The 70,243-nt window shown below is 37.5% G+C and overlaps 7 protein-coding genes and 1 non-coding gene across 9 annotated transcripts; 4 read left to right on the forward strand and 4 right to left on the reverse strand.

Moving 5' to 3' along the window:
• Positions 1-276: 276 nt before the first annotated feature.
• On the reverse strand, positions 277-2,618 carry LOC117627969 (protein LOL1). Of its 2 annotated transcripts, none has more exons than XM_034360295.1 (6): positions 2,362-2,618; positions 1,947-2,104; positions 1,466-1,579; positions 1,205-1,318; positions 970-1,079; positions 277-646 (listed from the first exon to the last, which is right to left on the reverse strand). In XM_034360295.1, the coding sequence occupies exons 2-6, from the start codon at positions 2,005-2,007 to the stop codon at positions 608-610; spliced, it is 438 nt and encodes a 145-aa protein (XP_034216186.1). In that variant the 5' UTR covers positions 2,008-2,104; positions 2,362-2,618; the 3' UTR covers positions 277-607. The 2 variants fall into 2 exon arrangements, with proteins under 2 accessions (XP_034216186.1, XP_034216187.1); XM_034360296.1 differs by having other exon boundaries at positions 2,447-2,481.
• Positions 2,619-9,717: 7,099 nt separating this feature from the next.
• Positions 9,718-14,447, reverse strand: LOC117626882 (eyes absent homolog). The gene is made up of 6 exons (XM_034358671.1): positions 14,298-14,447; positions 13,656-13,942; positions 13,371-13,538; positions 12,308-12,401; positions 10,548-10,736; positions 9,718-10,223 (listed from the first exon to the last, which is right to left on the reverse strand). Exons 2-6 carry the CDS (start codon positions 13,887-13,889, stop codon positions 9,967-9,969), a joined length of 942 nt encoding a protein of 313 aa, XP_034214562.1. The 5' UTR covers positions 13,890-13,942; positions 14,298-14,447; the 3' UTR covers positions 9,718-9,966.
• Positions 14,448-16,924: 2,477 nt separating this feature from the next.
• On the forward strand, positions 16,925-19,472 carry LOC117626951 (plant intracellular Ras-group-related LRR protein 5-like). The gene is made up of 3 exons (XM_034358787.1): positions 16,925-17,524; positions 18,088-19,004; positions 19,103-19,472. Exons 1-3 carry the CDS (start codon positions 16,996-16,998, stop codon positions 19,259-19,261), a joined length of 1,605 nt encoding a protein of 534 aa, XP_034214678.1. The 5' UTR covers positions 16,925-16,995; the 3' UTR covers positions 19,262-19,472.
• A 616-nt stretch (positions 19,473-20,088) lies between these two features.
• On the forward strand, positions 20,089-25,720 carry LOC117626998 (MND1-interacting protein 1). Its single transcript, XM_034358861.1, has 3 exons — positions 20,089-20,275; positions 20,393-22,075; positions 24,886-25,720. Exons 2-3 carry the CDS (start codon positions 20,429-20,431, stop codon positions 25,402-25,404), a joined length of 2,166 nt encoding a protein of 721 aa, XP_034214752.1. The 5' UTR covers positions 20,089-20,275; positions 20,393-20,428; the 3' UTR covers positions 25,405-25,720.
• A 3,946-nt stretch (positions 25,721-29,666) lies between these two features.
• Positions 29,667-32,714, forward strand: LOC117626999 (aluminum-activated malate transporter 12-like). Its single transcript, XM_034358862.1, has 6 exons — positions 29,667-30,279; positions 30,432-30,572; positions 30,820-31,092; positions 31,208-31,329; positions 31,442-31,585; positions 31,948-32,714. Exons 1-6 carry the CDS (start codon positions 29,976-29,978, stop codon positions 32,557-32,559), a joined length of 1,596 nt encoding a protein of 531 aa, XP_034214753.1. The 5' UTR covers positions 29,667-29,975; the 3' UTR covers positions 32,560-32,714.
• A 161-nt stretch (positions 32,715-32,875) lies between these two features.
• TRNAC-GCA lies at positions 32,876-32,947 on the reverse strand. Its single transcript has one exon. It is a non-coding gene; the product is annotated as a tRNA-Cys (tRNA).
• Positions 32,948-33,301: 354 nt separating this feature from the next.
• Positions 33,302-34,411, forward strand: LOC117627000. The gene is made up of 2 exons (XM_034358864.1): positions 33,302-33,534; positions 33,834-34,411. The coding sequence occupies exons 1-2, from the start codon at positions 33,354-33,356 to the stop codon at positions 34,352-34,354; spliced, it is 702 nt and encodes a 233-aa protein (XP_034214755.1). The 5' UTR covers positions 33,302-33,353; the 3' UTR covers positions 34,355-34,411.
• Positions 34,412-36,249: 1,838 nt separating this feature from the next.
• On the reverse strand, positions 36,250-39,036 carry LOC117627757 (NAC domain-containing protein 71). Its single transcript, XM_034359988.1, has 4 exons — positions 38,252-39,036; positions 37,599-37,876; positions 37,139-37,465; positions 36,250-37,042 (listed from the first exon to the last, which is right to left on the reverse strand). Exons 1-4 carry the CDS (start codon positions 38,406-38,408, stop codon positions 36,770-36,772), a joined length of 1,035 nt encoding a protein of 344 aa, XP_034215879.1. The 5' UTR covers positions 38,409-39,036; the 3' UTR covers positions 36,250-36,769.
• Positions 39,037-70,243: the final 31,207 nt, after the last annotated feature.

The raw sequence follows: 70,243 nt of genomic DNA on the forward strand, positions 1-70,243 counted from the left end.
TAAGTTCTAGTCTTGTCCTCTGTAGATTAGATTAATTTAGAGTATTTTAAACCATCTACTCGTGCCCTATTTAATAGATTGGTCAATCTAACAAACCTTATTGTGGGAACTTGGAAGTCAAAATCATACATTAAAAGCCAAACCTAAATTGATGAATGCTCACCTCAAATTTACTCTTGAAATATCTATTGGTCCCAAGTGGAACTTTCTTGGATCAAATTTTTGGGCATCTTCATTGACTGGTAAGCAATTATATTTCTAAATGAGAATTGACAATTCAAAGCCAGAAAGGAGTTTGAGATAAAAGTTTTATCATGTCAAAGCTAAGGAAAATGAAGTAAATCTTATCCAAAGACTTCCAAATTCACTCAAATTCTAGTAGTCTCTCTTCTCTTGTACAATATTCTCATACATCCAATCTTGACATAACTACTTATTCATACAAGGATCACGCAAGAAAGAAAAGAAAAAAATAACTCTATACATGTGAGAAGCAGGACGTTCTGTTCTCACTGAGAGATGCAATCTCGGAGGAAAACTACTATGAGATTGCAAAACCAAGGTTGTAGCATTGTAATAGCCAGCTTTATGTGGTGTATGATAATTTTTAGTTGTTGAATTTCTGTTCGGGAGTGCTCGTCGACACCTGAAAATGCCAATGAACATCACATTAACCAAAGAGGAATGCCAAAAGTCTCTAAACTTTCTATCAATGTAATGCACTATGCAGTAGTTTGTATAAATTCAGAAGTGAGCTAGGATCGAAACGAGGGCGCAATTTTTATGGTATCAGAAGGTGTTTAATCGAAAAGAATGCGAAATAATTGGTGTTGCAACAGAAGCCCTGAACTTCTGTCCAAATTACTTTTATCTCATTTTGAACACACTTCAATTGATGTATAAGGAAACACAACAGAAACTCATGACTTCAGCTAACACCCACTGAGTTCAAATGAATAATGTGCTCACCCCAACTGATGTGACAAAATTGCAAACCGCACATTTCACAGATCTTGCTCCATATTGATACATTAACAGCATCCTGCAGTTCCCACAATTGACATGCGCCACCTGATTTGCTGTCACAAATGCACATTTGATTCGTATGTCCAAACTTAATTGATTTCGGTTACCTTTTAAGAAGCTTAATTGCTATCACAAAAACATATTTCATAAAGCTTTTTATCTGTCAATGATTTGATACCTTCCAAGGCTAGATTTACAGTGTGGCAGCAAGAACATTGTACACTCGTTGCTCCGCGGATATACATGAGTAGGGTGTGGCATCCTCCACAAACCAGCTGGGCCATTTCTGTGCCTACTCAGAGTTACACAAAAATGTAACACATTCAGACTTTACCGAGTCTTACAGTCGAAAATTATATCGATTTCAAGAACTAAATGACAGCATAATCAAGCTGCATTAACATAAGCTAAGGGAATGTGTAGCAAGAAAAGAACATACCAGGAGGTGGCACAGCAGTGACTGCATTACAAACCGCACAACAGACAGAGGTGGCTCCAACAGGATAGAGTAAAAGGTTCCTACATCCAGAGCACACAAGTTGGCTCTGTGCACCTAAAGAACAAGTTACAAAATTTAATAAATTATTGATTTAGACTGGTAGATTATAAATGAATAATTTCATAACAATAAGGTAGCAGATTATATTTTTCATACAATCATAATCAGAGAATATTTTTGTATGAGAACTTTATTTGTGTTTAGAGGAACAAAAGAAGAAGAAGAAACAACAGAGGAGAAGGGAGGAAAAGAAAATTAAAACGAAAATCCTGTGACATTTGTGACATCAGTGTTGGACAATGACAAAAATTCTCAACCAATCCCTCATTTTCTCAGCAATTTTCTCAGCAGGAAAAATAGAGAGAAAATTCACATTGTTTTCAAGCCAAATAAGATGAAGACAGATTTTGAGTAATGATACCATTTGCAGGTGGTGTGTATGGTGCTGGAGGAGTTGGATATGGGGCAAGTGGAACTGGCATTATAAATTAAAGCTCAAAACTCTTTCACTCTTTCTCTTCTTAAATTCTAGAAGACAACTGCCTCAGATACAGGGGACATCACACATTCTTTCCATACCTGGAAAGAGGAAAAGAAAAGTTAGAAAACCCAACTGGAAGAGTGTTTTAGCTTTAAATATAACTATACATAATGAGCATAATACAAGAAGCAGGATTATGCAACTTGTCAGTGTCAAATTTAAAGTGAATTGGAGGAAAACTGGAAGAAGAAAATCTCAGAAACTTGCATTACCAAAAACCCAAAAGCTTATTTCAATTAAATTGAAAGATGCGCATATATATATATATATATATATATGCCCAAAAAAGCCATACCTGAAGATGCCCAGAAAGAGAAAGTGTATGCAATAAGCTATGGAATTCAGTTGAAGAGTCTTACGTGGGGCAAGCAAACGCTTACCTTTGCCACTTGCGCAGAGAGAGAGAGAGAGAGAGAGAGAGACAGAGAGAGAGAGAGAGAGAGAGAGGAGAGTTGAAATACACTGGAGTAAATTAAGTAGAGTGAGAAAGGTTGTGTTAAAACCAGAACCAAATTTGTTACGTTTTCTTCCAACTCAGTTCATTTTTGAGGTGCAATGTAACTTTCATTGTCTCCTTTTTCCTCTAGATAGAGGGGGGGAGATTAACTTCCATTTTCTGTTGGTGGTGTATCAAGATCAACTTTGTCAGGAAACTGGGGCCCACACAGCCCCTACTCTCTCTCTCTCTCTCTCTCTCTCTCTCAGTATTGGTGGCTCTACATTGCATGCATGTGAGGGATGCAACTCAGCCACACGCTCTCCTTTATTGGACGGCCTACAGTGAACCACGTCAGTCAAAGGAATAATCAGGGCCGTCTGTCAAAATCCTTTTTTTTTTTTTTTTTTTTGAACCATGAAAATGCAATGCAAGTACCTTTATTAGGTGGTGTGGTCCTGAATCTATAGCATTATATATTCATCAGAGCTTTTGTATATACAGTATAGTTGAGAACTTGGATAGTAAAAAGTTAGGTATCTGAACTCTGCTGCTTCACCTGATACATAATAGGGAGATTCACTATTATACCCAATATGGGGGCCCAAATTATAAAAATACCATATATAAAATAGACTTTAGAAACACACCTAAAGCCCATTTACAACATAACAAAAAAGCTTTTAACTTCTTATAAATTACAAAACTGCCATCAATTTCTTAAAACAAGTCCAACCCCAAAATCTCATAAAAATACCCAAAGCACTCAATAGGGAATCAAAGTAATTTAATAATCAATATTAAATTCAATAAGGCTAGCTATCATTTTTTGGGTTTTTTTTGGGTTTGTTTATAGGAATTTAATTGTGTAGGGTTTATTTATAATATTAGTGCTAGAAATGGGTATATCACTAAATATCTCTACATAATATTCAGTTAACATCTGCACATACACATACATGCAGCATGATGCAATTACTATCTTTTATCTTTCAGACTTGAGAGTACTTTTTTTTTTTAAATCTCATAAGAGGGAAAATAGTATAAAAAGATGATGGACGAGGGAGGGAGGGACAAAATGAACAGTGAAGAAGAGTCCATGAGATATGGGCCTGCAACCAGTGTAAAAGCCTGAGGGAACAATACAAAAAACGATTGCGGGGTCCATAGACAAGTTTGCAAAAGAAGAAAGGACCACCATGGTTCTACTTCTGTTGGCATTTTTCTCCACACTCTTTAACTTGATCCCAAGTGGATATTCCTACCATTAATGCTCTAGAGAAGGCCTTCAATAATTCAATTTTGACAATGAACATTCTCACTAGTTTGGTTTTGCCACTTAGCCTTGGAGGTATATGTTGGCACTTGTGACCCGCATTTATTTTCTTTACATATTAAAGATTCTTATATTAAATATAATTGATTTATTTTAATTCATGATTTTTAACTATAAATAGAATTAGGAGTTATTACTTTTCTTGACTGATAAGGATTTATTGTATTATAAATACTAGCCTTTTCGCACGCACTTCTGCGCCTGCAAGAGACTTTTTTTAAATAAATTTAAATTTATTTTAGAATTAAAAAAGATAATGGATAATTGTGTTCCATAAAAATATGATTCATTATCTGATTTTTCTTTTAATTTTAATTTTTTTTAAATATGAAAAAGTGTGAATTTATCATATTATCCTCATTTAATTAATAATTTCAATTCTAATGTTTGCATACCAAAGGCATTTTGTGGCATTTTGAATGTTTCACCATTCTTAGCCTTTTGCTTTATATATATAAATGACCTCATACAAGGAGAAGAGTACACAGAAAATTTCCACAAACAATATTCTCTCATAGGTTTTCATATTTTAGCATGGTATCAGAGCAGCGATCTTGAAAAATAAGATGAACCTGAACACACTGAAGACCCCCCCTCTCATTCAACAGTACCAAACAACCAATCTCCTGAGAATATCTTTGAGGTAAATATCCTTACAACTCCTTTGAATTTAGTTGATGATTCTATTGGATACCACTTACCTTTCACGCAGAACCATGGAAAACCACCGAAAGTATTCTCCTGATATTAGGAAGACGTCAAAGTACCCAATTGCCAATCATGTGTCCACTCAAAGACTTCCTGAACCACTGAAGACATTTGTGCATCAGTTATCTGCTATTGCCATTCCTACTAAGGTGACTAAAGCATTGAAAGATCCGAAGTAGACCCAAGCAATGAAGGAAGAAATGAAGGCTCTAGAGAAAAATCAGATTACCCCCAAGAAAAAGAACAGTTGGATGCAGATGGGTGTTTACTGCCACACACAATGCTGATGGGTCCATTGAACAATACAAGGCCAGACTTGTGGCAAAAGGGTACACACAGACCTATGACATCGATTATGAAGAAACTTTTGCCCATGTAGCAAAGCTTAACATAGTCAAAGTGCTACTATTTCTTGCAGCTAACTTGGATTGGTCACTCTATCAGTTTGATGTAAAAAATGCTTTCTTGCATGGTGAACTCACAGAAGTTTACATGGGCGTTCCACCGGGATATACAACATCTACTCAGACTAGTATGGCATGCAAGTTGTGATAAGCACTATATGGCTTGAAACAGTCACCACGTGCATGGTTCAGACGATTCACTTTGACAATGAGAAATTATGGGTTCAAGCAGAGCAATTCAGATCATACTCTATTCTTGAAACATTAGAAAGGAAAGGTAACAGGTTTAATAATTTATTTTGATGATATGATTATTACTGGGAATAATGAACATGAAATATCTCGGCTGCAAAACTATTTAGCTATTGAATTTGAGATGAAGAACTAGGTGGACTCAAGTATTTCTTGGGATTGAGGTGGCTCGATTAAAGCAAGGCATATTTCTATCTCAAAAGAAATATGTCTTGGACTTGTTGACAGACACATGAATGTTAGACTGCAAACCTGTAGACACTCTTAGTGTTCATAGTTATCATCTTAGAGAATACTCGTATCAAGTTCCAACTAACAAGAAAAAACACCAAAGATTAGTGGAAAAATTGATCTGTCACATACTCGACCAGACATTGCTTATACAGTGAGTGTGGTCAATCAATTTATGCATTCTCCAAGTGAAGACTACATGAATGCAGTTCTCCGAATACTTAGATATTTGAAGTCTGCACCCGAAAAAGGACTTATGTTCTCAAAACATGGTCATTTGAATATTGATGGTTACACAAGTCCTTTTTCGGGTGCAGACTTCAAATATCTATTGCACATAATCTAGTTCAACATGATCGCACCAAACACGTTGAGGTAGATTGACACTATATCAAACAGAAGCTCGAAGCTAAAGTGATTCAGTTTCCTTTAGTAAAGTCCGAGGACCAATTGGCGGATATTTTGACAAAAGAAATTTCCAGTAGAGCGTTCCACAATTCACTGGACAAGTTGTATATTGGCGACATCTATGCACTAACTTGAGGGGGAGCGTTGACATGACTTGTGGATCCACATTTATTTTCCTTACACACCAAGGATTCCTATATTAAATGTAATTGATTTACTTTAATTCATGATTTCCTACTATATATAGAATTAAGAGTTATTACTTTCCTTGACCTACAAAGATTTATTGTATTATAAATATGACCTCCTACAAGGAGAAGAATACACAGAAAATTTTCACAAACAATATTCTCTCATAGGTTTTTATATTTTAGCAGTATATCAAGTTGAGAACATTTCTGCTCACCACTCTTAAATGTTGATGAGCACTTCCACCACGCTAATTGTCATTGGATGAATGTGATTCAATCTACATGCTATACGAATTTCAAAAATTAAACTCATTTAACGGCCATTTAGGTTGGATTGATGAATAATTGTATTTGAGTTCGTTTTGAGACCTTTTAGGTTGGAAATGGTCTGCCAATGGGGTTTAGCCAGTAGAAACGAGTATTGACTTACACGACACCGCGATAGTTTGCATATGTGAGAAATTTTTATCCTCTTATAATTCATACTATAGCTAGTATTGAACAAAAATAAAAAACAAAACAAAACAAAAGGTTGGAGATGGCATTACAGCTTCAAAACCACTCTCACCCCAATACCACCAACGAAAGCATTGTTCTGAAAAAAGTTATGGTACTAGTTAATTAGTACTACAATTTTCATTTGAAGGTCCACTTAATGCCTCTTTCTTCGTACTTTTGTAGCAAAGTTGAAAAAGCTGATCTTTCTGACCAGTACTGAATAATGTAAAATAATTATCAAACATTGCATGCAACTTTACATGAGAAAAACATGTTGGAGGTGCATTTTTTTAAAATCCGAAGAGCACCCACTATCCAATCCAATTTCTTGGTGGCCTCAAAAGTAGTCAAAAGGCTTAGCTTCGGCCTCATCGCAAAATGAACCAAATAATCATAATTTTTGACTTTATTGAGATTCTAATCTAGTGATTTTGGCATGAAATCCAAGGAAATTTCCAAAGTTTTCTCCAACTTGGCTGGTCTTTTTTGAACTGTTACCAACACAAATGGTTTAGGATAAGCTCCAAAATTAAAATATCCTCAGCTGTGACATCAAGCAAACTGTTTACAGTATAAATCACCCACCAAAAGATGTATGGAAATGTGTCTTAACACCAGCCACTTATTAGGTTATTCATCAAAGACAAACTACTTGACTACTTGATTAAGCTAATGAGTGACAATCAAGGGTTTTTGGCATCTACCTTGAACTAAATCTTGTGGCACTTTGGCCAACCAACCAGCAATGAAGGGCCAACCGTGCCAAAAACCATCCTCCAAAGATTAGATAAGGTTTGCATTTGCGGCCAAAAAAAATGGATTTGATTCTATGAGATTAGATTATCAACTCCAATAAATGATAATGTTGAAGGCATGTTTGGTAACTTTTCCGTTTTTTTATTTTTATTGCGTTGGAAAGGAAAGAACGAAGATGAGAGTAAAGGAAGGGTTATGAGAGGGATGAAGATGGGCGGAGGAAAGGTGATGGGAGGGAGGCGGAAGAAATGTGTATGGAATGTTACATAAAATGAAAATAAAAAAACTACAAGCTACAAACAATTTTAAGTTGTTTTTTATAATTATCCTCATTCATCTGTCCTCCATCTCTTTTTTCATTCATATATTTTTTTCTCTATTTCTAAAAAAAAAGATTTAAAAAAAATGAATAAATTACCAAACTAGCTTCGATTAATTTCAATGCGAATTCGCTTCATGAAACGGTCTTGGTACGTAACATGTTCATTGGTAAGTACCCTTAACTTAGCAAGGCATCAAAATTTGAAGAAAGCAACAGCCAACAAACAAGAAGAAGAAAAAGAGTTGTATATCAACAACAACAGAGAAATCAGAACAATATATAATCAATTTTGTCGACACTTGCAACAGTATCACATCGGATGCTGACATCTTGATCAATTTGCTGCCCTTAGATTAAGCTCCAAACTAAAATTCGTAGCTATTCAATCAAACCTACACCACCATTCTGAGCCTTACCATAGTCAAGGCTAGGGCAAACCCAAAATGAGGAAGAGAGAATAGGGGATAAGGGGAGGGAGGATTCTATGGATCGATTCATTAATTAGGATGGTGACATTTGTAAAAAAGTGACTACTAGAAGGAGGAGAGAGATTATGACCCAAAAAATAAGGAGGAGAGAAACAAAAATGATGACACACTTTTGAGTCATGCTTACATATATAAAACTACCTATTTATTTATTTATTAGTAAAAGCGATTGAGATGGGAGGTTTACACAAATATTTATGAAGTGTTTGGGGTTTTGAATTTCTGCTCATGTAGTTGGAAGTGGAAGAGTTCAACCAACTAAGATATATCCCATTAACAACTACCTATTTATTTTGTGATATTTTTTTGCCAATCTTGAAAGGGATCACACACACACGCACACACACACACACACACACACACCAACAGTGCCATGGGAGGGTGCGAACCTGAGACTACTAGTCTACAAGTCAATGTCATTTTTAACTCGGGTAAACTTCGTTGACAAATTTTAAGTTCATATCCCAACCCTCATTCATAGGAAATATGAATGTTTCCTATGTCCAAATTCCACACTTTAATCTCTGCGATTTAGATAGTCTATTTTGATTACATTGGGAGGATTTCAAATGAATTCCATAGCTTATTGCATACACTTTCTCTTTCTGGGCATCTTCAGGTATGGCTTTTTTGGGCACATACATATATATTTATGTGCACCTTTCAATTTAGTTGAAATAAGCTTTTGGGTTTTTGGTAATGCAAGTTTCTGAGATTTTCTCCTTCCAGTTTTCCTCCAATTCACTTTAAATTTGTCACTGACAAGTTGCATAATCCTGCTTCTTGTATTATGCTCATTATGTATAGTTATCTATTTAAAGCTAAAACACTCTTCCAGTTGGGTTTTCTAACTTTTCTTTTCCTCTTTCCAGGTATGGAAAGAATGTGTGATGTCCCCTGTATCTGAGGCAGTTGTCTTTTAGAATCTAAGAAGAGAAAGAGTGCGAGAGTTTTGAGCTTTAATTTATAATGCCAGTTCCACTTGCCCCATATCCAACTCCTCCAGCACCATACACACCACCTGCAAATGGTATCATTACTCAAAATCTGTCTTCATCTTATTTGGCTTGAAAACAATGTGAATTTTCTCTCTATTTTTCCTGCTGAGAAAATTGCTGAGAAAATGAGGGACTGGTTGAGAATTCTTGTCATTGTCCAACACTGACGTCAGAAATGTCACATAAGATTTTCGTTTTAATTTTCTTTTCCTCCCATCTCCTCTGTTTCTTCTTCTTCTTTTTTTGTTCCTCTAAACACAAATAATGTCACAGGATTTTAGACTAAACTGTACAAGATTAGCAAAATGTCGACATTTCATTTGCATTCAATTCATAGCATGGATATGTTGTTTAACTAGGAAGAAACATGGGGACTATCTATAAGAAGTAGATAACTAAAACTCATCTCCATAATCCCCTTGAAAATGATGGGATTAGGAGGGATAAATTTTAGTCATCAACCTCTTATGAATAGTCCTCCTTCGTCCTCCAAGTTAGACAACAATATCCTTATCATGCCTTGATTGCATATGAAATATAGCCACTTTGCTAGTCTAGTCTAGTCTAATCCTCTCTAACAAACGAGATAATTTCTTGTCAGTTTAGTTGATATCTTGCATCACTTTGAGGGTAACAAATCCAAAACTCTGTAGATTAATATCCACGTCGAGACAGAAGTTTACAATTCCTAGCATGAAGCCAACCAATTAATCTACAAGAACAAATACAATCAATTTTGGCTAATCTGGTGGTCATCTTCATCTAACTAAGTTGATTGATACAAATTGTTTCAAGACATAATTCCTAACATTGGTTGGATTTTATGTACGGGCAGAAGTCCCAAGAACAGCTTATTGCAAATCCAGTGAGTTTCACTCTTCATCTTCAGCATCAGAGCTCCCATATACAACAGAAAAATAAAATCCGAGGGTCCTGAATGTGAGCCCTGGAAACCTGTGAGAGCCTCCTGGTCGCATATCAATCTTAACCAATGGCCATCGCATTGCTTGCGCAGCTTCACACTCCTCCCATCCATCCCCAATTACGCAGAAGCGGACATTTGGGTGGTTAAAACGCACCTTGATCTGCTGAAAACAGTGTAGTTTTCCCACTTCCCAGGAACTATAGACTGAAGAAATTATAAAGATTTGTCAGTACCCATCCTCACAACTTATAAATAAGTTGTTAAAAGCCCCACTAATGCATAAAACAAGGTCTATATGTCGATCACCAGAATCCATGAAACAAATAGAATAAAATAAAACTATGTGACGCATCAGGACTCCACTTCTTGCATATGCACTACTTCAAAACAAGTTTTCCAATAATTTTAAACTGCATTAGAGGGCAATAATTCTGATTCTTAACACTAACTACAGTGTTGTTAAAGACAAAATAATCTAGAAAGAAAAATAACAAGCTTCGCAAACATTAAGTGATAAGGATTACTAACCATTTTCATCAGTTATCATGCTGTTGAGTCGAAAGAGCAAGCATTTTACAAGACTGGGAATCAATGATCCAGATGTCACTAAAAGATTAATATGCTGATACTTCGAAGCAGAAGATTCATTGATCCCATCAGCAGCCACAAGAGATGTCTTTTTGTGCCCAGCAGAACACTCTTCCAAGAAGATGCGCGCTACATTAATACAGGAGGAAGATGATTCTTGAGCAACTATAGAAGAATGTTTAATAATGGAAGAGAACAAAGTCGAGGCATAATGCATTTCTGACACTACACAGAGAAAACTGCTCCTTAGGATTACCAGAAAGACGGGTGCATCCCAAACATCATTAAGGTGAAGAGAAGCAAGGTAACACAATTTAATTTGTGATGGCAGAGTATCTATTATAGGAGGTGATGTCACTGAAAGATGGGAGATGGAGGGGTGTGCCAATTATTTTCTGGCATTGCATGGGTTTGTTACAGTTTAAAAGATGATGATGGTAGACAATTCCTAAACGTAGAAACATTTTTTTTCTGAGAGTGTTCAAAACAGGCACTAGCTCTATCTTCCATATCCTCAACCAATCATCAAAAACTTTCGTTTTTGTGCTCATAAAGCTAAATAGCAACTATAAAGTTTAGAAATCAATTACTGTCTAATAGGCATAGGATGGGTTATTAAAAGTGCTATTTCCCTACCAAACAGGTGACTTCATCCTCTTGACTTTCCTAGACCCTCCAAGTATTGACATTCTTCTTTGGTTCAGACGCTTGCCACTATACCACATTAACTGCTTGATAGCTAACAGGGATTTTGAATCTGTTCCCATAGAAACTAATTTGTCCAGCATTGTTCATTCAATCACAGCCAACACCATTACATTCCTTGGGGCATTCTTTTCACTAGTGGATCTTATGAAAGACCAAAAATACTCTTGTTTGACTGCTCAATTCTGTACGAATTAGCAAACCATTCATGCTAACTTCCTTATTTTCTGGTAGCTCCATTCCCACCATGGTTGTATAAGTTTGTCTAGTTTAATGGATATATCTTCTCGATAATCCGTTTCCTCTGCTTTCCTATTTTTTTTTTTCCCATCGAAAAAGAGAAAGCATTGTTTTGGGTTCACATACCACAAAATTATTAATCAGAAAACCTTATTTCACAGTAACCAAAAAAAAAAAACAAAAACAAAACAAAAACAAAAACAAAAAAACAAAAAACAAAGCAGTCCTCAATAAAAGAAATTCATTTTGCATGTTGCACACTGTGTCTTGAAGTGGAATAACCACAAAGAGTTCAAGTTATAGGACAATGGGATCAATGAGTTGTAAACTATTAGTATGACTTGGTAATAGACCTTTCAATGATTGTGTTCCAACTTTTCATTCATAGAAAGTATTTCGATGTATTTTCCATGCTGATTCAGGATACCCAAAGTAAAACAAAGTTGGAGAACTTACACCAACCCACCAAACATTAATCTCAGCTTGCTTAGCAATGGGTTTCCAGTATCAACTAATATAACAATGAATCAGTTGTTATACAATCAGATTGCTTTCCCTGAACTGTTAATAGTATTTATTCATTTTTGCAATTTAGAATACTGGAAAAAAGGCCAGGACTTGTGGAATATATCACCAGGAAGAGGGAAGTATTCAAAGCAGTAAACCAGAAGCTTATAGGCCGATAAACAACAATCACGAAAAAAAAAAGCAAAGATACCAAAATCTAGAAGCTGGGACATTATAAAACCAAATACCTGAGGAAAGCCATCTGTCTGTATATTTATCAGTCATATCATACAACTCATCCAAGTCTTTTATCATCTCTTGATTTAGGAAACTGTGCAAACCCTGAAATAACAGAATGTTTGAGTTTTTTCTACAGATAGCTCTAACATTAAAACATCCAAAATAGTTTACAGAAGCCTATGCAGCTTTCTTAATCAGAAAACAAAAGCACACTAGTTCTTTATACAAATGAATAATAAGAACAGATGTCAAATGAGTATGGTAGCTTAATTTAACTTTTTTTAACACATCAAATTTGTTAATAAGAATGGAATTGAGATTGGTATTAATAGGAGCAGGGTAGCTAGTCCATCAGGAGCTAGCCCTGCAGAGCCAAATTCTGTTAGACAGCCATCAAGCTAAGTCACATGGCAAGAATAATTCTTTCCTCAAGCATAATATGTTCATGATTCCAAAATGACATGAGCTCTCTGTGGATTGTCTCCATCAAACATAAATTTCCCAGGTGACTTATGATTTTTTTTTTTTTTTAAGTGAGGATTATGCTAGTTATGTGATTTATTTGTCCCTTGAATCTTTGAAAGAAAATGATATTGTTACCAGAGTAAGACCATATATTGTGTTCTATACACCTTTTTGATGAAGAATCATCCCTAAGCACTACCTTGATAACATTGCGTGCATGACGGTAAAGTACATATATATTTCTTCCTATCTACATCGAATTTCAAGCAAGAGGAAAACATTGCATGACTATTTTTGGAGTTTTGTAACATCTTTAGGGCCAGTTCCAATTTTAAATGCATTTATGACCAATTATATTTCTATAACATATAAGAAAATGATAAATGTTGCATGTTGATCATGTGCATCAAAGAAACCAATGCATCACTATCACTGCTAGAACAGTGCACTCTCAATAACGCAACCCTGAAACCAAAAGGCTTGTCTCAATGGTGTAGAAGAATTTAAGAAAACTTTGCATGTATACACCAATTTACAAGTAAAACTTAAACCATGACAAAATTAAAGAACAAAAACTTCTTCTACAAATAGGATGTGTTTGCACACCTGTTTGTATCTATGGGCTATGAATCTGTGCCTATACGCCAGTTTTCTATTGTTGGAATCATCATATGGAGGACCAAACCCATCTTGGTTGAAATCATAATCAGAAAGATTCCGCCCATCATCATACTGGCTCAAGGCATCAAGAGAGGGTTTATTGTAGTTCTCAATCTGCATCACCAATCATTTGAAATTTTCAAAATTTCAAATGCCATGTAACTCAGCAAAGAGTACACATACACACATAAATACGACTATCTGTATTTGTAATTGAAGGTCTAAACTTACTTGTTCATAAAAGAAATGATCGTCACACAAAGCAAGAATGTGCTTCTCCCACATCTTTCCGATTTCAACACCCTCTTGGATATTCTTCAAACCATTGAAAGCCTCCGCATACGTTCCATTCAACAAAGACTTGAGCAGTATAAGAGTTTCATCCATGTCCCATATATAGACATTTATTTTCTGATCCATCCTGCTTTGAGAAAACCCATTTGTCACACTAGTACTTTCACCCATTATCTTCTTCAATTTTGGTGTCAATCCTAAGGAGCTAGTTCCCAGCCTGGAGACTGGAGAATTAAACAATCAGAATATACATTTTGTAACTCTGAGCCAAACTAATCAATGAACACAGTTTGCTTGATTTGCGAAAACAACACACACAAAATTCACATTGCTTTTCAAACAACTACAAAACTAGATTTAATTTTACTGAGCAGAAACATTAACGGGCACAAAAAAGGTTTGTCAAAGGCTATATAGAAACATTATCGGAGAACAAAAGCTTCTGCTCAGATGGGTTGTATTAAAAGATATCTAAAAAGAAAAATGAAACAGCAACCCAGTTGTAATTGCAATCAAAAACTACAGAATCAAACACAACTTCAGATTAATGATGAAAAGCATTCAAGCTTAGATTCTTACCTTGAGGTCAGCTGGGGCAGTAAAATCGTGGCAACGCAAAACAAAAACGAAAAACAGAGAGTAAATATATACGACTTCCTTTGGGCTCCAGAGCTCAGGCACAGCTCTCTTTTTCATTTTTTTCTGAACTGTACAGGCAGCCCGAGCCCAGATTTCACTTTATTTAGGCTTTTGATAGCCCATACAGGACCCACAACAAGGTATACATATTCAAAAGTGAGGGATTCAATGTGACCGTCCAATAATGGCTTTGCAATGGATCTGACGGCTTGTAAGGCCTTCTCCAACTCATGAGGGTCTAAATTCAAATTTTTCTCTTTTAAAAAGTAATTATTTGGGTTTTATTCGGACTTAAATTGTTTTTTCTTCCAACCCTTCGGACTCAAATTTTAAGTCCGTAATTTAATTAAATTGTTTAAGAATGATTTAAGTCTTTTTTTTTTTTAATGGATAACTTTTCTTCATTTAATCTTTTTAAATAACTTCATAATTTAATTTTTTGAACAATTTGACCTTAAAAAATTGAAATTCTACAAATATAATGTTTTTGGTAGATTATTTGAGAAATGAGTAGGTATTTATAGAGTTTGGGGTGAGTTTTGATGTTGAATCGGATTTAAATTAATTAAAAATATTATTTTGATCCTTGGATTTAAATTTCAACCTTTTGATTTTTTTTTTATCGTTAAAATAGCCTAAATTTAATATATATTGTTGATTTAAGTTAATATTAGAATATTAAAAAGTAAACAAATAACATCACTACAAGCCAAAGGCAGCATCTTCCACATGGGCTGTTGGCGGGCCCCAATAAGGAAAGCTTGCACATGGGCTGCTGATGCAACAGGTGGGCTCCACTAATTTTTTTTAGGTCCAAGCAATACTTGGACTATTTGGGTTCAAATTTGGATTTTCCCAAATTTTGGCCTCTTCATTTCTTGGGTTGGGAGAGATTTTGGACAATAAATTGGAATTTTTTGGATTTAACCTCATAAGTTGGAGATGGCCTAAAGACCCCTTCATTATAACCCCTTATTACAATCTCCTCGTACAATTTCGATCCTTATTAATTTGAGCTCTTGACATATTAGCACAAACGAATGTCCAAGTACTTAAAAAAGCATATGTAAGAGATATGTTCGGGCAAGAATTCTACAGTGAGGGCCTCCCAACACTAGAGACAAATGTTAATGCTTTCTTTGATGAATGAAACCCTTTTTATCGTTGTTGGCAAGAAAAAGAAAACAAACAAAGGCAAAAATTTTTAATTCTCTCTATTTCTCTTGCAAATGAAAGCAAGTTTGTAATGCAAATAAATGAAAAACAAGTCCTTTTGATGATGATAGATTAGGCCAGACGTTAGCACGAAGTGTTTTTTAATATTATGTTTATTTATTTTTGGGTTTGTCAGGCCTTCTAACATGTAGCTATAAATTATGTTTATTCCAACAATTACATAATATATTTAAACAAATTCGTCACTCTTTTTTTTTAAACATGTAAGTTCTTGACTTGTTTCTAATAAGAACAAGACATAGTAGGAATCTTTGTCAATGAAAAATCGTAGGGCAGCCAGTCATACCTTGATAGGAACGAAACCTTGTAGTGTATGTGCATATAGTGTGTCATCGATGAGGAAAACATTTCTCATTTGTTTAAGACTTTTGGCTCATGCATGATGTATCTGGAAAAAGGTCAAATGCGTCCGTTCTAAATAAAATCACCATCATCAACTTGATTAGATTAATTACCATCTTTTAAAATCAGTTTATATTAATTAATAGAGGCCGTGTAATAAGTCGTGCAAAGAGACAAAATTTTCCCAAATAAATCCCATCCATCTTATCATGAAAGAGAAAAAAAAAAAAATTCCGATCAAATCTTATTGATTGTTATCTTGTTCTTTAAATAGAGAAGATTACTATCCAAATTTGAACTTGTAAGGGACATGCTAATAGAAACTCTTTTTTTTTTAAAAAAAAAAATAAAAATATAAAGTCAGGAATTTTGGATGGAATTCTAAATAAAGATTTAATTTTAAAGTATTTGAAAAGGAAATTGTTATTATCTCTTTTTGAAAAAAATAACTTAAATATAATTCAAGCAAATTAAAGATTGAAGAAGTCCTTGAGTTGTGATAGTCAAATTATTATGTGATATTACAAATTCACATGTTATAATATGATAAATAAAACATGTGCTACAACAAGCACGAATAGTTTATTAAAAAAATATGGTGGAAGGATTAGTAACACCACGTGATGGTGTCATGATCACACCGAAAAATTTCTAGATTCTAGCCGTGTTTCACCTCTTTGTTGGCAAAAAAAAAAAAAAAAAAGGAAAAAAAAAAGTCATCTTAATAATTATTTTGAATTTACAAAAGGTTTATTTTGATCACTAATAATTCCAAGAAGTTGAAGTAATGTTTTGGAAAGTTAAAACCTTACTAAAACCAACATATCTTTGAAAAAGAAAACGAAAATAATGAAAATTATATTACATTAAGAAAAGAAAAAAAAAAAAAAAAAAAGGAAGAGGAAAAAGACAATAGGAGAAAGAGGGTACAGGAAAATGGTTCCCCTGTTTTATATAGTAGGGAGGATTAACAGCCCATAGAATCAAATAGAAATTCAAAATTCCCAACTAGCCTTTTCTTGCTTGGCACTCTCCAAACTCTCTCCACAGCGCCAAAGCCATGGGTGTGAAGCGCAAGCAAGAAGACCCTCCACCATCCTCTGCCAGTGTAGAAACAGTAGAAGAAATAATGAAAATCTACAAGTCCCTGCCGCCAAGACCCTCCATTGAAGAGGTTGAAGCAGCCCAGTCTGTGCTCAAAACAGTCAACAGTGAGGAGGAAAAGAAGCTTGAGGAAATATCAAAGCAAGAGAAGCCCGAAAATGTCCCTGAAGAGCTCTTCTCTGTGTTGCAGGAGGTGAAGAAAACTATGGTTTTGTTTCAGAGCCAGGACCAGAGGAAAGAGGCTGTTCATGTGGTTGAGATGGAGGGTTTGTTCCAGACCTTTGATGATCTTATCCAGACAGCTTCTGGGTTGGTTTCTGGTGATACTCAGGTTCAGAAACATGTTAATTTAGAGGACCCAGTTGAGAAAATTGGGAGAGAAACTGTGATCAGTGATGAAAGTTTGACGATGAAGAAGGAAGATAAGGAATCAGAGAGAGATGGGTTTAAGGGTGTGGTGAGAAGTGCTTCCACTTTGTCTTCAGGTTAGCATAAAAAAAATTCAATTTAATTTGAGAATTGATGTCTATGAAAACCATGAATTTATATAAGAATTATGTGTTCGAGATAATGTTTGATGTGATGATTATACTTTGGTTTTGAAAGACTACTAATTATGTACTTAGGTGGTATGATTTTTTTTTCAGTTTTTTTTTTTTTTGTGTTCTTCTGTGAGGAATGATAACTTTTCCCAAATCTTTATCCGCTATCACATGGAGAACAAGAATGTTGAAATTTTACTCATGAGGGTATAAAACCTTTGAATCAATACGATGTTCCAGTTTTGATGAACCTCAAATAAATAAATAAAAGGTCTTATATTAGTCTTTTCTTGTTCTGTCTTCAAAGTCTCCATCCTACGAGAACTATTGAATGTTTTTATGAGCTATGTTTTCTGTTCTTCATTTTGTTTTCTTGTTCAACTATCATATTATGGTTGCGTAGATATTTGTATAGATTGTAAGGGCAAAAAGTTGTGTATCTTAAAAAAAGGAGATTGGTTTTATGGCTAGCTGAAAATTTCTTCAATGTTTTGATATTGTTATAGGTGCAGTGGACTCTGAGAAAATGAGTCTAATGAAGGTGGCAGCTGTCATTGAAAACACTGCTAAAAGTGGTGCAGTAGTTCTTGATCTTAAAGGGAAGTTGGAAGATAAAGTGGAGTGGCTTCCTGTATCGCTTGGGAAATTATCAGAAGTCACTGAACTGGACCTCTCTGAAAACCGGATCATGGCCCTTCCGCCCACGATGGGTGGCCTTAAAGCCTTAACAAAGCTTGACATTCACTCAAACCAGCTTATAAACCTTCCAGAGTCGTTTGGTGAGTTGAGCAATCTCACTGATCTTGATCTCCATGCAAACCTGTTGAAGTCTCTGCCAGCTTCATTTGGGAACTTGATTAACCTCATTACCCTTGATTTGAGTTTAAATCAGTTCACACGTTTGCCTGATGTAATTGGGAAATTGGCCAGTTTGAAGATATTGAATGCTGAAACAAATGAGCTTGAGGAATTGCCTTACACGATTGGATCCTGCACATCACTTGTGGAGCTACATTTGGATTTCAATCAGCTAAGAGCTCTGCCAGAGGCAATTGGAAAGCTGGAAAGCTTAGAGGTTCTTACACTTCACTACAACAGAATTAAAGGGTTGCCAACAACTGTTGGGAATCTTAACAATCTGAAGGAGCTTGATGTCAGCTTCAACGAAATAGAATCCATACCTGAAAACTTGTGCTTTGCAGTGAGCTTAAAAATCCTGATTCTGGCAAACAATTTTGCAGACTTAAGAGCCTTGCCACGATCAATTGGAAATCTTGAGATGCTTGAAGAGTTGGATATCAGTGATGATCAGATTAGAACTTTACCACACTCCTTCAGACTTTTGTCAAAACTGAGAGTTTTTCGTGCCGACGAGACACCTTTGGAAGTTCCACCAAAAGAAGTTATAAAAATGGGTGCCCAGGTAATGCAAAATATATATGCTACTACGGTTTTTAGTCTGTGTATGTCTTAACTTTGATATATAAAAAACTCATATTCAACTTGTTTGTTGATCACCAGGCAGTTGTACAGTACATGGCAGATTATGTTGCCAAGAGAGAGAATGCTACATTTCAACCATTGAAGAAGAAGAAGAAGAAGGGACTTTGGTTCTGGTTTTGCTCAAAACTTTGCTCCATTGGTAGAAATTCAACCAAGAACAAACCTGTACTAGTTTGAAACCTTGCTTACATTTTTTTCCTCTGAAGAAATTGTGCCACAGTAACGGCCTATTGTCCATATTTATTCGAGTGAGACCAAAAACTTTTCTACTTGTAGAGTGTATTTGCTTGGGTCTAGTGGGTTGAGAGAGAAAATGTAACAAAACATCATACCCCTATTATATTATATGTGCAGATAATAAATTAATAACTCTTACTCTTTGAGATAATTTTTGTTGATACAATTATGAAATTGTCTTCAGTTGGTTGAAATGTATGGATAAACAACCTTCATTTTTTTCATATGCTGAAATTCGAGAGAGAAATTATTGTATGGTGTCGGAATATTATTGTATAATTAAATGATGAATTTATGTTTCAAAGTATAATATAATTGCTCTTGAAATCCAATTGGTAGCCTTACTGACACTGTTTTTCCAAGATAACGGTCCAATAAACTAATCCATTTTGTTTTATTTATTTTTCAAAAAAAGAAGGCTTGTGAGTTTCATATGGCAAAAGAGTAGCTGACTTTTAGCAAAAACTACACAAAAAAAAGGGTCATTTTCTAAAACGGCGGGCTCAATTCTCTGCCCAAGAATGTTCCGTAAAATACATGTATATTATTCTTCAAATCAGAAAGGTAGCAAATTTGCCTTCAGCATCGCAAATGACAGCCCTCAAACCCGCCAGCAAAGATTGTTTCTCCCAGGTTGCATCAATATTCAACTGCATGTCTTTGGTGATTTACCATACAACACACATGGTATATGTGGCTGGTTATATGCATTTACCAATTTGCCCCCAAAAACAGAAAAAAAGTAACATTAGCAGTCCGTTTTCCAAATTTCCCGTTCCACACGCTCAACTCGCTCAACTCACTCTAACACCTAACCAAAAAGAAAGAAAAAAAGAAACAAAGAAATATAAAGATCCTCCTGTTTTGCATGCCCTCCTCCTATTCTCGATTCCTTTTCTCTCTCAGTTTCGGCAACTGAGACAACAGCCAGAAACCGATCGTCCCCAATTCCATGTGAGTTTCTTGAAATTTTCTTTCTGGTTAATATCATATTTCGATGCACTTTCTTTGTAACTCTCCTGCTTTTATTTTAACGATTTGTTTTTATAAATTTTTTTTTTGAGCCTATAGATACAGCTAGATATATAATTACATATACTACACACAATGGGTTGCACTGTGAGAGAGAAGCACATCCGTACAAATCGTAGGCCCCGATCTGCAAAACCCGATTTCGATTATTGTTGCCATATTGATAGAGCATCAATCTCTAAATCCATACTCGAATCGGGTCTCAAACCATTCAATCACCATCTGGGTTCCAACAACGATTCCACCCAGAACCCTAAATCAAGCCCAAGCCCCAACTCCAATTTCGATGAGAGTGGGTGGGGTTACTGCACTGAGGAACAATTAGAAGAAATTCTTTTGAAGAATTTAGAATTTTTGTACAATGAGGCTATTTCTAAGCTAGTTGCATTGGGTTATGATGAGGATGCTGCGCTTAAAGCGATATTGAGAAATGGGCACTGCTATGGTGGCATGGATGTGCTGACCAACATTTTGCATAACTCATTGGCTTATTTGAATAGTAATTGTGGTAGCAGTAATGGGAAGTCAGATGAGGCTGAGCCCGTTTTTGCTGACTTGAGGCAGTTAGAGGAGTACTCGCTTGCGGGTATGGTGTGTATGTTGCAGCAAGTTAGACCACATTTGAGTAAAGGTGATGCCATGTGGTGTTTGCTTATGAGTGATCTTCATGTGGGTCGAGCAAGTACTATGGAAATTCCTGTGCTTCCCGGAGGAGGTATTGAAAATAGTAGTTCGATATCTACTAGTGTTGAGTCTGGTAGTAATGGTAACCATTCAGTTGGTGTTATGGCTCCGGCTCTTTGTAGGTTTCATGGTGGTTGGGGGTTTGGAAATGGGGGAAGTTCAGAGTTTCCTGTTCATGGGTTTTTCTCTTATGGTGCTGAGTTGACTTTGCAAAGGGATATTGAGTGTCCCAAGAGGTTTAACCTTTCTCCTTCAATGAAGTCATTGTTGAAAAGGAATGTTGCAATATTTGCAGCTGGTTTTCGAGCAAACTCAAAACAGTTAAATGCACAACCACAGGCTTGCCTGAGTAATTTGGCGAGTGGGGATACCCCGGTTGCACTGGGGTCTGAAGTTCCGGTTCAGCAGTCTGAGAAAACACGAAATTCGAAGAACCAGGAGGTGGTTAACTCAGTGATGAGTAAGTTTCGTGATTTGAATCTTGATGAGAATTTAGAGTTTGTGGGGGAAGATCAAAAGAATGAGGTGATAGTAAATCTTCTTCATCAGGTTGAAGAGCTTGAGAAGCAAGTTAAGGACCGGAAGGAGTGGGCCCACCAAAAGGCTATGCAAGCTGCAACAAAGCTCAGCCATGACCTGGCAGAGCTTAAAATGCTGAGGCTTGAAAGGGAGGAGACTCAAAGGTTGAAGAAAGGGAAACAAACTCTCGAGGACTCAACTATGAAGAGACTATCGGAGATGGAGAATGCATTAAGAAAGGCCAGTGGTCAAGTGGACAGGGCAAATGCAGCTGTGAGACGGCTTGAGACTGAGAATGCAGAAATTAGAGCAGAGATGGAGGCTTCTAAACTGAGTGCTTCAGAGTCAGTCTTAACCTGTTTGGAGGTTGCAAAGAGGGAGAAAAAGTGCCTGAAGAGGATGTTGGCATGGGAGAAACAAAAAATTAAACTGCAGGAAGAGATTGCAGAGGAGAAAGAGAAGATTTCAGAATTGCAACAACATTTGGCTCAGATGAAGCATGATCAGAAAGAAGCTGAGGTTTGTTGACTCCATATATTTTATCTCTGCACATTGGTACCCACCTCAGGTGTCTCTTTACATAGTGCATGTTTATGTTATTTGAATTTACATGTTGTTAATATGTCTGGTTACATAGGGCCATGTTTTTTGATTCATAGAAAGTCAAGCAACCCCTTGATGAGAACCAAATGTTTAGTTTCGAACAACTAACTAAAGTGAAGTAACCACTCAAAACTTAAGGTCTCACTGTTTAATGGAAGAGGGATCATTGAGTGGGGGAATAGTTTAGATACTACAATATGCAAGCTCAGGATCCTTGCCATCTAAAAGCATGGGATTCTAGAGTTTGGTTTAGAGTAATGAAGAAGTCAAGGATCATAGGCTGGTATTCTTTGGTCTATTATCTGTCTGATTTCATTCTGTTGTACTTCGAATATGCTTATGATATGATGGGGCGTTTGGAGTTTCCAACCTTTTCTTGCTGTTTTGTAATCTTTCTCCACCTAAGAAGCCACTTGTGAAGTACTGAAGTGTATTGTTGTAATTCCATGAAGTTTGGAATACTTCATTTATTATGTAATTGGTCCTATATCACTTGGGTTCTGGGTAAAGTTTTCTTGACTTAAAATTTTTTCATAGCAAATCCTGTACTGTGTCCTAACTAGATGCTCCTTCCGCTTTAAACTGTTAATATCTTCAGGTTGGTTCTGGGGTTTTAATTTTTCCTAAATTCTAATTTACCAGTTTTTTGTATCACTGGAACTGTGATTGTTGGCTATAGGTTTGATAGTTGATTGGATTTTTATTTTTAATTTTTTACTTTCATTTCTTTTTATGAGAGCATCCGCAATGGTTGTTCAATAGTTCAAGGATGACAGAATGCTGACATTATTGCATTGAAGTATTGAACAACCATTGCGGATATCTTAATGGGTTAACCATGTTTGAGAAATTTAGTAAGCTTATATATATTTATATTGTAATGGGTATTTATATCATACTTTTTACAATTGTATCTGAAACGTTGCAAATACGCACAAAGAAACTAGTCATCATATTTAGCTGCCTATTTCTGTGTATCATAAATGATAAACCAAAAGGTGGTTCTGTTTGAACCCCAAATTTGCTAACTTGACCCCCCTCAATTTTTTTTGGTAATTGAAAATATTGTTTTACGCTGGTAATTTCTCAGGCAAAATTAGCTTCCCATCCTTGGTCAGCTTAAGTTGTTGACTGAAACTTTGTGATATTTTCAGTTGTGTGAGTATAGTCTTTAGACTTTTGTTGGCATCGGCATTGCTTTATTAAACAACTGAGCTTCTGTTTCTCTCCCTAGTTTGGGAGTTTTAGGGTTAGGCTTTATATTTTGGGTTAAAGGGCCTGTAGTTTTCAAGTTGATGGGTGGATTTGTTGTTTTTAATGGTTGTTTTGGTGGGGATTTTGATGGGTTTTGAAGTTGAATTTTAGTGGTAAAGGCTGAGATGGTGACTAAGGGTTGCTTACCAATAAATTTTATTTTATTTTTTGTTCTGTTTGTGTATGCATATTTACATGGGTACTTCTTTTTTGGTGGCAATTATGTATGAATATGTATATGGTTTTTTCCAATCGTTCTAAAGTTCTGTTCAGTTTTGCTGTAGCTATTTTGTGTAGCCATATAAATATGGCTAACTGCAACAATCACCAAGTCAATATTGACATTGATGAAGTTGGTACATTTGCTATGTTGTTTATCCTGTTATTTATAGGGAGTGTAGCCACCAAATTGGGACTCACATCCATTTTTCTTGAAGTTTTCGCTTTGATGTTAGGTACAGTTTTCCTTACATTTTGAATGGAGTAAACTGGTTGGTAAAATTAGTAGCAAGAGGGTTTGTGTAAGGGACAGATTAGAAATCCTTTTTTTCTATTCCAAAGTTTGTCTTTTAATTTTTTAAACGTAGTAAAAACCTTAGATGCTAGATTCTGGCACCCCTTGGATGGGGGTGTGAAGGGGATGAAAGTCTTTTTCCCCCAAATTTTATCTTTGATTTATTTTTCTTTTTATTCAATGGGTTTATAAATTTACAAATAAGTGACTGAATCAATTGAGGAATTTGGGGGGTTCAAATTAGAACAACCCACTTCTATATGGAATGTGATACCAAACCCTCCAGTGAAGGATGCAAGGTAAAACAATTTTTATTTTGGCCATAAGCCCAAACCTAGAAATTAGGTTGATTTAATCATTATTTTTATGAACTTTAGAATTTAAGATATTTATTTTATATATTCAGCTTTTGCTTATTATAGTTTAGGTATTAATTATCAGGGTTTAATTGTAAGGTGTTTTTTTACTTAATCATTTTGGGATTGCCATGTAAAAGAGTCATAATTGTCATAGGGTTTCAGACTGTTGTCATATTGATTCTCTCTCTCTCTCTCTCTCTCTCTCTCTTGCCTTTACGATTCCCTCTATTCTTCCTCCCTTTGACTTTTTTGTTCTATAAAATTTATATAATAAGATTAAAAGTACCAGTCACTGAAGTGCTCACATAATCCGTCACTACTCTCAAAATATCTCTAAACCAAAGCCCACCTGTTTTTTTGGGTCAACTTTCAATGGCAGCAGCACTCCTTGGCTGGGCTGCCACGGCTAACCCTTTTTTTTCCAAATTTTTTTTTTAAAGCTTGTGGGGTTGAGCATTTTGGTTGGTGGTAAAAAATCACTCTCCATTGATGTGCTTCCATAATGTGCTTTGGAGTTTCATATTAATATTTATTGATCTTTGGATTCTACATATCCCATACCAGTGCACCAATTCTGCTGAGCTATTTTCTTGTTACAGGTGAAATGGGGGCAGGAGCTGAAGGCTAAGGAGGAAGCCTTAGCACAAGTGGAAGAGGAACGACGTGCTAAGGAAGCAGCTGAGGCTAGTAATAAACGAAAGCTTGAGGCTCTGCGCCTAAAGATAGAAATAGATTTCCAGCGTCACAAGGATGACCTCCAAAGACTTGAGCAGGAACTCTCACGCCTAAAAATATCTGCCCAGTCTACCGAATTGCTTCATCCATCAAATGCTTTGCCAAAAGCAATTTCTGAGGGTGCAAAACCCCAAGGAGAAACTATTGCTAAGCTGCTTCGTGAATTAGATAACCTGGAGAATTCATCAGAGAAAGAAGTCAGCTGTGATAGGGAATGCATAATTTGTATGAAAGACGAAGTCTCCGTTGTTTTCCTGCCATGTGCTCATCAAGTTCTTTGTGCCAATTGCAATGATGATTATGGGAAAAAAGGTAAAGCGACCTGCCCATGTTGCCGGGCTCCCATTGAACATAGGATTCGTGTTTTTGGTGCAAGTTCTTAGTTCTCCTAGAGAAGGATTCTGTCTTCTCCCCGAGTATGACTATTTCAGGTATACCAAATAATATACATTTCAAATTTCCTTGGTCATTCAGGCTACATGCTGAGCACATCAGCAAAATAGATATGTGCTAATATAAAAAGAAAGCTTTTTTTCTTTCTTTCCAGCTTGTGTTTTTACAATTTGGAGTGACAAGAACATCTGTTTCTCGGTTGTTTCCATCCTGGTTTCATTAGCGAAATCGGCTAATGCTTTTTATATAGTAACATACATTTGCAGCTCAACGAGGAAATAATTGATTGTTATGATTGCTGTAAAATGGTGCTGATTTTTTTTGGAGCATGTTATAGGGCAGTAGCATATAGTCTGGAAATTTGAAACAGTGAAACTAGATATGAGCTATCTGAGTTTTTCTGTTCCTATTTCCTCCATGGAGATGTGCTGATTACAAGTGTATAATGGTCTCTTCGTTGTCCGGTGTGTAAATTGTTTTTTTCTTTCTCCATTTTTTGATTGTTTGTTTAATGCTGGATTTTTTTCACCATTGTCCCACAATGTGTTTCCCTACCATACATCTTCTCCATGATGCATGGTAGGCAAACAAAAAAAATCGTGGAAGTGCCCTAATTAGCAACAAAAAATTATGACTTGCTACAATGCCATGATGAGAGGAATTGGGAACTAAATACTCTCCAATGTCTAACCATCTTGCTGGCTTCGTTTTCTATGGGTATACACATAATACGCAACCATGAAGATGAAAAAGAGCAGCGGCACTAAACCAACAAGCACCTTCTGCCTTGCATCAATACCTCCTGCATCTCTCTTATCTGAAATGTTGAAAACAAGAAGCATCTATAATGAATTCACATAATTTAGACGTAAAAACTCAAATTATATAAACAAAGCATACATTGCATTAACAACTTGGACCTCCAAAAAGAGAAAAAAGAAAACAACTTGGTGAAGATGTATGATGTATGATAGGCAAATCACAGCTCGACACCTGTCTATTTATACATGAGAATGACTTGTCATGGAAAAATTAGCAGCATGTGTCAAATTGTGATTTGCCAGCCTCAACTATCGTAAGGAAAAAAAATTACTCTTTATGCATGCATAAGGAGCTAAGCAATGAGTTAATGGTACAAGGTCTTTGATTCAAATCATTCCAAGCAGATTATGTAAGAAATGAAAATAAAAGATATAGAGTTATTCGAACCTTGAAACAAATGTTAGTAAAGTAATAAAATAGGTAAAGCAACACACGTAGAGAAACAAATGTTAGTAAAAACCCTAGCATCTTGATCAAAGGTAAAGAACTAAACAAGCGACATATGGAATTACTATAAAAGAAGCTAGAAGATTTGCAATTACCTTCCATAATGAAATCTCTAATATATTGATGGTGGTTTTCTGGATGAAAAGTTTATAATTATTCACTGGAAGGGTTGAGAAATTGTTGTCCAAAAGCTAGCACAGAAGACAAAGATATGGCTCCAATTTCATGCTACTTATTGATCTTCTGTATATAGGGTTTGAGATCTTTGTGCATTTCCATTGTTCCTTGGCATGCAATATGAGAATCATAGTGGATATGGGGATCTATTGAAATCTTTCTGCATGTCATTATTTGGTAATGAGAGTATCCGAGTGCTTGCATAATTGCATTGAGAATTAATGCAAATCTTGGTGGTGATTCATGAAAAATCAATTGCCCTGAATACATTGCCCATATAATAATTATCATATCTCAAGGTGAATGAATATTGCACGCAGCCAAATCATAAGGTGCCTCAGATATGGAGCTTGGACTAAAATTTACATAATTTGACAATAGAGATTTCCCTCTCTATTTTGAACCAAGATCTTGAAATTTGGAAAGGGTTTGGATTGGTTTGATACATTTTGTCTAAGAGGGTTGTCAAGCGTTATTGATTTGAAGTAGGGATAACATCTTGCCAACTAATTTGCACCGACGCACATTGAAATTTTTATTACACATGTAACATGGGATGACACACATAAGTCCAGTTCTGTTACATCTAGAGGTTCACACGATTAACCTGTTTATTAGCATGTACATAAGCTAACAACATTGAAGTTTTAACTAATTTTTACTAAAACACAACATTACAAAGGAAGCCAACAATAAAAATCTAACATAACACAAGAACCGCGCCCAGACAACCAATCGCAGGGTGAGACACGACAAGACACTCAGAGGAGTTAGAGCTATCTAGACCGGCACACAACATTAGGCACTTGTTGGAGGGCAAGGGAGACGTCCGTCGTTGTAGAGAACGTGCACAAGTGAGGTGGGGGGTCTGGATATCCAGACTTCCAGGCTCAACCTTCATAGTGCGGCGGCTGCCAAATGATCTGCAGCTTGGTTTCCAGGCCGGCATGTCCAAGTCTAGGTGCAGTGATTGAAGTTGTGGTGATACTCGCGAATCCTGGTGAGAATGGGGTACGTACATTGATGTCACGACTAGTTAACACAATACGATATGATTGTTAAACATGTTAATTAATGGCATTTTCGGGTTATGGCATGAGTGCGATTATTTTGTGTCATTTTTGTGTTATTGTTTTGTGTCCAAATTTGTCATCTCTAATTTAAAGCTTTTCTTTGAGGCGAGGGTTTTTATTCATTTTATGGTGTCATTTTTTATTATATTATATAAAAATACAAACATATCATCAATACAGGAAGTGTTGGATATATGTGTGTCTATGAAGAAAGTAACGTTTCAAGAAACGTTATAGAAATGCTTTCTTTCAGACTAACTAGGAACACTGCTGCAGAAATTAGTTTCTGGTGACTTTGTTTTCCAGAAAGCAATGGAGGAATTAATAAGTGATCAGATCAATTCCCTTGAATAGTATTGCTTCACTATCACAACGAATAATAGGAGGCACTGGCTTAGGCCAAGTTGGAATATTTTTCAACAGATTTCTTAGCCGTTCTGCTTCTTTTTGCTACAATATGTGGTGCAAATTGTACTGCTTGATCAGTTTCTCACCTCATTATTAATACAAACTAAGCAAATATAAATTACAGAGGGAGAAAATAAAAATCAGCCACGAACCCTCATAGGCCGGTGGCATGAAGCAGGTCAGATGGAGGAGAAGGAGCTAGAAGATGCCAAGTGGTGAAACCTAAGCTTCACATTGAGAAGTTGAGAATGCACGAGAGATGTTTCCAAAACCAAAAAAATCAAGCACGCACAGCTGTTTGAGAACAACAGCTATGCCTCTATATGCCTCTCTATGCCTACATGCAACAAAGTGGTTCAAGAAAATCATAATGTTAGGTTTAACAATAAGCTTACCTTTCCTTCCCTTTCTGGCTAGTATTGGCTGTGTGATAACTTGTTACCCGTGAGCCTGAAGACTCTTGCTAGCTGCACTTTTTAATGCTGCGTGCATTATTTCTTTTCCACACCAACTTTGTGCCACTGGTCAACGCTTCACCGTTGACCAAACTCAAACCTTCAACATCGGAAGAATCCACAAGCGAATATTCTCCTGAGAGGATTTTTGCACAAACAATTGGTTTGTACTACCACCCCTTGTTTTGATGAAGACAAAGTAATTAACTTTAGTTTTGATATTTGTTTTCTTTGCGAATTAAGCAGATGCAGATGATTAATAAACAAGTTTAGATTCTGCTAAACAATTTTGGGGTTTCATTTGGATGACATCTTTATGCAGAGAAAAAGTTCAAAAATAATCGTAATAATCTTAATTTATATGAGTATGAGATTATAATTTGACAGTTGAGATATGGACATAATGGACAATTGGTTTAAGTATTTGAGATCTAAGAAGGTATATGCTCAATACAAAATTTAAACTTTGTTGAGCGGTAAATGTGTCACTCAGTGAAATCCCATGCGCAAAAAGTTAAAATGAATTTTCTTTTTTTTGCAACGAGAAAGAGTGAAAATGGTAAGGGGTTTGTAGCTCAAGTGATTAAGAGTATTATTCCTGCACTTCGATTTTCCCCTCCCTCAATTTCTCCTGTATAAAAGAAAAAAAAAGTGTGAATTATAGGAACCTCTAATCAGGGTTGAGTCTTAGTGAGGAAATCAGTTTTCTATTGTGTATTGACTCTTACCACTTGTGAAAGCAACCCACAATTAATATGAGCACACTTTTGTGATAGGCATGTGAAAGGTAGCAAGAGTCACCAATCTCACTTTCACACCCTATATAAAGTAACACTAAGCTGTATCAGAGAAAGTTGGGGTTCTCTGAATAGTACAACAAGACATCCAGCCAGCCAGCCAGCCAGCCAGCCAAAGCATATACTAGCCATTATTTTAATACTTCCCAAATTATGGCTGCATGGTCTTGTTCCTTAAACTGAATTTTTATATATACATACGCGCGCCCACACACATACACATATGCACATATACATATGTATGTATGTGTGTGTGTATCAAAATATAGTTATCAGAATCATCTCATCGCTGTATTGCATTAGAATTGCCAATTTCTCCACAACAATTCCCTCCACCATTTTCAGTTTGTGTGTCCTCTAAATTTTTTGGGGGTTTTCCTATATGTTTCCCAAAGTTCATGCAGGCATGGAAATGGATGACACAAATTCTGGAAAAAGTAAAGGGAATGCAGAAAAGAGTTTGCGAATTCTTGTTGATAAGATGAGGCGATTTCCGGGTTTGGTTTGGCAGACAGTGTGGAAGGTGGGACGACAGGACCCAAGAAGGGTGTTCCATGCTTTGAAAGTTGGCTTGTCTTTGACACTGGTTTCCTTGTTATACCTGATACAGCCGCTGTATGTTGGGATTGGCCAGAATGCCATTTGGGCTGTCATGACTGTGGTTGTTGTGCTAGAGTTCACTGCAGGTTATTAGTTTGCTCAAACTTTTTTTTGAATCTTATTTATTAGACTTAGAACTGTCAGGTACAAATTAGCCTATGCTTGGTTTAATCAAGACACATGTGTGATGAACAAAAGTATATATTTGTCTAATGTTTTTGTTGCTCTTTGAAAATAGGGGCAACTTTATGCAAAGGACTCAACAGAGGATTGGGAACACTGATAGCTGGATCATTGGCATTTTTCATTGAGTATGTTGCAACTAAATCTGGTCAGACTTCTCGAGCAATTTTCATCGGAGCTGCAGTTTTTCTGATAGGTAAGCTCATCTTTATTAGCTAAGCAACGTTTAGACATTTTCTAGAGAGCTATTTCCAAGTGGACCTTGGCGTTTATGTTAATCGAAAGTAGTTCTTTTAGCATAATTTTTCAATCTAAATTTTACTCATTTGTTAAATTTTCAGTTCCTTATGCTATTATGTATTCCCTCTAAAATTAGAGGGAAAAAGATCACTAGTTTAATACTTGGATATCTTTTCCTTTTTGTATTTGTTTTTATTTGGCAGGATCTGCAGCTACATACATGAGGTTCTTTCCTTATATTAGGAAGAACTATGACTATGGAATTGTGATATTTCTCTTGACCTTCAACCTGATAACCGTGTCAAGCTACCGCGTTGACAATGTCCTGAAGATTGCACATGAGCGCTTCTACACCATTGCCATAGGCTGTGGTATCTGCCTGCTAATGAGTCTACTGGTATTTCCAAATTGGTCAGGAGAAGAGCTCCATAATTCAACAGTGTTCAAACTTGAAGGCCTAGCTAGAGCTATTGAAGGTATGCAAAGCTGCTTATTATTATGTCTTTACTTTCTAATCCTAATCTAAATAACTTCTCAAATTAATATGATTATGCCAATGACACAAGTAATGAGTAGCTTCTGATTTTGCAGCTTGTGTCAACGAATACTTCAGCGATGCAGAAAAAGAAGTATCCGGAGACCAATCGACGGAGGATCCCATATATGACGGTTATAAGGCTGTTTTGGACTCAAAATCTATGGACGAAACAATGGTAGGTCCTTTGAAATCTTTTTGGTTTAATTTATTTATTAAATTCGATGTCATGGATAGACAATGAGTCTTTCTCTGCCTCTTGAATGTTTTTGTTGTTGCAATATGAGCAGGCGCTACATGCAAGTTGGGAACCAAGGCACTCAAGACACTGCTACAGATTTCCATGGCAGCGGTACGTGAAGTTGGGAAACGTTCTTCGCCATTTTGGCTACACAGTTGTTGCTTTACATGGATGCATACGAACTGAAATTCAGGTAAAACTTGAATGGATCTATTCATCTAAAACAGACAATATGGTATGCATGCCCCAATTTTTTTTAAATTTTTATTTCTAATAATACATATGATACGTAATAATATTCATTCCAAGAGAAAGAAAAAAACAAAATTCTAAAGGATGATGATGGTTATGAATTATGATTATGAGTCAGAGAACCTCATAATTAGTTCATAATGAATAAGGAAATCTGTCACATGCTTTGTTATGACAGATCACAGATTTGGAAAATAGTTTCACATGCTTCAGCCAAAAAGGGTATCTCATTTTTGCTGTGATTTTCTTAATTATTGATGAGGTTTTTTTTTTTTTTTTTTAATTTGGGAATTTCTCTTGCAGACACCAAGATCTGTTAGAGCTCTATTCAAGGACCCCAGCATTCGACTTGCGGGAGAAGTATCGAAAGGGCTAAGGGAACTTGCCAGCAGTATAAGAAACCGTCGCCATTGCTCCCCTGAGATACTCTCCGATCATCTCCATGAAGCTTTGCAAGACCTTAACACTGCCATAAAATCACAACCAAGACTGTTCCTAGGCGCCAACAGCAACCAGGCCACCAACATGCTTGCTCTGGCAGCTGCTCACGCCACCCAAAAGCAAGGAGTCTCGCTATCGAGTGTGAAAACCGACAGCTCAGCATTGCTCGACTGGAAAAACAAGAGGACAACCGAGCAGTCAAAGGAGCCGGAGAGGAAATTCTTGAGGCCCCAGGTGAGCAAAATTGCAATCACTAGCCTTGAGTTCTCAGAAGCACTTCCTTTTGCTGCTTTTGCTTCCTTGCTGGTGGAGACTGTGGCAAAGCTTGACAATGTTATTACTGAAGTTGAAGAACTGGGAAGGATTGCATGCTTCAAAGAGTATCAACATGGAGTTGAGGATATTGTTGTGACTTGTGAGAAGCCACCAGTGAATCCTGCTCAAAATCAACTGCCTTCTCATGGGGCTGATTGATAATAAAATGTGTAAAAGTATTTTGCTATGTCTTGTTTATTGGCAGTGGCTGGCTTATTGTTAAATGAAACTATTTGACATATTTTTACCTGTCTTTTTTACAGACAAATGTTCATTCATCTTCATACCAGATAATAATAATCTAGTTCAAATAATTGAAACCAAAGGCATCAATCTTATTGTTTTGATCAGATTATTCATTTTCCAGGTTCTCTTGTGGTTATTGTAAAAAATAATTTGCACTTCAATTATTCAGTTTAAAATCTGGTGCAGCTAAATGACTTAGAAGAATTAAGCATAAAAAAGGAGGTTTTTAAGGGCCCAACCGGGTTCGAACCGGTGACCTCTTGATCTGCAGTCAAATGCTCTACCACTGAGCTATGGACCCATTTGTTATACAACCGTACAAATTAATCATAAATAGTGTTTTGATTCTTTGCTTCATGGGCTTCAAATAATATATAGGCCCATAAAGAATTTTAATAACTATTTTTATTTACAATTCGAATTACATAAATTATAATTCTGGATGAGCTTGAATATGATGCACAATAATGATATAGCCAAACTGGGTTACAACATATCAGTATGATGATTTGTCAACCAAAAAAAAAAAAAAAGAACCTAATTGACTCAAAAAAAATGAAACCAATAGTTGACAAATATTAATTCTGGGGTAGAGAAAATATAAGGATAAGATACTTGAGCTCTTGCCAATATTTGTGAGGATGTCAGTGAATGAGAGAGTGTTTGTTGGGTGTAGACTAGTTAGTAATTAATCATTTCATTTGAGCATGGCTTCTTGCTTCTCAAACCACACTGTATGTTATTTGTGGAAGGGAAGAAGCAGCCCACGTAGCTTGTTTGGGTGGAACATAGGCAAGAGAAAACAGGATGAATTGCCACAGACCAACAAGTACCATGAAACTGATCTTCCATTCTCTCCTTCTCTGCTTGGCAAAACTTTCTTAAGTGGTATATTTACTCTCTCATCTCTCTCTCTCTCTCTCTCTCTCTCTCTCTCTCTCTCTCCCAATTGCATTTCACATGCATCACTAATCATTAATCAAAACCCATAATTCTTGTACATCTCTAATGCATAATGCCTCTAGCAATCACATGTCTCTCCCCAAAAAATTCAATACAAACATAATGGTGGGTTTGTTGTTTTTGATTTCTTTTGGTTCACATATCATTATGAGAGGGCATAAAATATGAAAACAGATCCAATCATAGGGTCCTTACGCTTTAAGACTTGAAACGATTTTGAGCAGGTAGGGAACTGAAGTGTTGCTATAAGGCCACCATTGATGGATTTAGTGCAGCTAATTTCCACAACTGCTGTGATTTCAAGGGGCCATGCGCCATAATTGGCTACACAAACAAGTCGTTCAAGTTTGGGGCATTCAACCCTGAAGGCTACAGAAGCACAGATGATTACTATGACACTTTTGATGCATTCCTCTTCTACTGGACAGATAATGAAATAGCTGACCCAATTGTGCTACCCAAAGTAGGAGGCAGTGGTGCAGCCCTTTTCGATTATGCTCGGGGCGGGCCACAATTTGGGGCCGATGGGCTGCTTATCGGGCCACCTCTAGCGCCGGTTATGGGGGGTTTTGCAGGTCCGGATACTAATTCGGGTATTGGTGATTTAAGGCAAGCCAAATCTAGATTAGGATTGTCATATGCAAAGAGGGAAGATGGGAAGGAGTCACTTTTTGGGGATGAGTCTAGAGCAACCCTTAAAGAAGTTGAAGTTTATTGTAGCCCTCAAATTGCAAGCTTGTACTAAACATAATAAAAGGGTATGCTTATTGCTCAAGTTCAATAAACAACCCTCTTCTCACAATAATTGGTCACGTACTAATCCTCGACTAGATTACATATAAGATTTTCGCCTATACATGTTTCGTGGCATTAGAAATCATTGTTTTAGGCACTCTTCGAACGTCTCAAATTTTGCAGCAGGAGACTTGCAAAGAAATGAACCTGCCTCATTTGCTTTGGTCATTTGACTTTGCAGATGTAGCTGCTGCCTCTTTCATTTCGTTTTCAACCAAAACAAGTGGAGAATACTCGTTTATTTGTTTCCACTACAAGGGAAAAGTAGCTGGGCGTGCTTATTTACTTTAGGCGCCAAGCAGTAGGTGCTGAGAGTGAAAGATTAGGGGGCGGGAGATTCTGTTTCAGAAAATAATGGTGGGTCTTGGATAGAAAAAGAGTAAATTATAGGCCTTTTAAGATAGCATTCCTAAAGTCACAATAGTATAGTCTCTTTTTTATCAAGATGCTTAAGAAAGTGATGAAGGGGGAGGCAGGGAACAATTGGAAAACTTGAGCTGAGAGAAATGTACATTTATTTGAAACTCATTGGGTCTGGAATGACACCTTTTGTGACCTTTCCAAGGCATCCTGCCCTTATTTAATCTGCTGTCACAAAACTAAAGTTATAATTTGTTTACTTTGGTGGAATGTTCACACCATAAAGAGCTGCACTTTTCAATGAGAAAATCTTCAGTTTGGGGTTTCCTAAAGCACCTGAGGCAGAAGAATGGTTGAAATTCTGATGGGTGGCTGCTGCCCCAAAATCAAACCACACAAACTACTAAATTAGGTAACAAAACTGGAAGCTCCAATTTGAGCACAGCTCTTAGCCTGTCTTAGCTTTCATCAGCAGCACCCCCATACCACTTCTGTTCAAGTGTGGTATATAAAAGCACTTCCCACTATTTATTTCCACATTCAACTGCAGATTCCAGCTTAAATTCACAACCAAACACAGAACTCTTACGAAGGTTTGCTTTCAGAAGTCACAACCAAAAAGGATGTGATTCTGTTAGAGCATGAGATTTCAAGTTTGAACCCCTGCAACCTGTAAATTCATAAACTGAATTTTTTTAGAACACTGATCAACTTAAATTTTTTATGAGATCCTAAACACTGATCAACTCAAATTTTTTATGAGATCCCTCAACTCCATTTTCCTTTTGAAGAACAAGGCCAGGTTCTTTGTAGACAACCATTGTTTGATTGCTAACCATTAAAAAAATAGCTTTAGAAGAGATAAGGTGGTGGCAATGTATCATGGGGCCCGTCAATCCCTTACCCTTTGAGTTTTCCATTTACTATCAGATATGCTGTAAGATCTGAAAGTTATAAAGTAATTTTGATTGGAATCAGCCAAAAACAAGAGATCAAGTGCAATAGGAAGTGAATCTTTAATTTGGTGATGAAATTCTAGGAGTGAGCTCTTTTAGCTATCCACCAAAACCCAAGCGACCCCCACCAATTCCATTGATTACAAACCAACCAAAAAGTTTAAAAGGATGTGTCTGGATGTAACTTCTTAATGGGAGGGCTTATCAACCCTTTTAAAATGCACTTTCTCACTAGCTTTAAATCTCAAGAGAATATTAAGTTTGGAAAACTCCAATAATTTGAAGAGCATTATGATTGAAGATGATAACTTTGTTGGTTGAAAGTTGAGACACAAGTACTATTTTTCAGTTCACATGTAGCCACTTTTCTCTTTGTTCCTCTGACTATCTTTAGTCTTTACCTTGAATACTTACAAACCTATTGTTCTTTGCCTTATGAAAAGTGGAAATAGTTCAAAGAGATCAACCATTTAGAAAGCAAGAAGTAAGACAAGTTAATAATTTCTAGTATCATAGAAAAGGAATCAAATACATAAAGATGGTTCCACATGCTCATGGCATGGAAAATTACACTATATATTGTAACCACAGCAAGGTAGTAAAAACCAACTCCGAGTGCAATCGAAAAAAGTGATTGTCACCCAGAGATACTAATACACTGCATAGTAAAAAAAACGGGGGAAGATTACAAGTAGCTTCTGAAACAACTCCAAACAACAGATAAAGTCCACACAGTAATTCTGCAGAGAACACAAACCACTCATTATACGTAAAAGAAGAGTGATAATTATTTTTAACTGCCAAGAAACAACGTTAAAAGGCGTTGTCTTGGATATCCCCTCTGGATGACATAATACATTGTACGCTGGTTGATCAATCCGGCACCGGGCAGACCCCTACATCACAATGACCATGTTGTCTTCCTGCGACCAAAGTTCTCCAAGTTCCCCCAAACTCCCATCTATGCTAACTTGCATACAAATTAGAGTTTGGTTTCAGACCCTGCATTGAAAAGAAAGAGTGACAATGCTCTTTCCTTTCTTTTCTTTTCAGAAGGATGTTGGATTTCTCAGTGAACTAGGCTGGTCAAAACCTTCAAATTGCATTTCCTCATTCCCATAATAGCCCATGTAGCCTGTGTGTCCAGAGAAAGGTGACATGTCGGCTACTTGATTCGCATTATTGGCCATTGTTACGTCCCCTGTGAAATTTGAGTATGAGGAATAAGGTGATTCCGTGTTTTCATATGACTGCCATGATGCCATTGCACTTTTGTACTGTGGAAAGTAATTAGGCATAGCTTCTTGTAACTGCGGGTAGTCCTGCAGTAAAGCCAAGGAAAAATGTTTGAGAAATTTATAAGAATATGAGCATTAGTCTTTCAAAATTTCTTCGTTTTCTTTTTCTTGCATTAATACCTTCGAAGAATCAAGAATAAAATCAGGCGAGACCCAGAAGTCTGCAGGGTTGGTCTCTCTTGAAGTTGGCTCAAACTCTGCCATTGGATTAACTTCATATGGAGAAGTAACATGGCTTGAATAATGACTCTCGTTATGCTGGTAACTCGCTCGAGAGGATAAATCATCAGAGATGTTCAAGGGCTCGTTTGAGATTCTTGTTGAGCTCAAATCCTCCCCACTGTTCGAAGCACTTCCAACCCTCTTGGCCTTGGGCTCTCCATGGGAATCATTTGTCTTCTGTGCATTCTCATTCTTTTTAATAACACGGCACAAAGCAAAAACTCCCTGCGGAGATTATCAAAATGCCAAATATAACTTCAGTTTTTTGAACTAATAGGTATCTAAAGCTCTCTAAAACGAAAATTGTAGTATTCAGCTACGGAACTGTCTAACAAACACAATAACATTGTAGATGTACCTGATGACCTGATGGCCCCTGAGCAAGATCATCACTGAAACGGTATTCATGCATGATCCAATCTGTTCTATCTCCTAAAGGAGCACGTCCACGATAGAAAACAAGGGTCTTGCGGTACCCAGTGACAGTGGATTGACAGACAACCTTCCGGTCTTTTCCAGTGGCCTTCCAGTAGCCAGCTTTAGTAGCTCTGTTTGTTCTTGAGCCATTTGGATACTTTCGATCACGTGCACAGAAGAAGAACCATTCCATGTCACATCTAGGAAGGAATGATTTTTCTGCAATAAAAACACAGGTATATATCAGATTGCCAGAATTACTGAAACCAATTGGAATTTGGGAAGGAAACAAGTTTCACTGTTCTTGTACTTTATTTAATTTGAATTGTTATAGAAGAATATCTAAAGCCAATTAGCTTGGCTTTTTGGAAATAAAGAAGCCCACATGCCCAATCAGAAAAGGGAGATGCTGGCACAGGTTTAGTTCATAAAGAAGAAGAAGAAAAGAAGTTCAAATAAACAAAAAAGAAAAAAAACTATCTTTATGGCATCCTCTGTTCAGACTAGTAAGCAGACACACACTAACATACATACTCAATCTCTGAGAAAGCAAAACACTGGACAAAAATGTAATGAAATTGTTTGAATGGTTACCTGGTAACTCCCAGGGATCAAATTTGTACAAATCGATCACAGGGATAACCTCCAGCTCAAATTCAAGACCTTCCACTTTTCTTTTAAGATAATATCCCACTAGTTCCTCATCAGTTGGGTGGAACCTAAAACCTGGTGGTAGTGATGCTCCACCCATAACTCCACTCTCCTCCTAACTAATCCAATTTCTTAAAAGTATCCCAATTTGAAAGAAAAATATATATGAAAATTATAACAGCAGAGAGCTAGGAAGATAATGAGGAATGATATGAAAGCTGTAGCTATGAGCCCAAACTGTACGTATTAAAGATCTGGAAAATCCAGAAATAAAAGCTTTTATCAAAAATTAATTTCTTATCAAGAATTGAGTAAAACTTCCACAGGTTGAACCCGTTGAAGAGCAGAATCATTGTCTTTGAAAATGTGCTTCTTATGATCGATTTGTCACCCCCCACCAACCCCCCTCACAAATTTTCTTTAAATTCCCAAAACAAGATGAGAAGGAACAAAATTGAAGGCTTTGAAGCAATACCCGGAAGGTGATATTGCTCAAATTTCACTATAAGAGTGTCAAATCCTTGTATTCAAACAGAAAATGCACAAGGACTTCAACTACAAAAACTAGTTAGAACTTCCAAAACTGGGACCTATCACAGTACCCAGAAGTTAAAACTATTCAAAATTTGCTAGAAATTGAAAAAAAAAAATTAATGTGGGGGCAGCGGCAATGTGACCAATAAAGAGATGTTGTTAGAACAAGAGCCAGTGCCAAGAAGACAAAATAGGAGAGGAGGAAGAAAGGTAGAGTAAAAGGAGTGGGAAATGGGGTGTGCTTATATATAGGTATTTGGGGGAACAAGCAGTCCAAAATTGCACACAGACACCGAAAGTTTCAAAAGATTGCTTGTCTGACGCGTACACAAAATTCTAAATGGGACTGGCCCACGTCCACATAACTTGAACTCAGTTCACACGCTGCAGTAACTCATTGAGATTATGTGTTTATCTCGCTCATCACGTAATAATCGGAAATATAAGAGCAATTCTTAAGTACATAATTTATAATTGTTAAAGTCATTAACTGTGTATTTTTCTCGAGGAGATAGATAAACATATAATTGTATACAACTTAAATTATTTTATGATACTAGAACACGGTTACAAAGTATAGTCAGACTTTATATTATAGTGAAGTAAAGTAACCCGACAACATGTTTTCTATTGTACCCCTCATCATATGGTACATGATTATGTGGCCTCGTCATTCTAATGCATTTTTGCACATCATGCTATACAAGTTATTTTTAATTGGTGAGATAGATTTCAATCCACATTTCTTGACATTGGTGAAATAAACTACTAAAAGATATATAGAATTAGAATGTGACAAATATTATCGCATTTCAACTTTTTTCTTGTTAGGCATATAATCATTTGAATAAATTTTTAGTTGTGTTAGTTATTCATGGATATGTAGATGAATCTACAAGCACAAATGAATATGAGGATGCCTAAAGCTAGAGAATTGAAAGTGCTTAAACTCAAGCCAGCAGTGATTTTGGGGAATTTGGGTTTCCATGTAGAGCTGCAGTAGTCACCAAGCTCCTTCCACATCATTCTGCGTCGGACAAAAGCACTTTTTCCTTGTTTTATTGAAGTGATGGTGTCATCTTCTTTCTTGGCCCCCACACTGCCCTAAAGGAAAGTAACAAAAGTGCTTACTCAGTTTTCCAACTTTTTGGAATTAAGCAAACAGGACCTAGTGGGAAGATGAAGACTCTTGTTGAATCCACTTAATTCAGAATCTGGAGATGTAATGGTTACTCGATCAATGATCTGCCTAGTCTTTAAGTGGGACCAACTGACGCACTGTTTACATCTATTAGTGCTTTTACACTAGTAAATTTTATGGAATTAAATTCTTGCTTTTGTCTTTTGGTAAGTTCAATTCTTGCTTTTGGACCAGGCTAAGCTAAGGTGTGCTTAGCTTGTTGATACTCTTGAACAGTGCTTGATTTCAAGTCTATCAGAAACACTGAATATGATATTTTTCTTCTGTTTTTTTGGATCATAAAATTGTAAGTTTTTTGGTGAAAGAACTATATATGGGTAATTGAGAACATATGGAACTATATATGGGCCTTTCACACTAGGAAAATGACAAAAATAAAGATATCAAAATCTCTTTTGGCCGGAACAGTGATCAAATTTATAGTTTGCACTTCTTTTTTTTTTCACAGTTTGTACTTGCTCTTCTTTTGTCCATTTGACTTCACAAATTTTAAGGCATTTGGAAAAATGATGCAGGGAGAGTTTTTGACATAAACAAACGGTAATGTAAAACATTCATTTAAGCATACGAATAGCTAGTTTGAGAAGTAAATTTAAGTTATATATGACAAGTTTCAATATTAGTTCATTTTTTTAATCATCCATTGGAATAACAAGAATGTATGACATATCTTAACTAATTACACACCTCTCTAATAATAAGAACACTTTCTAATATATAACTTCTAATTTTATTCAATCATATCGAATGCATTTGACAGTTTGAAACCGATTATACTATTTCGTCTTCTTGACGTTGGTTTGAGCATATAATCCCATCGCTCTATGGCTATTTTCACCATAATGTATAGCAGCATACAAGGACGAAATCAGGAATTTTTTTAGAGGTGGATTAATTAATTAATTAATTTATATATAATGAGATATCTATTATAAGCTTACTTTTCTTTAAAAAAAAAATTATATAAATAAACATTAAATTAAACACATATTGTCAAACATCAAATAAATATTACATTGCAAAAAAATATAAAAAGAGCTGACCTAGTGAAGTGCAACCCTACGCAGCTACGCTCCTTGAGTGAATCAAAGTCATTGATTATTGAATCTGAATCAATATTCACATAAAGTTCTTTCTTAATATAGACAATAAGGGAATCTGCAACATACTCATCCTCCATCTTGTTGAGAAGTACAGTCTTAACATGTTTCATAACTGAAAATTCTCGTTCTGTAATTGCTATAGAAACCGAAAGAGTTAACAGTAAATGCACCAACCTATCAATCAAATAATATGCCTTTGCTCTGTTCGTTTTATTTAATACTTGACATAGTTCAGAAAGAGTACACATATTTTGAAAGATATCAATATCTTGTTCATGTACTTCAAATTCAAAAAGTTCTAGCTGACACCTCAACAAACGCAAGTCTTTATCAATGAAATCGGCAGGATAAAATTTCTCTGCAAGCTTGCAAATATCATCAATCTTAAATGCTTTAAAATCATTGCTAGGGTCCAAAGCAGAACTAAGAATAAGAAGTTCCATTGTTCCTTCACTGAATCTACTGTTTAACTCTTCCAATTGATAATCTATTGTATCATTGAATAAATCAACCCTGTAATTATGCTCCATTGTAATATCATCACGTTGTTGACAAGAACGACATGTACCAACTTTATAACGAGCATTCACATCTGGCATATCGATGTCATGTTTTTTGCAAAATGATTTCATATTTTCTTGGAAAATATCCCATCCATCCAATCGAAATTTCTTAAGAATATTTTTCGTATTATGTACTAAATTCATAGCTGTATATTTTGTCAATTCAATAAAATTACCACGATTCATTGAGTCTATCGATTCATCATTACCTCTAAGAGCACATGCTTGAAATGTAAGCCATCGAACATTCTCAATTAATGCCTTGAGCCGTAATCAGTTCTTCAAAATTTGCTCTTTCGGTTGTTTATGAATAACTTTCCCAATATGTTGAGAAGATTTCACTAAGTCCTCAGCACATCTTACAGATTTGTTATGGAGTGAAGATGGACCTCCAACATGAAGCAAAAATGCACAATTTTTTTCCATAATTAACTCTTTTCCAATTGTTGAACCCATCAGTAATTAGTGCAGACCCACTTGCGAGATTTTTTTTTTCTAAAACAAAGCCTGGTAAACAATATGCCTTAGTGACAAAGGAGAATACTCTAGCCATGGAAATTGTGAGAACCAAGAATACTGAAATCGATGTCTCTGTTTTCCGAACAAATTCATTGGATACTCAAAAATTTTAGGTTGATAAGGCCCCAATTTGATATACGCCCTTCGAATCTCAACATGTTGATTAATGAGGTATTCACATATTGCAATGCGTTTCCCTGGATCCCGTTCTAAAGAAGTAGCATCAAATTCTTTAGGTCCAACTATTTGAGGTTCGAGATGCATAGGTTCTTCCAGAATTGAAGTATCATTACCCATTTTTTTAAGAATGAATCAATTGTTTTTCCCCTCTTTGTTGGTATGTTATCATCAACATATGACATTATGTCCAAACAAGAATACTACAAAGCTAGAAGCAATGCAAATGCAATCCAACAGAAAGCAATCCAAAATATGCAATCCAATTGCAGCCATGGAACATAAAGCTAATATTTAATAATAATATTCATTGTACCTACTATAAAGATTTATCGTACAGAAAACCCAAAAAAAAAAAAAGATTTATTGTACCTGAACCTGAGCGTATTGTAGTGTTGGTGGAGTTTCAAATCACCTTAATTTGTCAATACCTGTAGTAGAAATACATATAATATAAACTCAAATATTTAGAATAGCATTCTTTTGTAAATACACAAAAGCAAATAGATTGAAAACTACAATCAAGTTTACCTTGAGAGGAAATAAAGTAAAAACACCTATGATTCTTTATTGCCTCTTAATTAAAGTTCAAAGAAATATGAGATACTTTTTCGTGGTTGAAAGAAAAGAAAATAGAGGACTGTTTTGTTAGGCCAAACAAAAGCCAACGGTTTAAGGTTATTTTGTAAAATTTGACAATAAAAAAAAAGTAAGGAGGCAAAGAGAATGTAAAGAGGGTGAAGATATATTATTAAATAACAATATGTATATATTTTTTTAGCAATATGTAATATTAAATAACAATATGTAATATTAAACAAAGGCAAGTTACAACGTTTGGCGAAAAAGAATATTAAACAAAGGCAAGTGGGGAGGCTAAAATTTTTGGGGAATAGCTTATAAAATTTGGACCTCCTTTAGTTTTCTACAAATTTTTGCACTGGACTACAACCCACTTAAGCCTGTGAACAATACCATCCTTGGCAGCATAGATCATAGAAATAAGAATGTGAAGGTGTTTTGTAGGATTGATATAAGCAGTTATCTAGGAGCCAAAAACAGTACAAGTAAAACGAATGAGTGTAGAACCAAGTAACTTTGTTGCTTTAGAGTTTAGGTCGCAAGACCTTAACCAAGTGGACAAGGTGTTCATGATCAAAATGAGGTTGAGAAAGTAAATGACAAACTAAGGTGGTGTGTTATTCACACTTGATGTTCATAACTACAAGGACATAGGTATTTTGCGTTGGTGTGAGCCATAAAGGATCCCTTGATCTCTCACTTACTGGTGTAATTCACATTACCTAATTAGAATAATTACCTAGTTAGGATTCCTTGTAATTAGCTAATTACTTTTTCTTGTAGGAAAAGTCAACTTTTACTCGTATATGTATTCTCCTCTTGGAGAAATATAATATCAATCACAATTATTCAATTCTGTGTTTAGTTTGAGTTGGTATCAGAGCCGATTAACCCTGGTCTTTCAAACAAAAATACAAACCCTACCCATCAGCATCCTCTAGAGTTGAATACAAGAAAGAAAAAAAAAAAAAAAAAATCCAACGGCCCCAAAACAGCAGCTAATCTGTTGTCGTCACAAACCTAGTGCGGCAAAAGACTCCTACAACACCAACCCATCCAAACTTGTTCTCTCTCCTCCATGGCTTTCGAAGATAACCCAGACAACCCCACCATAACCACAAAATTCAGTGCTTCCAGTGCTTCAGAAACCCCTTAAAAATCTTGCCATGGTACAACCAATTTTTATAGTGTGCAATGATACTTCCGTTGGCCCATTCACCATACGACTGAATGGAAAGAACTATAGCACTTGGTCAAATATGATGTTTCTTCATGTGTCAAGCCAGGGAAAAAAAGGTTATCTGACATGGAAGGTGGCTCCAGTTGAGGAAAATGCTCTGGTCTTTGATTCATAGTGTATTGAGGACTCCATTATTAAAGGATGGTTGATAAAAACCATGGAACCTGATTTGGTAGAATTGTTCTTAGATCTACCAACAGCTAAAGATGTCTGGGAGAGTACAGCCTAGATGTATTATGATGTATCTGATGAGTCAGAGATTTATGAATTACGATATAAAGCAACCCGTATTACTCAAAGAGGTCACGATATTGCATCTTACTTTAATGAGCTCAAGAGCGTTTGGTTAGAACTAGACTGTCGTCGTCCAATCAACATGAAGTGCCCTGATGATGTGAAGATTAGACAGGCTGGGATACAAAAAGATCATGTTTATTATTTTCTTGCACGTTTAAAAAAGATGTTTGACAAAATTAGAGGAGATTTGTTGAGGTTGAGTCTATTGCCAAAATTGGAGGAGCCCTTTGTTTTTGTTTGTAAAAAGGCCCAATGACAGGAGACGATGCTCAAGAAGGATGGAAAGACTGAATCCTCTGCTATAATAATTTCCAAAGCTCGTGCTGCTAGTTTTTCCTTTCCCCGTCCAACGCTTGAGGAAAAAGAAAACATGCATTGCACTTACTGTAATGAGAATCATCATACAGAGGTTGCGTATTTTCACAAGAATGGGTTTTCGGAGTGGTTCCTTAAAAGACGATGCACGCGAAGAAAAAGAATGGTGAGAAAGGTGTAGCTGTTGTCGCCTCCGCCGGCCGGCCTTTTGTTAGCCCCGTCACCGATGCTACCTCGGGTGTCTCAACCTCGCCCATGATAGTTCCTTTAGTTGATGATTCTCTTACTGTTCTCTTTCAGTTATCCATTCTAGAGTGTGCTAACTACGAAGGTAACCAGGAAAAGCTTTGGTGTTTTCCGACCAACGAGTTATAGGTTGGATTTGATTCAGGTGATACTGATCATATGACCTATGATAAATCCTTTTTTCATTCTATGACTACTCCTACCAAAACAAGTGTGGTTACTGCCAACGGCGAATCTAACTCAGTCACTAGGGCTGGTTCCATCACTCTTACTCCTACCCTCTCTTTACATAAAACTTTGTTTGTTCCAGCTTTGTCCCATAATTTATTATCATTTGGGCAAGTTACTGAACAGTTGGACTGTTGCACGCTCATGTTCTCTTCATTTTGTTTGCTTCAGGATGTTCAGACCAGTGGGATCATTGGGAGTGGTACTAAGAGAGCAGGGCTTTAGTATGTGGATGACATTGCACCGGGTTAGGTTCATCAGGTTCAGGGCATTGTTAGTGAGAAGCATAAGAATATTTGGTTATGGAATTTGCGATTGGGTCATGTTTCCTCTGGTTATTTGCAGTTTTTTTATTCCATCTCTATTTAGTGAAGTAAAACTTTCTGATTTTTAGTGTGAGACTTGTATTGTTGCAAAAAGTCATCGAACTTTTTATCCCCCTAGTTTGAATAAAAGCACATCTCCTTTTGATTTAATCCATTCAGATGTTTGGGGTCCATCTCTGATTACTACTGTCTTTGGTGTTCAGTGTTTTATGATCTTCATTGATGATTATACTCTGTTAATTTGGCTTTATGTTATGAAGCATAAAAGTGAAGTTGGTTCTTTATTCAAGAATTTGTGTTCGATTAAAGTTGTTCATTCAGATAATGGATGGGAATTTGTTAACCACACACTCGCAGACTTCTTCACTGAAAAAGACATTCTCCATGAAACTACGTGTCTGCAGACTCCAAAACATAACGGCATGACTGAATGGAAAAATCGTCATATTCTTGAGACTGCCCGAGCTTTCCTTATTGGGAGGCGTGTTCCCTAAACCCTTTGGATTGTAGCTATTCAGTATATCTACCTTCTTAATCGCATGCTTTCACGTGTTTTGGGTTTTAAAACACCACTTCAGACATTGGCTACTCATGTTCCTGTTTGTTCCCATCTTAATCTTACTCCGCTCATTTTCGGTTGTGTGGTGTATGCCCATCTCAATCAATCTCACCGGACCAAGTTGGATTCGTGCACCCTGCGCTGTATCTTTGTGGGTTTTGCACCTCAATGAAAGGGTTAGTGGTGTAGGGGTCTTTTTCTTCTGGCAGCTTCAGATGGACTGGGTTGCCGTAAGGAGCAAACTGAAGAAAAATATCCCCTGTGTCTGAGTTAAAAGATTAGGCTCCAAAATATTTCGAAAGGTTAGTAAAGCCTTAGGAAACAGCTTAGTTACTTTCACCAACGAAAATGACGGCTGCTTACATGTAGATTCTTAGTGCTTACAGATGCATTCTTAGCTTGGCATGAAGAGATCGTGGCATGGAAGCAAAGTTGGCATGAGTTTAGCAATAAAGAGAAAATTATGTGTTTTTAGGAGGAAGAAGGGGTGTCCAGGTAAAGGGGGAAAGGTTTTGCAAGTAGATTTGGCTAAGAGAGAAGGGAGAGAGAGAAGAGGGTTGCTAGAGTGCTTTTTCCAGCAGCTTGATAGTGACTCTGTCAAATGTTAGAGCAATCTGCCAAAAGAGGGAAAATGGGGAAGAAGGGTGAACAGTGCCCGAAATTGCTGGGTTTTTGCAAGTAAGAGAGGAAGCTTGCTCTCTGGATGTGGATGATTCATTGGGTAGAAAAAGCCTCATTTTATAGCTGCTGGAAACTATCCTAATGGTTTCTACCCAATTTGGTCAAGCTTTTCCCTTCATTTCTCATCTCCTCCCTTGACTTTTCTTATCTTGGTGAAATTTTCTATCTATTTGCACAAAATCAGGAATTTTGGGAGTTCAAGGCCCCCATTTCTCACAGTTGTTCAGTGGGAGACTCCATTCTTAGCTATTTTTCTTCTTCTTTCCTTCCTCCTTCCCTGGCCAGATCTAATGAAGGAAAGCAAATAGGTGCACACGCTGGTTTGAAGGGTGCTTCTCCCCATGCTAATATCCCTTGGGTCCTTGCATGTTTTTTACTTTGAAACTTGCTTCTTCCTTCCCCTCAACCCACATGGTCTTCCATGCTTCTTCATGTAAGATCCGTGACACTTCATGGCTTTATCGTTCAGCCAAAAAATGGAGTTTTTGTTGCTTGCTACTTCTAATTGTATGGGTCTTCTAGGATAGGAAGTCAACCTACCAAACAAATGGGCCACCCTTATCAAATATTGGGTTATTGGGGTTAGTTTTAGTGGGCCATTTTGACTGGGCTTTATGGTTGGGTTATTTTGGTTGGGTTATTTAGGTTATTTTCCCTTTTGTGCTCACCCACATATTTGGGCCTAAGATATGGGCTTGGGCTCCGAGGCTCCTAAGCAACCCTGAACCTCCATTTCTTGGCCCATCAATGGGCCTCATGACAACCTATTACCATCCATATCACAACCCACTCAAGCAATCCTCGGGCATTTGAGTGCCTTAGGCCCACTTTAGGCTTGTAGTGTGGTTGGGTGTGGCATAACGATTTCTCGCTTGGAATGGCATGTTGCTTGGCATGTTTTTTAATTACGATGCTTGATGGATTTGTAGAGCTACCTATTTTTATGATCTTAATTTCGATTCCTAGCATGACAAGTTTATTTATTTGGCATGGCATGCGGAGCGTAACTTGTGCGTGGCGGGTTTTGTATGCTCCAACTTGGGCCTTTCCTAAATAATGTATCATTTTGGGTTATGAATTCATTCGGGCCCAACTGTGGATTTTTTGGGTCTCAACAACTGGTGTTACCATCCCTCCAATCACCGCTTTTATGTTACCATAGATGTTACGTTTGTGGAGAATGAGATTTTTTTGTCACACGTGCCCAATCATGTTCTTCAAGGGGAGAATACATTAAAAGAAGCACATAATTGGTTTGAGATAGAAATATGAGGGAAAGAAGCAGAAAATAGTGCATAGGAACTCGAGCCGCTCAGCTCGGCTGAGCAGAGCTAAGCAGCTTCTAAAGGCAAGCTGCCGACCAGTCGAGCCGAGCTGAACAACCCTGAACTGGACAGCAGTGACCCCCTTTTCTTGAACATACCTGCTCATGCTCCACTAAACATCCCTGTGGTAAGTCATTCAAATCCTAGTGCTTTTCAAAATATTGTTGAAATTGTGAAAAAAATTACATGCACGAGCAAACAGGGGAATACCACCAGACAGATTCTCACCAAAAGGCAAGGTGAAATGCGTCTCCACACACAGATTGTCTCCTCAAGCTAAAGCATTTGTCAGTCAGATGGAAGGAATTAAAATTCCTAATATATTGGAAAAAGCTTTGTAAGACCCAAAATGGGTGGAAGCAACGAATGTGAAGATGAAGGCCTTATAGAAGAATGGAACATAAGAGATAGTTCCACAACTTGAAGGAAAGAAATCAATTGGATGTCGATGGGTATACACAGTTAAGCACAAAGCTGATGGCACAATAGACATATATAAAGCAAGACTTGTAGCCAAAGGGTATACACAGACGTATGGAGTTGATTATCAGGATACGTTTGCATCAGTGACAAAAATGAATACGATGCGAGTTCTATTGTCCTTAGCAGTTAATTTAGATTGGCCTCTTAAGAAATTCGATGTGAAGAATGACTTTCTGCATGGAGAAGTAGAAGAAGTGTACATGGACATACCACTTGGTTATGCGTTGTCTAATAGCAATGGGAAGGTGTGTGGGCTTTGAAAGGTCTTTTATGGATTGAAGCAGTCTCTGTAAGCATGGTTTGGATGGTTCATTGAAGTAATGAATAAGTTTGGATATCATCGAGGTAACTCAGATCATACCCTATTTATCAAATGTATAGACGGTAAAATTATTTTGCTGATAATCTATGTCGATGATTTGGTAATTACTAGTGATCATGTTGTTGAAATGAGTAAATTACAGAAGTAGCCTAAGAGTTTAAGATGAAGGACTTAAGGGCTTTGAAGTATTTTATGGGAATCGAAGTAACTCGCTCTGCTACTAGTATTTGTCTCTCTCAAAGGAAGTATGTTCTAGACCTGTTGACAGGAATTGGTATGTTAAGGTGTGCACCAGCCAAAACCCCTATCATCACCTAGCAATCTATCCTGATCAAGTGCCAACCAACAAGGAGATATATCAGAGCTTAGTGGGAAGACTAATTTATCTTTGGCACACTCGACCAAATAATATATATGCAATTAGTGTCGTTAGCCAATTCATGCATTCTTCTAGCGAGGATCACTTAGCGGTAGTTATGAGAATTTTGAGTTATTTGAAGAAAGTTCCAGGCCAAGGCTTGATATTTAGAAAACTGGGACATTTGGATGTTAAGGGTTATACACATGCAGATTAGGCAGACAATATAACAAATAAACGTTCTACATCAGGTTACTTCACTTTTATTTGGGGTAATTTGGTTACATAGCGAAGTAAGAAGCAGAATGTAATGGCTCGATCTTCATCTGAGGCAGAATACCCATAGCATAGGGGGTTTGTAAGTTTCTTTGGCTAAGGATCCTCTTGTCCAAAATTGTTTTTGCACCAAAGAAAGTCGTGGAGCTTTACTGTGACAACCAAACTGTGAGAGAGATAACAAATAATCAAGTTCAACATTACAGAACTAAGCATGTTGAAGTGGATATGCATTATATCAAGGAGAGGCTAGTAGTTAATCTAATTGATATACCTTTCATAAAGTCAGAAGAATAGCTGGCAGATGTCTTAATGCATGCGGTGTCAGCAAAAGTTTTTCATGAATCACTTGACAAGTTGGCCATATGAGATATCTATGCACTAACTTGAGGAGGACTGTTAGCGTGAGCCATAGTCGAGGGATTTCATGATCTATGTTTTCCTGGTGTAATCCACATTTACCTAATTAGAATAACTACTTAGTTAGGATTAGGATTCCTTGTAATTACCTAATTACTTTTCCTTGTAAGAAAACTCAACTTGTACTTGTATATATATCCTCATCTTGGAAACATATAATATCAATCACAATTATTCAATCATGTGTTTAGTTTAAGTTTTTGTGGAATGCACAAAAGAAAAAAAAATGGTTTACAAGAGAAACGTGGAATGCTTGAATTTGATGGGAAAGAAAGTGAGATCTCCTCTCCCATTGCACCAAGACCTCCTTTTATAGGCAAAAGGAAGAGGTACAGTCTCATCAAACTTGGGAAGAAACGGCTACTTTTAAGCCAAACGAGTGTTTGAATAGAGGTCTAAGAGTGTACTGACATGTGGATCATAAGAGGATATTTCGTGATTCATTGAAATGGTGACGCTTAGGGTTCATTTGTCCTTCGTCCTGTCGATCATAAGGTCTAATAAGTGGTTGACATGTAGAAAGCTAAAGGTTTGAATCCATAATTTGGGAAGGTGGTGCCTTTGTTGTTCTAGACACTTCAAGGCAAATCTCTAAGCTGATTACCCCTATATGACCCGATCATGATGGTGCCAACCATGAGATGGGGCAACCCTGCTAGGTCTGATTGCAAGTGTAGACTGAAATCCTTTCAAGTGGTGTCTCGATAGTGAAGGGTTGGTTGGGCATATGCCCCCGACCCAAGACCTGAGACATCTAGTTTAGTACCAACCATGGTGGTCACTTACGTGCAAACACTCAGACACAAAGGAGTGTTGATGTTGGCTCACCTAAAAGATGCTGAAGGAATAGAGGAAACAAGTCAGAACGGGGCCGCTAATCCAAAGACTGTGTGTTGTCGCTCGAGCAGATGCAAGATGTGCTCAGGTGGCTATTCTTAGACTCACGCAAAATAATAGAGCTAGGGTATAGTAAGAGCTAATGAGGTTCTTTATTGTGACCAAATGTGTTCTTATTATTAGTGAATTTCTCAGGGCGATCGCCAAGAGGATGTAGGCACAACGCCGAATCTCTATAAATTCTTGTGTTCTCTCTATGTTTTTGCTTTTATTATGTAGTGTGTGTGTGTGTGTGGTGTGTGTGTGTGTGTGTGTGTGTGTGTGTGTGTGTGTGTGTGTGTGTGTGTGTGTGTGTGTGTGTATGTGTGCTTCTATTTTGTGTGGTTTGTGTGTGTGTGCTAGTTGCATGGTTCATCAACAACAATAAGGTGTGTGCTAGTTGCATGGTTCATCAACAACAATAAGGTGTTTCTTGTTCGTCTAAAGTGGGGAAGACTCTCGATGCCTTACAAGTCAACCTTGCCAGACTAACCCACCCAAACTTAGGTGCAACTTTTACAAGTATCAACCATTCAACTTGGAACAAAAGGCTGATTCAAGCCTCCACCCAATAAGGAACTTTAGACTAGGGAGTTGGGGAACTTTTTTTGACACATGTATCTACCTAAGCTGAATGACCAATAAGGCTCCCCATGAGCAGGCCACGTCATCACCACCTTATATACCACCTATGACCCAGTGTGTAGAGATCTTAAAGAAATGCTCGTGATTAGGTCAGCACAAGGACATACCTAGCCCATGGTAGTCCAAATCTGGTTGGCTCAACCCCCTAAAAGAAGTTGAGTCTCATGCACTATTTTTATAAAAGGGAGTAGTTTGAGACACATGCCTCCAAAGCCCATGATTTATGGGATGTATACCTAACCTTGTGCCGCATGTTGGCCAAAGGTGAACTCCTCAGTTAATGCACCATAAACCCTACCACGTGTAGAGCAATGGCCAAAACGATCACTTGACACTCCCTTTTCCCCATGCTTAGTCATAGCAAGTTGATCATCCCTCTCCCCATGCTTTTATGTAGACCAAGGTTAAGCCAATGAGACGAGAGACTGACTACAGTCGATTAGCCTAGAAATCAGGGTAGTTACAGTTGGTTTTGGCGAGCACCAACGATGGCTTCACTGGGCTTGGACTATGGGCTCTAGAAGACGATGACGACAACTTTGTGAAGTAACAGAGGAAAGAAAGAAAGGGAGGAAGAAAAGAGAGAGAGAGAGAGAGAGAGAGAGAGAGAGAGAGAATAAATAGTGGAAGAAGAGAGAGGGAAGAGGAGGAAGAAGAAGAAGAAGACGGTGCTGAGATGAAAAAGGGATATATGTTAGGGTTTTAACCCTAACACTTTTGTAATATTTTTTTTAATCCTATTGGCAAGTGTATAAATATCATCTCTATACTATTATAATACAATAATATCAACCACAACAATGGTATGCTCACTTAATAAAGACTTGCAGGTCAAGGGTTTGAAACCCATTCAGTATAGTTTTTATAAATATTTAAGGTCTTCTGGAGTTGATCGATTCGGTTCTACAAACCGGCGGTTTGTAAAACTAGCAACCGTGAACTGGATCGGTTCATCCGATTTGGTCTGATTATGCTATTGAATTTTAAAATAAAAAATAAGAAACCAGACCAAACCGACCAAACCAATCTAGTTCGATAAATTTGGTAGAGTTTCGGTAGAAATAGCCAGCCCTAGGTTTGACCACTTCAAGCCAAATCCATAGCCCTTTAACTTTGATCTCTTTAGAGTCCTACATTAACCATTCAATTCTACTCGTCAATAGATAGGATGCTCACAATGCTTGAATAATTAGCGTTTTCCTTTATGTGTGGGAAACCTAATTGAAGACAACATATATAGTAAGGTCCCCTAACTTATAGCTGCACCATATATACTATCTTGATTGTAGTCGTGCACCGTGCAATTATTGAATAGAAGAAGAAGACTATACTACTGCTCTTGGCTTCTTCATAATGACTATTTCTCAAGTTAATATCATATATTATTTATGAATTCTTGTATGAGCCTTACATTAAGGAACCTAGCTTTTAATACTTGGGTTGAAGAAGAGCCACTTTGTTTTTATATAAGTGATATTCTACTTTAATCTAATCTAAATTACAAGGAGGGGGATTTGAATTTTGGGTGCAGAGTAGAGAGTACATCCACTCTAACTAACTTCGGTAAGTCCATGTCTGCAAAGAAGAACCAATTAGTTCTCTTTCTTATGATATGCTTTCTTGAGATTTCAATGTAATTTATTGATTATAAAAATAAAAATAAACCAAAGGACATTGATTGAAATATATAATATCAAACTATACATACATATTCACACTTCACAATTTAAAAAAAATAAAATATATAAGGCTCGTTTGGTGCACCGTATTAGACTCTGGATATGAGTAAATAGTCCATGTCAGGTGTCTGGTGTCAACTTGTATTATTTAATTACCTAACTATTTTATACGGGTTGGGCTTTTAATATTCTCCTTACCTGACTAACTAATACAACTCACACACCTCGGTTTAGATAATACATGCTTAATTATACAGCTAGGGAAAAAGAACACACACGTTCATGTGAAAAATCCGACGACGCTATTTTCATTTTCGTCTCCCTAGGGTTCTTATCTGCTATATTCTCCAAGGCTATTCTCTTCACTCTTCTCTCTCTCTCTCTCTCTCTCTCTCTCTCTCTCTCTCTCTCATACTCTCTTCTTCTCGCTTCATCTTTTCTGTCTTTATATATTTCCTCTTTTATTAATTTTTTGTGGAAATTAGGTTATGAGTTTTTCCTTGCTATATTGGAACAATACATGCGGCTGTATATCCAACTCAATAATCAAATTATCAAATTATCATCAAGCGGCTATGTATCCAACTCAATACATGTTGCTGAGTTTTTCTTGCATTTTTACCTTATATATTTCATCTTTTCCAGGTATCCAACTCAATAATCAAACTATCATCCCAAGTCAGCAATTAGATACATGTGGCTATGTTTTTCTTGCTGTAATTTTCTTTTTTTCTACTTTTGGTGCTTTGTTGGTTTGTTTTTTGGTTATTTCCGTGTTGCTATTGTTGTTTGTTGATTGTTTTCTTGCCTGCTTTTGTTGGGCTTCAATATATTCTCTTTTTTCATATTAATTAATTAATTAATTAATTATATATATATATGCAAATTATATTGTCTATATTTTCACTTAAATTATCAAAGAATTTTTCGTAAAAAAATAATATGATCCGATTTTATTCGAAACAGCACCAAAATAGAGTATAACTTACTCAGACTATTTATCCGGAACAACACCAAACGTCTTATAATATTATGGATAAATAGTCAGTACTCTCAGGAACAAATTAATACTATTTGTCATAAATTAGTCAGCATAGTCCGACGTACGAAACGAGCCTATAGTGTTTATTCAACCACACTCTTCCTATTCCCTCCCACGCCTTAAGTGTGTGGATGTCTAATTTTGAGATGAACTTTATTTTATTGGTTGCTAGCTTGAGGCATACCTTTTTCTCTATTGCCTCCACATGCATTATTGTTAGCTACCTAACAAGTTCTTATGTTTTCCAAATTGGAGGTGCAAAATTTTCCCAAAAGCCAAATATTTTTTTGAACTCATTTTCCAGCTTCCATGGGTATGGAAAACCAGCTTTATTCAATTGTTCTGAAATATAATATCTGACATGACCCGAACCAAATTTCGCTTTGGAATTCGAGTCGAACCCTGTGCGTGTATGACACTTGGCGAATGTCGGGCACAATTTGACAGGACCCGACCCAATTTCCGCTTTGGAAACCGAGCCGACTCCTATGTGTGTCCGACACCTGGCGGATGTCGGGCACAAATGACCTTTTTGCCCTTTCCTTAATTAAGTTTCTTCTGACTTCTGCCGAAATTTCGGCAGAGTCTCCCCTGTAATTTAACCAAAACCAAAAATCTTCCACCTGTCAAACAGTCTCAAAAATCCTACCAACAGCCAGACTAATTCAACAGACAAATCTTAACTCCAGGTTCTCAAGTTCAACGAGATATCAGAGCATATTTACAAGATTACAAAGAAGTTACAACAAACTCCTACACTTTAGTGGTGGGTCGGGAGCTAAGCTGATGGCCCGAGTGGTTTCCTTCGTTCTTCTACGGCCTGGGGGCGAAAAACAAGTTTAAAAGTGTGAGTGGACAAAAATAATGCTCGTGAAAATATTTGAGAACATAATAACCCCCGTTTGAAAACATAGGGATATAGAACTAGAATCTGATCAGAATCAACTCGAGATATTCAAATAAATATAGGTAACATGATTATAATCACATACTAAACAAAGATAGATCAGTATAACTCAAATGAATTTACTAATAAAAATGAGTAAACAATAACTGCATTAAAGGCTTTAAAATCCTTTAAAACTGCCACTGAATTGTACCCCTGATAACCGTCAATTTCCTGGCAAGTCTCGGGCGTCACATAGGCTACCCGAGCCGCAAACTGGCGAAATCAGGGGACAATGATCAGCCTGATCCACCGGCAGATCCTCGATGACACCAAGTCACTCGAGTCGCTCAGGCAGGATACAGGGGACTGTAGTCAGCCTGATCCGCAATCCTGGCAGGTCTCGGGGACACAGAGTCAGCCGAGCCGCAATCCTGGCAGGTCTCGGGGACACAGAGTCTGGCGAGCCGCAAATCCTGGCAGGTCTCGAGGACACAGAGTCTGCCGAGCCGCAAATCCTGGCAGGTCTTGGGGACACAGAGTCTGCCGAGCCGCAAATCCTGGCACTCACGGTCCGAGCGTCCCCGGAACTCGTGAGGCAAGTCAAGTGCACTGACTAACTGAAATCGGACCGGACGTTCGTCGACATCGGTCCAATTCTGGGTAATCACCACTGTAGGGTGGGTACATGGTGGTCAAAATCACTGTTTCTGATAAAAGCTTATATCCTCTGAATTCTGCTAACTCTGAACTAAACTACTGTTTCGGCTCAAAAATCTTAAATCTGTTACTTAGCTAATTTTCATAAAAATCAAGGGATTTGCATAATAAAATTCTTGCTAAATCACTTATTCAAGATCAAATATAAAATATAATTATAAAATCTTTTTAAGAAAGAAAAGTCCACTCACTGCTGGTCCGAGCTAGCTGGACCTCTCGAGGGTCCCTCCTGTGGATTAGCCGGACTCCTGGTGCCTGCTTATCCAAGAATAATAAATTAATAAACTGCTGTATAAAAAGAAATTTAAATTAAACACCCTGCCCCCGGCTCCTAGAAATACGAGTATTCAAATCCTAGTTACTCATGTGCCCACAATAACTTTTTAGACTCTTAGGTCAGTTTTGGAAGACCCGACGCTTACTTAAGCGATAAGCTGTCCGACCGGCCGACCCGGGACCCCGCGGGTCCACGGCCTCCGATGGCCAATCTGGGCTTCCCTGAAGGTTTCTCATAGAGCAAGAACCATGTTTTGCAAATTTGGTCCGAATCGGACGGTCGGATTGGCCAAAATCGCATTATCCCTTAAAACTCAAACCCTAGCCCCAGGATCCTCACATCGTGTAAACCGACATATCCGAAATTCAGCGCAATCCGACGATTTAACGACACTGCACCCACGGATCACGCGATATGGAAAATCCGTTCGGGGCTCAAACAGACTCCGAATCGAGATCCGCGAAATCCCACGCGCTCGTGATGACTCGAGGATCTCAAAACTATACAGAATTACTTCACCACCCTCACCCACGCGTCCCAGCACGCGAGGTCAGATTTGGGTGTCTTAAGCGATTTCGGGTGGCCGAAACATCTTGGAACCACGACTCCAAACTCCTACCCTAGGTAAAACACCCCATTTGGAGTCACTTTTGTTCTTGGACATACCCCAAAAAGTGACCAGAAACACTAGTTTCGAGCGGCTGAAATTTCGGCCAGATTTCAAGTCGAAAATTGAGTGATCTAGAGATGAAATCGATCAAAGCCCAGCCAACCATCAGATAGAACATGAAAAATAGGTGAAGATCCATACCTCACTCGAAAGATTTGGTAAAGAAATGAGAGAGATATTCGAACTGAAAGTTCGAACACAACCGACGGCAACAATGGCCGATTCCGGCCAGGATCCGGCGTGCGCAGGGCTGGGGTTGGTCGGGAAAAGTAGGCGGGCGAGCTGCGGTTTGGATGGGACCGGTGCAGGAGATCGGGTCGCGGGGTGGTGGCGGCTAGGTCGGCTGGAAGGGGAGGAGGTCACGGGTGCTGTGTAATCGGGAGAGAAGAGAGAGAATGACGCGGGGAGAGAGAAAAACCGGGATAAAAATCTGACTTTTTCAAATTACGATTTTGCCCTTCGCTATGTTTTGATAGTATTTTTTCGTTAGAACTCCGATTCGGGTCTACTCCGTGTCTACAAACTCCTTTCACCGCGCTCTACGCAATAGCGTAAGCGAAATTCCCAAATTCTTTCTCGATCAAAAAGTCAAATTTTCCCCCATTAAATAATGCAAGGGCAAAATTGTCTTTTTGCAAGAAGATATTTTCCTTACTTTTTAGATATTTTCTTCTTTTTTAGATATTTTGTTTTGGGTTCTTACACAATTGACCTAATTGCCCTTCTAATTGAAATTTCAACCTTGACTCCTGTCGAAAATTCGGCAGAGCCTCCCCTGTAATTTGCTCAATCCCAAAATTTCCACCTGTCAGAACGAGCAAAATATCCACACAACCAACTGCCAGCACTTCAATATACATGCCAATAGTTCCATTTTCACTATAGGGCAATATATCAGAGCAATTCTAATAGTTTACAGATAAGTTAATCGTTTTACAAACCCTCACTTTTGTAACAAGAAGGCGCGGAAGTCAAGATGGCCCGGTGGTGGATGTCCTGTGCACGCTACAGCCTGGGGGCGCAAAATAATTGAAAATGTGAGTGGACAAAAATATGGGTTCATAAAATATCTAAGAATATACTAACCCCCATTGTAAAAATAGTAAGTGAAACTGAATATATACTCTGCAATTGAAGTATACTAAACTCACGGCATTCACATGCTGAAATCAAGGTATTTATATATTTATATAAATATATACAATCGTATTCAAGATAAAATTTTCATGAAAGCACTGAAATCAAAACTTGCATAAAAACATTGTAATCAAACCTGCATAAAGGCAATTTACTCAAACCTTGAATCAAAGCACTGCAATCAATCAAAACTACCACTCGGATGTACCCCTGTAATTCCGTCAATTCCCCTGGCAGGTCTCGGCTACACATAGTCTATCCGAGCCGCAAATCCTGGCAGGATACAGGGGACTATAGTCAGCCTGATCCGCTGGCAGGTCTCGGTGACACAAAGTCAACTCGAGCCGCAACTGACAGGATTCAGGGGACCGTAGTCAGCTTGATCCGCAATCATGGCAGACCTCGGCGACACTAAGTCAAACCGAGCTGCAAATCCTGGCAGACCTCGGCGACACCAAGTCAAACCGAGCTGCAAATCCTGGCACTCACGGTCCGAGGGTCCCCGAAATTCGTGAGGCAAATGTGAAGTGCACTGACGAATCTGAGGGTAAACTGGATGTCCGTAGACATCGGCATAACTGAGGGTATTAACTATAGTTGGGTACATGGTGGTTTAAAATAAAATATCTTAGAAAAGTCTGATATAAATCTCAAACTCTGCTTTTTATATCACTTTAGGAAAATTAACTAAGCAACGTATAAATAAGATATTTAACTTCACAAGCATGCTAGGAAAATCACAATGAATAAAACTTATTCAAGATCAAATAATGAAATTCATTTATATAAATCATTTATAAAGGAAAAGTCCACTCACTCCTGGTCCGAGCTAGCTAGACCTCCAGAAGGTCTCTTCTGCAGGTCTGCCTGGTCCCGGATGCCTGGGTAAGCCATCATGAATATTTAATTAATAAAACTGCTCGGTATAAGTTTTTAAGTAAAACCCTGACCCCCGACTTCTAGAAGTGCGTGCACAAACTTTAAAGTCCTTTTTCTGCCCACTTAGGCATTTCAGATGTTTAAAATCGTCTGACAAGACTCGAGACTTTACTAAGCGATAAACTTCTATATTGGTCGATATGGAACCCCGTGGGGTCCACAACCTCCAATGACCAATCTGAGAGTTCCTTTAAGTTCCTCACATTTAAGGAACCATGTCTTGCAAGTTTGGTCTGAAACTGACGATCGGATTGACCATGATCTTGTAATAGTAAAATTTCTAAACCCCAGCCCCAGGGTTCGCGATTTTGGAGTATCCGGGACTCCGATTTATAATTCGTTGAATCCTACACGATCCTGAAATTATCTGGAACAACATATCCGAAATTGAGTGCGATCCAACGGTTCAGCAGTATTGAACCCGGAAATCGCACAGTATGGAAAATTCGTTAGGGGCTCGAACGGTATCCAAATTGAGATCAGCAACATTCTACGCGCTCGTGACAACCTGAGGATCGCAACAAGACACAGTGCCACTGCAGTACCCTCACCCACGCTCCGCAGCACGCGCCGGCAGCGATGGGTGTCCAAAGCGATTACACCTCGCCGGAAAAACTTCAAACCACCGCTCCAAACTCCTACCCTAGGTAAAACACCATATTTGGAGCCACTTTTGTTCTTGAACCTACCCCAAAAAGTGGCCGAAAGTGGCCGATCAAGGAGGCCGAAAATCGACCGAATTTTCAAACTCAAAAATCCAATAGCTACACTAGAATCGATCTATTCCTACCCAACAGGCAGCTAGAACAGCTCGAGAGGTTCAAGATCCATACCTGGGTCGACGAAAATGGTGGCTGGAGGAGGGAGATCGACGGCGTTGAAGTTTCGGTGAGTTCCCATCGATTTTTCACATTTTCCGACCAGCAGAGGCAGTGCCGCCAGCAGGGAAGGGTCGGAAAGGAAGGGGAGACGACGGCGGTTCGAACGCCACCAGTCCCGTGGCCGGTGGTGCCCTGAGGCGGCGCCGGCGTCTCCTGGAAGGCGGCGGGGCGAAAACGGGAAAGGAGAGAGAGAGAGATCGCGCGAGGAGAGAGAAAGGGCTGAGTTGTTTTTATAATTCCAACTTCGAAATATTTATGGTTGTGCCACTGAGACTCTTTTGACCATAACTCTCTCGTTACAACTCTAATTCGGGCTCTATGAACTCATTTCACCATGCTCTATGCAATGGTGTAAGTGGAATTGTCAAGTTCCTTATCGATCAAAAAGTCACCTTTTTCTTAATAAAATATTCCAAAGGCAAAATTGTCTTTTCGCAAAATAAAATATTCCTTAATTATGAATTTTAGGTTTGGGTTATTACAATATCAATCACAATTATTCAATCTTGTGTTTAGTTTGAGGTTTTGTGGAATGCACAAAAGAAAAAAAGGGTTTACAAGAGCATCATGGAATACTTGAATTATATGGAAAAGAAAGTGAGAAGATCTCATCTCCATTGCACCAAGACCCCTTTTTATAGGCAAAGGGAGGAAGTACAGTCTTGTCAACCGGGGAAGAAGTGGCTACTTTTAAGCCAATAGGGTATTTGAGTAGAGGTCCAACATGTTCGCGAGATATCCTAGTCATATTAGGATATTTCTTTCTTATCATATTAGGATTTTATTTATTTCCTTTTTGTATAGATATTATATAATTAGGTTTTTTCTTATTTCCTAGTATAACCCTACTAGGGTTTGTAATCTTGTATTATAAATACCTCATTTCGGAGAATGAAATACATCTAAAAATATTCTACCCATATTATTTTACTTGTTATCAGAGCCAGGTTTCTGGTTACCTCTGTGTGTGTCGTGTCCACTCGTGTTCTACTGTGTGCCCTAATTTCTTTCAGGGTTCTTATGTCCGTGCCTGTGTTGTGTTTTTCGTATCTACTTCGTGTTGTGTTTTTTTTCCGCGGCTAGTGCGTCTGCAACAAAGGAGGAACTTCCCTTGCATGATTACTCTACCCCGATTACTTCTGACAAATTGGATGGCTCCAATTATGCCTCTTGGTCTCATGGTGCGCGTATTACAATTACTAGTCGTCGTATGTTAAGTTTGATCAATGGGAAGAAGCCTGCTCCGTATTCAGATTTTGCTGCCTATGCTGAATGGGAAGAAGATAATTGCCTGGTGCAGTCATGGCTTCTCAATTCCATGACTAAGCCAATTCGTGCCTTGTTTGAACATGGTGCTACTGCTTATGATATATAGGAGGCCGCCAGGAAGACCTATACTGTGACTCAGAATAGTTCTCGTCTATTTCAACTTCGGCGGCAGTCCATCCTTAAGTGTCAGAATGGTGAATATGTCAAAATGTTCTATGAAAAACTCCATGCTATCTGGCAGGAGATTGATTGTTTGCATCCACATGAATATAGTTGTGCCGATGATGGGGCTCGTCGTCTGAAAGAACTTGAAGCCGGTCAAGTTTATGATTTTCTTTGAGGACTTGATCGACCATATGATGGTGTCCGTAGCCGTATCCTTGCTCTTAGTCCTGTCCCACCCCCTCTCGAAGCCTATGCCATGGTCATGGAAGAAGACACCCATCAGTCCGCTATGCTCGGAGGAGGTTCAATGGCCCTTAAAGTCGACCCAGCATGTCAAAGACCGATCGCCCAGTATGACGCGAACGGTCTCCCTTCATCCAAAAATTTTTCTCATTCTGCTAGGTCGCGTCCTGCTGGCTTTAACCCTAGCTCTCTTGACGGTCTTCCTAAATGCCATCATTGTAATGGGAATCACTATTCTGAGAAGTGCTTTAAGGAGCATGGTTACCCCGATTGGTTTGCTGACTACAAAGCTCATATGTACGGTCCCAAGGCGGCCTGTACTATGACTCAAGGTGAGACCCGTCTGCAAATCTGTGTGCTTCCGATACCATGCCAGGTATGGGCTCTAATACTTGGATAATTGACACTAATGGTCTGATCATATGACTTATGATGATAATATGTTTGATGAGTTGTCTCGTAACCCTCGTGACCTCTATATTACAAGTGCTAATGGTTTACCTTCCCCAGTTACCAATGAAGGTACCATTCACCTCACTCATTCTTTACCTCTATCCCATGCCCTTTTGGTTCCAAATATTCATTGCAATTTGTTGTCTGTTGGGCGTTTACTTGATACACTTAATGCTTCTGCTACTTTCTATTCTACCCATTATTTTTTCCAGGATCTCAAGACTCACGAGAAGATTGGGCATGGTAAACGGATAGGGGGTTGTATTATTTACAGTTACCGGTTGCAACAGTTCGTAGGTGTGTCGCTAATAAAGTCCAGGGTGGCAGTGTCAAAGACAAGCAACAACTTTGGTTGTGGCATCGTCGCTTAGGACATCCGTCATTTGGTTATTTTAAGCATTTGTTTCCTTCATTATTTAGTTCATGTGATGAGTTTAGCTTCAAATGTGAGACTTGTGTAAAGGCCAAAAGCCACTGTACTATTTTTCCCTTGAGTAATAATAAAGTTGCATTGCCTTTTGAGTTAGTACATTCTGATGTATGGGGCCCTGCCCATGTGACTTCTCATGGTTTCCGTTGGTTTGTCACGTTCATTGATGACTACATCGCTTAACATGGGTATATTTGATGAAGCATAAACATGATGTTGCCTCTATTCTTCCTATTTTTTGTGCTATGATGTCTACTCAATTTCATGCCAGTGTTAAAGTATTTCGAACTGATAACGGAGGTGATTATGTGAATCATACCTTGACCCAGTTCTTCCATGATCAAGGTATCATTCATGAAACTACCACTCCATTCACTCCTCAACAGAATGGTGTGTCTGAACGTAAGAATCGTCAATTATTTGAAGTTGCTCGCTCCCTTATGTTGGATATGTCTGTTCACTACTATCTTTGGGGACATGGTGTTTTGGCCGCTGCCTATTTGATTAATCGTACTCCTAGTTGAGTCTTGGATTTCAAGACTCCACTTGATGTATTATGTGCCCATACTCCTCTGGTTTCTACTCTGAAGGTGTTTGGGTGTGTTGCTTATGTTCATATCTACTCCCATCAACGGAGTAAACTTAATCTATGTGCTCTCCACTGCATCTTCATTAGCTATTCTACCACTCAGAATGGCTACAAGTTCTACCACTCTCTTTCACAGAAGGTACATGTTACTTTGGATGTCACATTTCATGAAGTACCATATTATGTCTCTTCCTCCTCTCCAATTCAGGGGGAGAGGGGGAGTGAATTGAAGAATTTTGGAATGGAAAATCTTGAATGTACAGAGGCATCTGAATGAATCTCTGACAGAGTGCTAACGATCGGTCGGTTAGAGGATGCAACAAGTAGACAAGCAATCCGTGCAAAATCGACCGGTCGCCTAGAAGGTGACGACCGGTCACCCAATACGATGCATGATGACTGCGTGAAAACTTCAATCTGTGCAAAATCGACCGGTCGCCCAGAAGGTGACGACCGGTCACCAGTTGAATTCCTTGATGAGATTTGCCCTTTGCCAGTAGAATGTAACAGTGATATTGGTGACTCCTGTGAAGATGAGATCGATATAAGACCTCCCTTGCCTTGCCAATGTCCCAATCAACTCGTGATGATGATGAGGTACTTTCTAATGATGTGTCTACTTATCCATTACCCCCATGCACTACTCGTGGTAAACCTAAAGTGCAATATTCCCCTTATATATATGCCAAATCTAAATACCCTATTAACCATTATGTGTCCAATCATCGTCTGTCTAAGTCATATGCATCATATTTATGTCAATTATCTAGTGTATGTGTGCCAACTAAGTTACAGGATGCTCTATCAAACCCTAAATGGGTAGATGCAATGCATGTTGAGATGGAAGCCTTAAACAAGAATGCAACTTGGGAGCTAGTCCCTTTACCAAAAGGAAAAAAGGCAGTTGGGTGCAGATGAGTGTTTACTCTGAAGCACAAGGCTGATGGTTCCATTGACCGTTACAAGGCAAGATTAGTAGCAAAAGGTTATACTCAAACCTATGGAGTGGATTACACGGAGACCTTTGCTCCAATAGCAAAGCTTAATACTGTACGCGTACTCTTGACCTTGGCTGCTAATCATGATTGGCCTATGTTACAATTTGATGTCAACAATACATTCCTCCATGATGACCTCAAGAAAGAAATATACATGGATCCTCCGCCGGGTATTCCTGTAACCTCTAAGGAGGGTATGGTGTGCAAACTACGGAAATCCTTATATGAATTAAAGCAGTCTCCAAGAGCTTGGTTTGGGAGGTTTGCTGCATTTATGAGGAAGTTTGGGTATGTACAAAGTAATTCGGATCATACTTTGTTTCTAAAGCGTCACAAAGGTAAATTGACAGCTTTAATAATTTATGTTGATGATATGATTGTAACTGGACATGATCAGGCAGAAATACAGAGTCACCAAAAATATCTCGCGTCCGAATTTGAGATGAAATCATCAGGTGACTTGAAGTACTTTCTCCGGATTGAAGTGGCCAGATCTAAGCATAGTATTTTCTTGTCTCAAAGGAAATATGTTTTGGATTTACTTGCAGAAACTGGAATGTTGGATTGTAAACCAATTGATACTCCTAGTGAACAGAATCACAAGTTGGGGTTATATCTTGATCAAGTTCCTACTGATAAGGAGCGCTATCAATGGCTTGTGGAGAGACTAATTTATTTAGCTCCTACACGTCCTGACATTGCGTATGCAGTTAGTGTAATGAGTCAGTTTATGCATTCACCTAGTGAATATCATATGGGAGCTGTGACGCGTATTTTGAGATATCTCAAAGTAACTCCTAGCAAGAGGTTAATGTTTTCCAAGTATTGTCATACAGATGTGGAAGGATACACAGATACTGATTGGGCAGGTTCAGCTACTGATAGACGTTCTACGTCTGGGTATTTTACGTTTGTTGGTGGTAATCTTGTTACTTGGAGAAGCAAGAAACAAAAGGTGGTGTCTCGATCTAGTGCTGAGGTCGAGTATCGTGGAATGGCCCATGGTGTATGTGAGTTATTGTGGTTAAGGAGATTATTGAGAGATCTTAGCTTTGGGCCTAAGAAGCCTATGGATTTATATTGCGATAATAAGGCTGCGATTGCAATTGCTCATAACCCTATACAACATGATCGTACAAAGCATGTGGAGGTTGATCGAAATTTCATTAAAGAAAAGTTGGATGCGGAGATTGTTTCCTTCCCATTCATCAGTTCTGAGTATCAGTTAGTAGATGTCCTTACGAAGGCAGTTTCTACTAGTATCTTCCACAACTTGCTTGACAAGTTAGGCATGCGTGACGTCTTTGCTCCAACTTGAGGAGGAGTGTTGGGGAGATATCCTAGTCATATTAGGATAGTTCTTTCTTATTCTATTAGGATTTTATTTATTTCCTTTTTGTATAGATATTATGTAATTAGGTTTTTTATTATTTCCTAGTATAACTCTACTAGGGTTTGTAACCTTGTATTATAAATACCTCATTTCGGAGAATGAAATACATCTGAAAATATTCTACCCATATTGTTTGACTCAATAGTATACTGACACGTGGATGACGAGAGGATATTTACACGATTCATTGAGGCGGTGACCGTCAGGGTTCATTTATCCTTCGTCTTGCCTAGCATGAGGTCTAATAAGTGGCTGACATGTGGAAAGCTGCAAGTTCGAAACGACAATTTGGGAAGGTGGTGCTTTTGCTATTCTGGACACTTCAGGGCCAAGTCTTTGAGCCGAGTACCCCTATATGACCCAATCATGAAGATGCCAACCATGAGATGAGGCACCCCTGCTAGGTCTGATAGCAAGTGTTAACCGAATTCCTTTCGAGTGGTATCTCGATAGTGAAGGGTTGGTTGGCCATATGCCCCTGACCAAATTCCTTGCCCTTGTCCCTTGCCATGAAAAATGGGTGGAAGTGCTCTAATGACTATGTCTCAAGTTAGAATCATTATGAATTGTTGTATGAGCCTTACATTAAGGAACCTAGCTTTTAATACTTGGGTTGAAAAAGAGCCACTTTGTTTTTTATATAAGCAATATTCTACTTTAATTTAATATAAATTACAGGGAGAAGGATTTGAACTCGAGTGCAAAGTTAGGAACACATCTGCTCTAACCAACTTGGCTAAGTCAATGTCTACAAAGAAGAGTCACTTTGGTTGGCCCTTTCTCTTTCTTATGATTTGCTTTCTTAAGATTTCAATGTAATTTACTGATTATTAAAAATAAAATAAAAAACCGAAGGACATTGATTGAAATGCATTATACCAACTATACATACATATTCAAACTTTACAATTTAAAAAAAATAAAATGTGTAGTGTTTATTCAACCACACTGTTCCTATTCCCTCCCACGCCTTAATTAATTAGTTGTCAAAATTTTCCTTAACATACTCTAGTTGGAAACGGATTGAAGAGATATATTTGTTTGACCAATAAAACTGAAATGACATGAGGGTAAACGAAAGCTTTAGTTGGGACAAAAGTATACTCATCATCAAATCAGCTGTAAATTGTTTATTAGTATGATTAATGATTAAGAGTAGTTGAAGTCCAAGTGTACAGTACTGTGCAGCAGTTGATGAGACTAAATGTGAAATGAAGTCAATGGAAAAGAAGTTCATGACTCACAGCTGCTCTATTTGTGAATGAATTCAATGATTACATGACAAAATAAGGGCAGCATATGTTCTTGTTTTATGGGGACTTGGAAAATGGGAAGATCACCTTATCTTGCTTATCTTGGTCCTTGTTTGTCTACTGCTTTCGGCCCATTTGTCTGTTGGTGCCAATGTACATCAATGGCAGTTGTAACACACACACACTTACACTTTGACAGAAATGTCAATATACATAATACATGGCAGACTAATGCTCCAAAAGAGAAGGGTTTGGGTTTGCTCCAAAAATTCAACTTAGCAATAAATCCAAGGCCAAAGAACAAAGACGTTTGATTATTATTTGATTTTGGATTCACTCAAACATGTTGATGAATTGGTTGCGTTTGGTTTTAGTGCTTACTTGAGAATCAATTTCATTAGGAGTTTTGATTCTTATTATCATTCCCTTTTTTAAATTAATCAAATAATATATTTTTATATTTGAAGTGTCCATAGAACAACTCATAAATATTTAACTAGGACTTCTCTTACAAAAATACCCTTTTCAAATGTAGCATCAACTAAAATTTGATGCTTGAAGGGTGTTCAATTTGTAATCCTATTTTGCTATCAATGAAATCGCTAATTCTAAAAAATTAAAATTTTATAGAAAATATATATATATTTTTTGAATATTTAGGCTAAAAAAATCCTTTGTATTTCTTATTAGATGTCTCGTTCATGTGATCTAAATTATTAAGGGGTTAGTATTCTATAATTTTTCCATATATAGGACCCTTTGACGTGGGGTTAGAGAGACGTGACAAATTGTTTTCTTAAATTAGTGGGGGTTAGATTTGTAGGAGATCTTTGATAATGCAAGAGAAAAAGTCCAAATTCATTTGGCTGCATCTTCTAACATTTTTTTATTGGTGGGTAATTATGAATTTGGTCATTATCAAGTTATTAGGGCTTGTAGTAATTTGGTCATGAGGAAAATGCCAAAGCAATGCAGCCTCCAAACACTATTACCCAAAAGCCAAACATCACCTCCCCCATCACCAAGACACAAACCACAATTATCTTGATAGTGTTTCCTCTGATCATCATTGACTTGTTAAAGACACCGATGTATGACTCAATGAGCATTGAATTAGCAGACACGTCCCAACATGGAACCCGATAGGGTTTTGCTAAACTAATTAACTGAGTAATTAGTTGGCCAATAAGACGTTATTTACGAAGAGAAAGCAAATCTTTATTTTGTGGTAGATGAAGATCTTCTGGTGTTTCAATCGATAAAGATACCAATTTTGGCAACAAAAAATAAAAAACGATAATGATATAAATAACTTGGTTTTGGTCAAACACTAAGCAGGGTATAATTACGAATCATGACTAAATCAAATTACCTCGTTTTGCAGCTTTTGCCGTCTTGTGCAGTGCTCCCGAGTCAAAACCATATTGGAGAGGCCCTCACTAAAGAATTCTACAACCATATTGCTCTCTCTCTCTCTCTCTCTCTCTCTCTCTCTCTCTCTCTCTTTTTTCCTTCTTAACGACCATATTGTTCTCCTTTATTGCCTTGTGTTTCACAATGTTTTGTATATTTTAGGCTCAGGTCAAGTTGGGTCATATTATTTTAGTTTTCATTCTAGGATCGTGTCGTGTTTATTAAAGTGAAAGTTTTAAATTGTTCAAATTTAGAAAATTCAAGGAAGATGTGAAAGTTTTTTATTGTTCAAACTTAGAAAATTCAAGGAAGATTACATTTGTCAGCTGAGGTCAGTGGTGGAGCTGTGAGGGTGGGGGGTAACCTAATCAATGTATTAAACATAGAAAAGACAAAAACTAATTTTGCACTTAATCATGTATCATTATGGTGTTGATTATTCTTTCATATTTCACAAGTTGTAGACTATTGAGTCACCTTACCCATACAAAATTCTTGAACCAAATAACATGTTTATGAGATGAATGGCCCAATATAGCTGCACCTCAGGTTAATAGCTTAAAGATAAGAGTATTTGTCAGTAAATCAGTGATCTCATGTTCGAACTCCTAATGACACATACTCCTTACCCATCCAAACTTTAACCAAAAAAAAAAAAAAAAAGTTGCACCTCTTCTTTTTTTCTTCTTAATTTCATAATTGTTTGTAGTGTGGCCCACAAACACTAAGGGGCATGGAGGGAAAGAAGGTCCTGATCAATTTTTTGTGTTGTGCAAAATTTGAAGCCCGAATAAGAGAAGGAAATATTATAAGTTTAAATTAAGGAAATGAATTTTCAGCTTGGATTTTTTTGACCTATATTCTCAAAAATACTTGTTATTGCGCACGATGACCTAGTGCCTCCCAACAAGCTTGACTCAGAGAACCCTTCAGCGGGCAAGCCATCATTGTATGAGCACCACTGTAAGTGGGAAGACACAAAGAAGAAATTTGTAGCACCTTTGACAACAGTAGTTAAACTGAATGTAATTATGCTATAGTATGAATTGGATGTTAAGTATTTATTTTGGCTTTACGATTTCCACCATAAACAAAAGGGTAAACTGTCGAAAACCCCCCTGAACTATATCGATTATTGAAATGTCTCCCCTGGATTATTTTTTCAGCCAATTTAGCCTTCGAATTAAAAGAAATCGCCAATTTCACCCCTACCGTTAGTTTTTTCCCAATTCCATTTAAATGCCCATCAAAAACACCACGTAAAAGACACGTGAGCCGTCTGATGAGGGTAATATCGTCATTCTATACCCTCAGCCCCCTTTGATTGAATTGTTCGAAGGTCAATTCCCAAATCAGACTTAGGGATTTCTGAAAGATTCGAAAAATGGTGAGAAAGACAGACTGCGACTGAGAGATTCAATTTTGGGAGATATTTTGTGACTTGAAGATTCCAAACGAAGGTGCGACGGTAAAGGCAGAATGAAAATCAGAAATGGTGGGGGAAGCTCCCATATACAGTAAGTAGCGTACTTTATTTTATTTTTTTGATGCAATTGTTTGGGTTTTGTTGTCGGATTTTATTACTGGACTTCATGAAAAAGCATAATAAAAGGAAGAAAGTGGTCCCTATGGTTGTTGTTTGTTGACTGAGACTTAGGTTGGGTTGTGAATGTGGTCCCTATGCATGTTGTTTGTTTATTGTTTGTCGGGTTCTTTGTCTGAGTTTGTATTGTATTGTATTGTATAGGGTAAATAGTAATGTATTGAATAGATAGTAAATGTATAATGTACTATATAGGGTAGATAGTAAATTAATGAGAAAATTTATTATTATGCAGCTAATCCTAACATGTTCACACTTGAAGTACACCATGGGGGCTACTTTGTTGATGGTTTATATATGGGGGGTATTGTACAATGGGTTGATGGGCAAGATGCAGATGAGGTTTCAATGCTTGAGTTATTTGAACTGGTTAAACACCTTGGTTATGATGAGCAGAACATACAATACTATTACAAGCACAGGACAAATGGCTGGGTTGAAATTAGGACATATAAGGATTATTTTGGAGCATTGAAGTTGGTGAAACCGAGGCAGCTGTTGTGTTATACATAACTGACAATCCAGCACCTAGGCCTCTAAATGTTCAGTCCCCAGTATTCTCTTCACAAGGTGAAAATGCTGAACATTATGAAGACGAACACATTGCTCATGGATATGA

This window comes from Prunus dulcis, chromosome 5, assembly GCF_902201215.1.
Source record: "Prunus dulcis chromosome 5, ALMONDv2, whole genome shotgun sequence".
Lineage (NCBI taxonomy): Eukaryota > Viridiplantae > Streptophyta > Magnoliopsida > Rosales > Rosaceae > Prunus > Prunus dulcis.

What these genes read in the sequence shown, in the direction of transcription:
- LOC117627969 (XM_034360295.1), bottom strand. Translation starts at nt 2,007, where the DNA reads ATGCCAGTTCCACTTGCCCCATATCCAACTCCTCCAGCACCATACACA. An exon ending in TGTAAATCTAGCCTTGGAAG is followed by an intron (nt 1,080 to 1,204) that starts GTATCAAATCAT and finishes CATTTGTGACAG; the next exon opens with CAAATCAGGTGGCGCATGTC. An exon ending in ATTTTGTCACATCAGTTGGG is followed by an intron (nt 647 to 969) that starts GTGAGCACATTA and finishes TGGCATTTTCAG; the next exon opens with GTGTCGACGAGCACTCCCGA.
- LOC117626882 (XM_034358671.1), bottom strand. Translation starts at nt 13,889, where the DNA reads ATGGGTGAAAGTACTAGTGTGACAAATGGGTTTTCTCAAAGCAGGATG. An exon ending in ATCATTTCTTTTATGAACAA is followed by an intron (nt 13,539 to 13,655) that starts GTAAGTTTAGAC and finishes TTGGTGATGCAG; the next exon opens with ATTGAGAACTACAATAAACC. An exon ending in CATGATAACTGATGAAAATG is followed by an intron (nt 10,224 to 10,547) that starts GTTAGTAATCCT and finishes TAATTTCTTCAG; the next exon opens with TCTATAGTTCCTGGGAAGTG.
- LOC117626951 (XM_034358787.1), top strand. Translation starts at nt 16,996, where the DNA reads ATGGGTGTGAAGCGCAAGCAAGAAGACCCTCCACCATCCTCTGCCAGT. An exon ending in TGCTTCCACTTTGTCTTCAG is followed by an intron (nt 17,525 to 18,087) that starts GTTAGCATAAAA and finishes ATATTGTTATAG; the next exon opens with GTGCAGTGGACTCTGAGAAA. An exon ending in TTATAAAAATGGGTGCCCAG is followed by an intron (nt 19,005 to 19,102) that starts GTAATGCAAAAT and finishes GTTGATCACCAG; the next exon opens with GCAGTTGTACAGTACATGGC.
- LOC117626998 (XM_034358861.1), top strand. Translation starts at nt 20,429, where the DNA reads ATGGGTTGCACTGTGAGAGAGAAGCACATCCGTACAAATCGTAGGCCC. An exon ending in ATGATCAGAAAGAAGCTGAG is followed by an intron (nt 22,076 to 24,885) that starts GTTTGTTGACTC and finishes TTCTTGTTACAG; the next exon opens with GTGAAATGGGGGCAGGAGCT.
- LOC117626999 (XM_034358862.1), top strand. Translation starts at nt 29,976, where the DNA reads ATGTTTCCCAAAGTTCATGCAGGCATGGAAATGGATGACACAAATTCT. An exon ending in AGCTGCAGTTTTTCTGATAG is followed by an intron (nt 30,573 to 30,819) that starts GTAAGCTCATCT and finishes TTTATTTGGCAG; the next exon opens with GATCTGCAGCTACATACATG. An exon ending in CCTAGCTAGAGCTATTGAAG is followed by an intron (nt 31,093 to 31,207) that starts GTATGCAAAGCT and finishes CTGATTTTGCAG; the next exon opens with CTTGTGTCAACGAATACTTC.
- LOC117627000 (XM_034358864.1), top strand. Translation starts at nt 33,354, where the DNA reads ATGGCTTCTTGCTTCTCAAACCACACTGTATGTTATTTGTGGAAGGGA. An exon ending in TGGCAAAACTTTCTTAAGTG is followed by an intron (nt 33,535 to 33,833) that starts GTATATTTACTC and finishes GATTTTGAGCAG; the next exon opens with GTAGGGAACTGAAGTGTTGC.
- LOC117627757 (XM_034359988.1), bottom strand. Translation starts at nt 38,408, where the DNA reads ATGGGTGGAGCATCACTACCACCAGGTTTTAGGTTCCACCCAACTGAT. An exon ending in TGATCCCTGGGAGTTACCAG is followed by an intron (nt 37,877 to 38,251) that starts GTAACCATTCAA and finishes TTTTTATTGCAG; the next exon opens with AAAAATCATTCCTTCCTAGA. An exon ending in AGGGGCCATCAGGTCATCAG is followed by an intron (nt 37,466 to 37,598) that starts GTACATCTACAA and finishes TAATCTCCGCAG; the next exon opens with GGAGTTTTTGCTTTGTGCCG.